This window comes from Argiope bruennichi, chromosome 4, assembly GCF_947563725.1.
Source record: "Argiope bruennichi chromosome 4, qqArgBrue1.1, whole genome shotgun sequence".
NCBI classification, from domain to species: domain Eukaryota; kingdom Metazoa; phylum Arthropoda; class Arachnida; order Araneae; family Araneidae; genus Argiope; species Argiope bruennichi.
In genome coordinates this window covers 117,599,281-117,671,369 of record NC_079154.1, presented here as the reverse complement: position 1 = coordinate 117,671,369, position 72,089 = coordinate 117,599,281, and the positions used below count along the sequence as shown (strand labels likewise).

The 72,089-nt window shown below is 27.5% G+C and overlaps 2 protein-coding genes across 3 annotated transcripts; one reads left to right on the top strand and one right to left on the bottom strand.

Moving 5' to 3' along the window:
* The first annotated feature begins 25,130 nt into the window (after window positions 1–25,130).
* On the top strand, window positions 25,131–49,649 carry LOC129965571 (SWI/SNF-related matrix-associated actin-dependent regulator of chromatin subfamily B member 1-A-like). 2 transcript variants are annotated; one of them, XM_056079579.1, is made up of 10 exons: window positions 25,131–25,390; window positions 25,693–25,798; window positions 34,207–34,308; window positions 36,675–36,801; window positions 37,396–37,530; window positions 38,908–39,035; window positions 40,198–40,364; window positions 45,390–45,580; window positions 48,548–48,679; window positions 49,508–49,649. In XM_056079579.1, the coding sequence occupies exons 1-10, from the start codon at window positions 25,310–25,312 to the stop codon at window positions 49,545–49,547; spliced, it is 1,209 nt and encodes a 402-aa protein (XP_055935554.1). In that variant the 5' UTR covers window positions 25,131–25,309; the 3' UTR covers window positions 49,548–49,649. The 2 variants fall into 2 exon arrangements, with proteins under 2 accessions (XP_055935554.1, XP_055935555.1); XM_056079580.1 differs by lacking the exon at window positions 34,207–34,308 and having other exon boundaries at window positions 25,132–25,390.
* Window positions 49,650–50,595: 946 nt separating this feature from the next.
* Window positions 50,596–61,924, bottom strand: LOC129966774 (uncharacterized). Its single transcript, XM_056081336.1, has 2 exons — window positions 61,832–61,924; window positions 50,596–51,403 (listed from the first exon to the last, which is right to left on the bottom strand). Exon 2 carries the CDS (start codon window positions 51,399–51,401, stop codon window positions 50,703–50,705), a length of 699 nt encoding a protein of 232 aa, XP_055937311.1. The 5' UTR covers window positions 51,402–51,403; window positions 61,832–61,924; the 3' UTR covers window positions 50,596–50,702.
* Between the last annotated feature and the right edge of the window lie 10,165 nt (window positions 61,925–72,089).

Below are 72,089 nucleotides of genomic sequence, written 5' to 3'. Positions count from 1 at the left end.
AATTTTTTATTTATTTTTTTAATGTTTTGATAAAATAAATCCCGTGTTCTTTAAATCTGTCAATATGCGTACTCCTTTTTTATTTTAATTTAATCTAAAATTCTCATTTTCCACTCTCCGAAATCTTCTGCAGGCCAGTGGTATTTTCTAGATAATTTAGCAATAAAAATATCCCATATCTTTACCAATAGAAATTAAAATTTTACTACGGTGTATTTTTTTTCTCTTAATCTAAATTTATTTCCTCTTTCCATTAATTTTCTTAAGAGTTGGATTCAACAATTTTTAAATTACCTGTAATAATATGTCCTTTACCTACTTCTATAAAATCTTTAAAGTTTTCTTTGTTACAGTAACAATCTGCTTTATTTAATTTATCTAATTTTTACTATAGTAATAAGAATTAAAAAATTTTTTCTTTAAAGTTTGAAGTATAACTAAACGCTATTGAAACAATTGTTTTATCTTGTAGAGGAAAAAAATATATAATTATTATGTACAATTTTAGGTAATTTTAGATATTCGAAGTAATATCCATAGAATTTAATCACACAAAATTCTTTGTAACATTATTTTTATAATTAAAAAGTGAATCGTTTTTCTCCAATGTTAAGCTTACATTTAATTAGATCAAAAATTAAACATTTTGTATACGAATTTTTAAACTCTAAAATCCCCAAATTTATTATTAAAACCCATTTAAATTTATCATTTCCTAAGACCAAAAATTTATCTCTTAATTTTGTGATTGTTTTTCCACTGTTGTGTTCCAGATTACAGTAAATTGAAATTCCTCACAATATAATTTGAAAATTGTCACCTTTTCCTTTATCTCTTTTAAATACTTTTAGTATAGTAATCTTTATTTAGAAATTTTTTAAATATGTTAAATTTGTAATAAATGCAATTATTGTTTAGATCTACGTAACCTTCCCCATTTAATTTACTATTGAGACCATAAGGAAATAAAGTTTTAAGGTTACAAGTATAAATGTTTTTCTATGTCTAATCGTTTGCTTAATTCGTTAACATTGTCTTCTAGAATATAGATATTTATAGTATTAAAGTTATGGTTTTGAAAGTGTTCAGATGTTCAAAGTCAGTAGTCCCATTTTTTATGAAGTTTTTAATATCGGATCTATGATGATTAATTCTTAAATTACGCCTCGATGCTAGTTTGGCCAATATATTTTAAATTACATTCTGAACATTTTGAAAGATAAATCAAGTTTTACTCAGTTAAAATCAGTTAAATCTCAGATAAATCAGTTAAAATAATTTGCTTTACTGTCATTCATATAATAATGATTTTTTTTTTAAATTACTAATAATTCTACGTTGATAATGAAAGCTTTGTTTGGATTTATGCATAAAAGATGCATTTATGTTTCATTCATTTAAGGAAAGAATGATTCATTTAAGGATCTAGAAATGCTTTATAAGCTCATAAGAATTATTTTTCTTCGAAAAATTTACAAAAAAAAAAAATATATTTTAGTATTTGTTTTTTATATATTCAGTGGATATCATTTGTCAAGGGTTTCGTTAATACTATAGCCTTTTTATTTTCAAGGCAAATTAGTAACTGATCCTTGCAATGTTAAAAAGAAATGGATTTATTTGTTCGATTATTTATCTATTAATTTACTTTATTCAATATATACAACAGTAAATATTATTCTAAAAATATGTTTTTTGGAGTTTTACATAATGTTAGATTTTGATAAACTACTGTGCGTTAATTCCGAAATGAAGGCACTACTTTTAGAAGGGCATCTATGTTTTGAAGATAAGTTATCTTTTGCTTTTAGAAATCTGATACAAATAATAAATTATTATACTACAAATAATAAGATATATATATATATATATATATATATATATATAAAAGTAAAAGAACCAAGTTAATAGGGAAAAATCAAAATTAACCCAAATAATAATAATAAAAAAAGAATCCGGAATGAAGACTTTTTCAAGGGTCACTCTCAGGCAGGGATTCAAAAAAAGGGATTTTTTTCAGTGAAGGAATGCAGACTAAAAAGTCTAATAACGATTCCACGTGCTCCGAAAATAGGTTTAAGAGATATACCATTTTAACAAAAAGGAAAATATAAAACAATAAATTAGAAGGATACATCCACTAATAAGCAAAAATACAACAACAAAAATAACACAAAATATCCAAATAATAACATTCAAACGAATAATGCAAAACAAAAAGACAAGTACATACCAGCGCAAGGAAAGCAGGCAAGGAATCTTTAAGCTAACGGTAGTGTGCACGCTCTGAACACCTTCAAGGTATAAAAGGTAAGATAAGGTAAAGAAAACTATTGGAGGGACTCAGCGCCATCTATTGAGTTATCTAATATACAAGGAAATGTCTATTTTTATTTTAGGTAAAGGATTAATCCCAAATCATACCTTGTTTAATCAAAAAATTGATATTGCAATAGTTTCTGGAAAATTCATTATTAATGAAATTTTTAATGAGGTTATTTGATGTTTCAATATAGGAATTTTTGTTATTACAAATCCTTTTAATTCTGTTAAATTGTGAAAAAATTAGATTTCTGAAAATTTTAGTTTAGATTGGAATGATAATTGCTAAGTTTTGTTATTTTAAAGTAGAATTCATCCCTTTTGTCGTAGATACCAACTATTGTTTCATCATTAGCAATTTTGATTTTTAAATCCAGAAAAGTAGCCTCAAGTTGATTTTTATTTGTTTCTCTTAGAATTAAATCTTTTGGGTAGCAATTAGTCATAATATTACTATTGTCTAAGTTTATCAAAAGTAGGTCATTAAATTATATTTAATTATTTTTTTCTCTTCTACATCTTCATTTAAATATTCGTCAGATATAAAAGTACAGACATTTATTAATTTTTCATGAGGTAAGTTGGTGTATAAATTTTCGAAATCATAAGTATTAAGTTTATTAATGTTGTTATTATTCTTTGTTACTAGAAATTATAAAGTTGTCTTCATCTTTGATTTTGTCCAGAATAATTTTTAAGTATTTAAAGAAATGTTTTCCCGTATAGTAATTATAACTGCCAGTGCTACAAGTCACGAATCTGAATTTTAATGGATTTTTATGAAATTTAATTGTTGGGAATAAATAAGGATAGTTTAGAGAGCAAGTCTTAATTATTTATTTATTTATTATTATTATGCGAAAGCTAGCATTCTTTTATCTAATTCCTTTTTCCCGGTGTTCTTTAAAATATAAGTTCCGTTAGAGTTATATTCTTTAATTAGAAGTTCGTTATAATAATATTTACAAATTAAACAGAAATTATTTGCTGATTTATCTATTACTGTAATAACAAATTTTTCTTTTAAATTTTTTATTTATTTTTTTAATGTTTTGATAAAATAAATCCCGTGTTCTTTAAATCTGTCAATATGCGTACTCCTTTTTATTTTAATTTAATCTAAAATTCTCATTTTCCACTCTCCGAAATCTTCTGCAGGCCAGTGGTATTTTCTAGATAATTTAGCAATAAAAATATCCATATCTTTACCAATAGAAATTAAAATTTTACTACGGTGTATTTTTTTCTCTTAATCTAAATTTATTTCCTCTTTCCATTAATTTTCTTAAAGAGTTGGATTCAACAATTTTTAAATTACCTGTAATAATATGTCCTTTACCTACTTCTATAAAATCTTTAAAGTTTTCTTTGTTACAGTAACAATCTGCTTTATTTAATTTATCTAAATTTTTACTATAGTAATAAGAATTAAAAAATTTTTTCTTTAAAGTTGAAGTATAACTAAACGCTATTGAAACAATTGTTTTATCTTGTAGAGGAAAAAATATATAATTATTATGTACAATTTTAGGTAATTTTAGATATTCGAAGTAAATATCCAAGAATTTAATCACACAAAATTCTTTGTAAACATTATTTTTATAATTAAAAAGTGAATCGTTTTTCTCCAATGTTAAGCTTACATTTAATTAGATCAAAAATTAAACATTTTGTATACGAATTTTTAAACTCTAAATCCCCAAATTTATTATTTAAAACCCATTTAAATTTATCATTTCTAAGACCAAAAATTTATCTCTTAATTTTGTGAATGTTTTCACTGTTGTGTTCCAGATTACAGTAAATTTGAAATTCCTCAAATATAATTTGAAAATTGTCACCTTTTCCTTTATCTCTTTTAAATCTTTTAGTATAGTAATCTTTATTTAGAAATTTTTTAAATATGTTAAATTTGTAATAAATGCAATTATTGTTTAGATCTACGTAACCTTCCCCATTTAATTTACTATTGAGACCATAAGGAAATAAAGTTTTAAGGTTACAAGTATAAATGTTTTCTATGTCTAATCGTTTGCTTAATTCGTTAACATTGTCTTCTAGAATATAGATATTTATATTATTAAAGTTATGGTTTTGAAAGTGTTCAAGTTCAAAGTCAGTAGTCCCATTTTTTATGAAGTTTTTAATATCGGATCTATGATGATTAATTCTTAAATTACGCTCGATGCTAGTTTGGCCAATATATTTTAAATTACATTCTGAACATTTTGAAAGATAAATCAAGTTTTACTCAGTTAAAATCAGTTAAATCTCAGATAAATCAGTTAAAATAATTTGCTTTACTGTCATTCATATAATAATGATTTTTTTTTAAAATTACTAATAATTCTACGTTGATAATGAAAAGCTTTGTTTGTATTTATGCATAAAAGATGCCATTTATGTTTCATTCATTTAAGGAAAGAATGATTCATTTAAGGATCTAGAAATGCTTTATAAGCTCATAAGAATTATTTTTCTTCGAAAAATTTACAAAAAAAAAATATATTTTAGTATTTGTTTTTTATATATTCAGTGGATATCATTTGTCAAGGGTTTCGTTAATACTATAGCCTTTTTATTTTCAAGGCAAATTAGTAACTGATCCTTGCAATGTTAAAAAGAAATGGATTTATTTGTTCGATTATTTATCTATTAATTTACTTATATTCAATATATACAACAGTAAATATTATTCTAAAAATATGTTTTTTGGAGTTTTACATAATGTTAGATTTTGATAAACATCTATACTGTGCGTTAATTCCGAAATGAAGGCACTACTTTTAGAAGGGCATCTATGTTTTGAAGATAAGTTATCTTTTGCTTTTAGAAATCTGATACAAATAATAAATTATTATACTACAAATAATAAGATATATATATATATATATATATATATATATAAAAGTAAAAGAACCAAGTTAATAGGGAAAAATCAAAATTAACCCAAATAATAATAATAAAAAAAGAATCCGGAATGAAGACTTTTTCAAGGGTCACTCTCAGGCAGGGATTCAAAAAAAGGGATTTTTTTCAGTGAAGGAATGCAGACTAAAAAGTCTAATAACGATTCCACGTGCTCCGAAAATAGGTTTAAGAGATATACCATTTTAACAGAAAGGAAAATATAAAACAATAAATTAGAAGGATACATCCACTAATAAGCAAAAATACAACAACAAAAATAACACAAAATATCCAAATAATAACATTCAAACGAATAATGCAAAACAAAAAGACAAGTACATACCAGCGCAAGGAAAGCAGGCAAGGAATCTTTAAGCTAACGGTAGTGTGCACGCTCTGAACACCTTCAAGGTATAAAAGGTAAGATAAGGTAAAGAAAACTATTGGAGGGACTCAGCGCCATCTATTGAGTTATCTAATATACAAGGAAATGTCTATTTTTATTTTAGGTAAAGGATTAATCCCAAATCATACCTTGTTTAATCAAAAAATTGATATTGCAATAGTTTCTGGAAAATTCATTATTAATGAAATTTTTAATGAGGTTATTTGATGTTTCAATATAGGAATTTTTGTTATTACAAATCCTTTTAATTCTGTTAAATTGTGAAAAAATTAGATTTCTGAAAATTTTAGTTTAGATTGGAATGATAATTGCTAAGTTTTGTTATTTTAAAGTAGAATTCATCCCTTTTGTCGTAGATACCAACTATTGTTTCATCATTAGCAATTTCGATTTTTAAATCCAGAAAAGTAGCCTCAAGTTGATTTTTATTTGTTTCTCTTAGAATTAAATCTTTTGGGTAGCAATTAGTCATAATATTACTATTGTCTAAGTTTATCAAAAGTAGGTCATTAAATTATATTTAATTATTTTTTTCTCTTCTACATCTTCATTTAAATATTCGTCAGATATAAAAGTACAGACATTTATTAATTTTTCATGAGGTAAGTTGGTGTATAAATTTTCGAAATCATAAGTATTAAGTTTATTAATGTTGTTATTATTCTTTGTTACTAGAAATTATAAAGTTGTCTTCATCTTTGATTTTGTCCAGAATAATTTTTAAGTATTTAAAGAAATGTTTTCCCGTATAGTAATTATAACTGCCAGTGCTACAAGTCACGAATCTGAATTTTAATGGATTTTTATGAAATTTAATTGTTGGGAATAAATAAGGATAGTTTAGAGAGCAAGTCTTAATTATTTATTTATTTATTATTATTATGCGAAAGCTAGCATTCTTTTATCTAATTCCTTTTTCCCGGTGTTCTTTAAAATATAAGTTCCGTTAGAGTTATATTCTTTAATTAGAAGTTCGTTATAATAATATTTACAAATTAAACAGAAATTATTTGCTGATTTATCTATTACTGTAATAACAAATTTTTCTTTTAAATTTTTTATTTATTTTTTTAATGTTTTGATAAAATAAATCCCGTGTTCTTTAAATCTGTCAATATGCGTACTCCTTTTTATTTTAATTTAATCTAAAATTCTCATTTTCCACTCTCCGAAATCTTCTGCAGGCCAGTGGTATTTTCTAGATAATTTAGCAATAAAAATATCCATATCTTTACCAATAGAAATTAAAATTTTACTACGGTGTATTTTTTTCTCTTAATCTAAATTTATTTCCTCTTTCCATTAATTTTCTTAAAGAGTTGGATTCAACAATTTTTAAATTACCTGTAATAATATGTCCTTTACCTACTTCTATAAAATCTTTAAAGTTTTCTTTGTTACAGTAACAATCTGCTTTATTTAATTTATCTAAATTTTTACTATAGTAATAAGAATTAAAAAATTTTTTCTTTAAAGTTGAAGTATAACTAAACGCTATTGAAACAATTGTTTTATCTTGTAGAGGAAAAAATATATAATTATTATGTACAATTTTAGGTAATTTTAGATATTCGAAGTAAATATCCAAGAATTTAATCACACAAAATTCTTTGTAAACATTATTTTTATAATTAAAAAGTGAATCGTTTTTCTCCAATGTTAAGCTTACATTTAATTAGATCAAAAATTAAACATTTTGTATACGAATTTTTAAACTCTAAATCCCCAAATTTATTATTTAAAACCCATTTAAATTTATCATTTCTAAGACCAAAAATTTATCTCTTAATTTTGTGAATGTTTTCACTGTTGTGTTCCAGATTACAGTAAATTTGAAATTCCTCAAATATAATTTGAAAATTGTCACCTTTTCCTTTATCTCTTTTAAATCTTTTAGTATAGTAATCTTTATTTAGAAATTTTTTAAATATGTTAAATTTGTAATAAATGCAATTATTGTTTAGATCTACGTAACCTTCCCCATTTAATTTACTATTGAGACCATAAGGAAATAAAGTTTTAAGGTTACAAGTATAAATGTTTTCTATGTCTAATCGTTTGCTTAATTCGTTAACATTGTCTTCTAGAATATAGATATTTATATTATTAAAGTTATGGTTTTGAAAGTGTTCAAGTTCAAAGTCAGTAGTCCCATTTTTTATGAAGTTTTTAATATCGGATCTATGATGATTAATTCTTAAATTACGCTCGATGCTAGTTTGGCCAATATATTTTAAATTACATTCTGAACATTTTGAAAGATAAATCAAGTTTTACTCAGTTAAAATCAGTTAAATCTCAGATAAATCAGTTAAAATAATTTGCTTTACTGTCATTCATATAATAATGATTTTTTTTTAAAATTACTAATAATTCTACGTTGATAATGAAAAGCTTTGTTTGTATTTATGCATAAAAGATGCCATTTATGTTTCATTCATTTAAGGAAAGAATGATTCATTTAAGGATCTAGAAATGCTTTATAAGCTCATAAGAATTATTTTTCTTCGAAAAATTTACAAAAAAAAAATATATATTTTAGTATTTGTTTTTTATATATTCAGTGGATATCATTTGTCAAGGGTTTCGTTAATACTATAGCCTTTTTATTTTCAAGGCAAATTAGTAACTGATCCTTGCAATGTTAAAAAGAAATGGATTTATTTGTTCGATTATTTATCTATTAATTTACTTATATTCAATATATACAACAGTAAATATTATTCTAAAAATATGTTTTTTGGAGTTTTACATAATGTTAGATTTTGATAAACATCTATACTGTGCGTTAATTCCGAAATGAAGGCACTACTTTTAGAAGGGCATCTATGTTTTGAAGATAAGTTATCTTTTGCTTTTAGAAATCTGATACAAATAATAAATTATTATACTACAAATAATAAGATATATATATATATATATATATATATATATAAAAGTAAAAGAACCAAGTTAATAGGGAAAAATCAAAATTAACCCAAATAATAATAATAAAAAAAGAATCCGGAATGAAGACTTTTTCAAGGGTCACTCTCAGGCAGGGATTCAAAAAAAGGGATTTTTTTCAGTGAAGGAATGCAGACTAAAAAGTCTAATAACGATTCCACGTGCTCCGAAAATAGGTTTAAGAGATATACCATTTTAACAGAAAGGAAAATATAAAACAATAAATTAGAAGGATACATCCACTAATAAGCAAAAATACAACAACAAAAATAACACAAAATATCCAAATAATAACATTCAAACGAATAATGCAAAACAAAAAGACAAGTACATACCAGCGCAAGGAAAGCAGGCAAGGAATCTTTAAGCTAACGGTAGTGTGCACGCTCTGAACACCTTCAAGGTATAAAAGGTAAGATAAGGTAAAGAAAACTATTGGAGGGACTCAGCGCCATCTATTGAGTTATCTAATATACAAGGAAATGTCTATTTTTATTTTAGGTAAAGGATTAATCCCAAATCATACCTTGTTTAATCAAAAAATTGATATTGCAATAGTTTCTGGAAAATTCATTATTAATGAAATTTTTAATGAGGTTATTTGATGTTTCAATATAGGAATTTTTGTTATTACAAATCCTTTTAATTCTGTTAAATTGTGAAAAAATTAGATTTCTGAAAATTTTAGTTTAGATTGGAATGATAATTGCTAAGTTTTGTTATTTTAAAGTAGAATTCATCCCTTTTGTCGTAGATACCAACTATTGTTTCATCATTAGCAATTTCGATTTTTAAATCCAGAAAAGTAGCCTCAAGTTGATTTTTATTTGTTTCTCTTAGAATTAAATCTTTTGGGTAGCAATTAGTCATAATATTACTATTGTCTAAGTTTATCAAAAGTAGGTCATTAAATTATATTTAATTATTTTTTTCTCTTCTACATCTTCATTTAAATATTCGTCAGATATAAAAGTACAGACATTTATTAATTTTTCATGAGGTAAGTTGGTGTATAAATTTTCGAAATCATAAGTATTAAGTTTATTAATGTTGTTATTATTCTTTGTTACTAGAAATTATAAAGTTGTCTTCATCTTTGATTTTGTCCAGAATAATTTTTAAGTATTTAAAGAAATGTTTTCCCGTATAGTAATTATAACTGCCAGTGCTACAAGTCACGAATCTGAATTTTAATGGATTTTTATGAAATTTAATTGTTGGGAATAAATAAGGATAGTTTAGAGAGCAAGTCTTAATTATTTATTATTATTATGCGAAAGCTAGCATTCTTTTATCTAATTCCTTTTTCCCGGTGTTCTTTAAAATATAAGTTCCGTTAGAGTTATATTCTTTAATTAGAAGTTCGTTATAATAATATTTACAAATTAAACAGAAATTATTTGCTGATTTATCTATTACTGTAATAACAAATTTTTCTTTTAAATTTTTTATTTATTTTTTTAATGTTTTGATAAAATAAATCCCGTGTTCTTTAAATCTGTCAATATGCGTACTCCTTTTTATTTTAATTTAATCTAAAATTCTCATTTTCCACTCTCCGAAATCTTCTGCAGGCCAGTGGTATTTTCTAGATAATTTAGCAATAAAAATATCCATATCTTTACCAATAGAAATTAAAATTTTACTACGGTGTATTTTTTTCTCTTAATCTAAATTTATTTCCTCTTTCCATTAATTTTCTTAAAGAGTTGGATTCAACAATTTTTAAATTACCTGTAATAATATGTCCTTTACCTACTTCTATAAAATCTTTAAAGTTTTCTTTGTTACAGTAACAATCTGCTTTATTTAATTTATCTAAATTTTTACTATAGTAATAAGAATTAAAAATTTTTTTCTTTAAAGTTGAAGTATAACTAAACGCTATTGAAACAATTGTTTTATCTTGTAGAGGAAAAAATATATAATTATTATGTACAATTTTAGGTAATTTTAGATATTCGAAGTAAATATCCAAGAATTTAATCACACAAAATTCTTTGTAAACATTATTTTTATAATTAAAAAGTGAATCGTTTTTCTCCAATGTTAAGCTTACATTTAATTAGATCAAAAATTAAACATTTTGTATACGAATTTTTAAACTCTAAATCCCCAAATTTATTATTTAAAACCCATTTAAATTTATCATTTCTAAGACCAAAAATTTATCTCTTAATTTTGTGAATGTTTTCACTGTTGTGTTCCAGATTACAGTAAATTTGAAATTCCTCAAATATAATTTGAAAATTGTCACCTTTTCCTTTATCTCTTTTAAATCTTTTAGTATAGTAATCTTTATTTAGAAATTTTTTAAATATGTTAAATTTGTAATAAATGCAATTATTGTTTAGATCTACGTAACCTTCCCCATTTAATTTACTATTGAGACCATAAGGAAATAAAGTTTTAAGGTTACAAGTATAAATGTTTTCTATGTCTAATCGTTTGTTTAATTCGTTAACATTGTCTTCTAGAATATAGATATTTATATTATTAAAGTTATGGTTTTGAAAGTGTTCAAGTTCAAAGTCAGTAGTCCCATTTTTTATGAAGTTTTTAATATCGGATCTATGATGATTAATTCTTAAATTACGCTCGATGCTAGTTTGGCCAATATATTTTAAATTACATTCTGAACATTTTGAAAGATAAATCAAGTTTTACTCAGTTAAAATCAGTTAAATCTCAGATAAATCAGTTAAAATAATTTGCTTTACTGTCATTCATATAATAATGATTTTTTTTTAAAATTACTAATAATTCTACGTTGATAATGAAAAGCTTTGTTTGTATTTATGCATAAAAGATGCCATTTATGTTTCATTCATTTAAGGAAAGAATGATTCATTTAAGGATCTAGAAATGCTTTATAAGCTCATAAGAATTATTTTTCTTCGAAAAATTTACAAAAAAAAAATATATTTTAATATTTGTTTTTTATATATTCAGTGGATATCATTTGTCAAGGGTTTCGTTAATACTATAGCCTTTTTATTTTCAAGGCAAATTAGTAACTGATCCTTGCAATGTTAAAAAGAAATGGATTTATTTGTTCGATTATTTATCTATTAATTTACTTATATTCAATATATACAACAGTAAATATTATTCTAAAAATATGTTTTTTGGAGTTTTACATAATGTTAGATTTTGATAAACATCTATACTGTGCGTTAATTCCGAAATGAAGGCACTACTTTTAGAAGGGCATCTATGTTTTGAAGATAAGTTATCTTTTGCTTTTAGAAATCTGATACAAATAATAAATTATTATACTACAAATAATAAGATATATATATATATATATATATATATATATATATAAAAGTAAAAGAACCAAGTTAATAGGGAAAAATCAAAATTAACCCAAATAATAATAATAAAAAAAGAATCCGGAATGAAGACTTTTTCAAGGGTCACTCTCAGGCAGGGATTCAAAAAAAGGGATTTTTTTCAGTGAAGGAATGCAGACTAAAAAGTCTAATAACGATTCCACGTGCTCCGAAAATAGGTTTAAGAGATATACCATTTTAACAGAAAGGAAAATATAAAACAATAAATTAGAAGGATACATCCACTAATAAGCAAAAATACAACAACAAAAATAACACAAAATATCCAAATAATAACATTCAAACGAATAATGCAAAACAAAAAGACAAGTACATACCAGCGCAAGGAAAGCAGGCAAGGAATCTTTAAGCTAACGGTAGTGTGCACGCTCTGAACACCTTCAAGGTATAAAAGGTAAGATAAGGTAAAGAAAACTATTGGAGGGACTCAGCGCCATCTATTGAGTTATCTAATATACAAGGAAATGTCTATTTTTATTTTAGGTAAAGGATTAATCCCAAATCATACCTTGTTTAATCAAAAAATTGATATTGCAATAGTTTCTGGAAAATTCATTATTAATGAAATTTTTAATGAGGTTATTTGATGTTTCAATATAGGAATTTTTGTTATTACAAATCCTTTTAATTCTGTTAAATTGTGAAAAAATTAGATTTCTGAAAATTTTAGTTTAGATTGGAATGATAATTGCTAAGTTTTGTTATTTTAAAGTAGAATTCATCCCTTTTGTCGTAGATACCAACTATTGTTTCATCATTAGCAATTTCGATTTTTAAATCCAGAAAAGTAGCCTCAAGTTGATTTTTATTTGTTTCTCTTAGAATTAAATCTTTTGGGTAGCAATTAGTCATAATATTACTATTGTCTAAGTTTATCAAAAGTAGGTCATTAAATTATATTTAATTATTTTTTTCTCTTCTACATCTTCATTTAAATATTCGTCAGATATAAAAGTACAGACATTTATTAATTTTTCATGAGGTAAGTTGGTGTATAAATTTTCGAAATCATAAGTATTAAGTTTATTAATGTTGTTATTATTCTTTGTTACTAGAAATTATAAAGTTGTCTTCATCTTTGATTTTGTCCAGAATAATTTTTAAGTATTTAAAGAAATGTTTTCCCGTATAGTAATTATAACTGCCAGTGCTACAAGTCACGAATCTGAATTTTAATGGATTTTTATGAAATTTAATTGTTGGGAATAAATAAGGATAGTTTAGAGAGCAAGTCTTAATTATTTATTTATTTATTATTATTATGCGAAAGCTAGCATTCTTTTATCTAATTCCTTTTTCCCGGTGTTCTTTAAAATATAAGTTCCGTTAGAGTTATATTCTTTAATTAGAAGTTCGTTATAATAATATTTACAAATTAAACAGAAATTATTTGCTGATTTATCTATTACTGTAATAACAAATTTTTCTTTTAAATTTTTTATTTATTTTTTTAATGTTTTGATAAAATAAATCCCGTGTTCTTTAAATCTGTCAATATGCGTACTCCTTTTTATTTTAATTTAATCTAAAATTCTCATTTTCCACTCTCCGAAATCTTCTGCAGGCCAGTGGTATTTTCTAGATAATTTAGCAATAAAAATATCCATATCTTTACCAATAGAAATTAAAATTTTACTACGGTGTATTTTTTTCTCTTAATCTAAATTTATTTCCTCTTTCCATTAATTTTCTTAAAGAGTTGGATTCAACAATTTTTAAATTACCTGTAATAATATGTCCTTTACCTACTTCTATAAAATCTTTAAAGTTTTCTTTGTTACAGTAACAATCTGCTTTATTTAATTTATCTAAATTTTTACTATAGTAATAAGAATTAAAAAATTTTTTCTTTAAAGTTGAAGTATAACTAAACGCTATTGAAACAATTGTTTTATCTTGTAGAGGAAAAAATATATAATTATTATGTACAATTTTAGGTAATTTTAGATATTCGAAGTAAATATCCAAGAATTTAATCACACAAAATTCTTTGTAAACATTATTTTTATAATTAAAAAGTGAATCGTTTTTCTCCAATGTTAAGCTTACATTTAATTAGATCAAAAATTAAACATTTTGTATACGAATTTTTAAACTCTAAATCCCCAAATTTATTATTTAAAACCCATTTAAATTTATCATTTCTAAGACCAAAAATTTATCTCTTAATTTTGTGAATGTTTTCACTGTTGTGTTCCAGATTACAGTAAATTTGAAATTCCTCAAATATAATTTGAAAATTGTCACCTTTTCCTTTATCTCTTTTAAATCTTTTAGTATAGTAATCTTTATTTAGAAATTTTTTAAATATGTTAAATTTGTAATAAATGCAATTATTGTTTAGATCTACGTAACCTTCCCCATTTAATTTACTATTGAGACCATAAGGAAATAAAGTTTTAAGGTTACAAGTATAAATGTTTTCTATGTCTAATCGTTTGCTTAATTCGTTAACATTGTCTTCTAGAATATAGATATTTATATTATTAAAGTTATGGTTTTGAAAGTGTTCAAGTTCAAAGTCAGTAGTCCCATTTTTTATGAAGTTTTTAATATCGGATCTATGATGATTAATTCTTAAATTAAGCTCGATGCTAGTTTGGCCAATATATTTTAAATTACATTCTGAACATTTTGAAAGATAAATCAAGTTTTACTCAGTTAAAATCAGTTAAATCTCAGATAAATCAGTTAAAATAATTTGCTTTACTGTCATTCATATAATAATGATTTTTTTTTAAAATTACTAATAATTCTACGTTGATAATGAAAAGCTTTGTTTGTATTTATGCATAAAAGATGCCATTTATGTTTCATTCATTTAAGGAAAGAATGATTCATTTAAGGATCTAGAAATGCTTTATAAGCTCATAAGAATTATTTTTCTTCGAAAAATTTACAAAAAAAAGAATATATTTTAGTATTTGTTTTTTATATATTCAGTGGATATCATTTGTCAAGGGTTTCGTTAATACTATAGCCTTTTTATTTTCAAGGCAAATTAGTAACTGATCCTTGCAATGTTAAAAAGAAATGGATTTATTTGTTCGATTATTTATCTATTAATTTACTTATATTCAATATATACAACAGTAAATATTATTCTAAAAATATGTTTTTTGGAGTTTTACATAATGTTAGATTTTGATAAACATCTATACTGTGCGTTAATTCCGAAATGAAGGCACTACTTTTAGAAGGGCATCTATGTTTTGAAGATAAGTTATCTTTTGCTTTTAGAAATCTGATACAAATAATAAATTATTATACTACAAATAATAAGATATATATATATATATATATATATATATATATATATATATATATATATATATATATATATATATATATATATATATATATATATATATATATATATATATATATATATATATATATATATATATATATATATATATAAAAGTAAAAGAACCAAGTTAATAGGGAAAAATCAAAATTAACCCAAATAATAATAATAAAAAAAGAATCCGGAATGAAGACTTTTTCAAGGGTCACTCTCAGGCAGGGATTCAAAAAAGGGATTTTTTTCAGTGAAGGAATGCAGACTAAAAAGTCTAATAACGATTCCACGTGCTCCGAAAATAGGTTTAAGAGATATACCATTTTAACAGAAAGGAAAATATAAAACAATAAATTAGAAGGATACATCCACTAATAAGCAAAAATACAACAACAAAAATAACACAAAATATCCAAATAATAACATTCAAACTAGTAACGCAAAACAAAAAGAAAAGTACGTACCAGCGCAAGGAAAGAAGGCAACGAAATTTTAAGCTAACGGTAGTGTTCACGCTTTGAACACCTCCAAGATATAAAAGGTAAGATAAGGTAAAATAACTATTGGAGGGTCTCAGCGCCATCTATTGAGTTATCTAATGTACAAGGAAATGTCAATTTTTATTTTAGGTAAAGGATTAATCCCAAATCATACCTTGTTTAATCAGAAAAATGATATTGCAATAGTTTCTGATATATTCATTATTAGTTAAATTTTTAATGAGGTTATTTGATTTTTCAATATAGGAATTTTTGTTATTACAAATCCTTTTAATTCTGTTAAACTGTGAAAAAAATTAGTTTTCTGAAAATTTTAGTTTAGATTGGCATGATAATTGCAAAGTTTTGTTATTTTAAAGTTGAATTCATCCCTTTTGTCGTAGATACCAACTATTGTTTTATCATTAGCAATTTTGATTTTTAAATCCAGAAAAGTAGCCTCAAGTTGATTTTTATTTGTTTCTGTTAGAATTAAATCTTTTGGATAGCAATTAGTAATAATATTACTATTGTCTAAGTTTATCAAAAGTAGGTCATTAAATTATATTTAATTATTTTTTTCTCTTCTACATCTTCATTTAAATATTCGTCATATATAAAAGTACAGACCTTTATTAATTTCTCATGATGTAAATTGGTGTATAAATTTTCGAAATCATAAGTATATTAATGTTGGTATTTTTCTTTGTTACTAGAAATTATAAAGTTGTCTTCATCTTTGATTTTGTCCAGAATAATTTTTAAGTATTTAAAGAAATGTTTTCCCTTATAGTAATGATAACTGCCAGTGCTACAAGTCACGAATCTGAATTTTAATGGATTTTTATGAAATTTAACTGTTGGAAATAAATAAGGATAGTTTAGAGACCAAGTCTTAATTTTTTTTTCTCGAAAGCTAGCATTCTTTTATCTAATTCCTTTTTCCCGGTGTTCTTTAAAATATAAGTTCCTTTAGAGTTATATTCTTTAATTAGAAGTTCGTTATAATAATATTTACAAATTAAACAGAAATTATTTGCTGATTTATCTATTACTGTAATAACAAATTTTTCTTTTAAATTTTTTATTTATTTTTTTAATGTTTTGATAAAATAAATCCCGCGTTCTTTAAATCTGTCAATATCCGTACTCCTTTTTATTTTAATTTTCTCTAAAATTCTCACTTTCCACTTTCCGAAATCTTCCGCAGGCCAGTGGTATTTTCTAGATAATTTAGCAATAATAATCCAAATCTTTACCAATAGAAATTGAAATTGTACTATGGCTTATTTTCTCTTAATCTACATTTATTTCCTCTTTCCTTTAATTTTCTTAAAGAGTTGGATTCAACAATTTTTAAATTACCTGTAATAATATGTCCTTTATCTACTTCTATAAAATATTTAAAGTTTTCTTTGTTACAGTAACAATCTGCTTTATTTAATTTATCTAAATTTTTACTATAGTAATAAGAATTAAAATTTTTTTCTTTAAAGTTGAAGTATAACTAAACGCTATTGAAACAATTGTTTTATCTTGTAGAGGAAAAAATATATAATTATTATGTACAATTTTAGGTAATTTTAGATATTCGAAGTAAATATCCAAGAATTTAATCACACAAAATTCTTTGTAAACATTATTTTTATAATTAAAAAGTGAATCGTTTTTCTCCAATGTTAAGCTTACATTTAATTAGATCAAAAATTAAACATTTTGTATACGAATTTTTAAACTCTAAATCCCCAAATTGATTATTTAAAACCCATTTAATTTTATCATTTCTAAGACCAAAAATTTATCTCTTAATTTTGTGAATGTTTTCACTGTTGTGTTCCAGATTACAGTAAATTTGAAATTCCTCAAATATAATTTGAAAATTGTCACCTTTTCCTTTATCTCTTTTAAATCTTTTAGTATAGTAATCTTTATTTAGAAATTTTTTAAATATGTTAAATTTGTAATAAATGCAATTATTGTTTAGATCTACGTAACCTTCCCCATTTAATTTACTATTGAGACCATGAGGAAATAAAGTTTTAAGGTTACAAGTATAAATGTTTTCTATGTCTAATCGTTTGCTTAATTCGTTAACATTGTCTTCTAGAATATAGATATTTATATTATTAAAGTTATGGTTTTGAAAGTGATCAAGTTCAAAGTCAGTAGTCCCATTTTTTATGAAGTTTTTAATATCGGATCTATGATGATTAATTCTTAAATTAAGCTCGATGCTAGTTTGGCCAATATATTTTAAATTACATTCTGAACATTTTGAAAGATAAATCAAGTTTTACAGAATACTTGTAATTTTGAGATTACATTATTGATTTGTTCCTTACCTGCTAAAGGACATGTCTTACACTTCCCGTTTCCACTAATTTTATATTTTTAAGATTTTTATAATATAACAATTGTAACTGTAATTTTTTATCCATGAATGCTCCTGACAGAAAGTTATCCACAGTGTCCCTTGGTAGAGGGCACGACGGGCCATACGCTATGATAAATTTCTTATTAGCTACCTGCATAATTTTATATATTTATTACAATGAAGATATATCTCCCTAACGCTAAAAAACATGGAATTCTAGACAAAATAAATTTTCAAAAATCTAATTTTCTCAAAAATCTAATTTTTGCTAAAAAACATGGAATTCTATTGTTACTAATTGCTATCCAAAAGATTTAATTCTAACAGAAACAAATAAAAATCAACTTGATTCTACTTTTCTGGATTTAAAAATCAAAATTGCTAATGATAAAACATAGTTGGTATCTACGACAAAAGGGACGAATTCAACTTTAAAATAACAAAACTTTGCAATTTTCGTTCCAATATAAATTTTTAAAATTTTCAAAAATCTAATTTTCTCACAATTTAACAGGATCAAAAGGATTTGTAATAACAAAATTCTTAGATTGAAGCATCAAATAACCTCATTAAAAATTTAACTAATAATGAATTTCCCAGAAACTACTGCAATATCAATTTTCTGATTAAACAACGTATGATTTGGGATTAATCCTTTACCTAAAATAAAAATTGACATTTCCTTGTATATTAGATAACTCAATAGATGACGCTGAGACCCTCCAATTGTTTTTTTTTACCTTACCTTTTATATCTTGGAGGTGTTAAGAGCGGGAACACAACCGTTATCTTAAAATTTTCTTGCCTGCTTTCCTTTCGCTGGTATGTACTTTCCTTTTTGTTTGCATTACTAGTTTGAATGTTATTATATGGTTAATTTGTGTAAATTTTGTTGTTGCATTTTTGCTTATTAGTGGATGTGTTCTTCTAATTTATTGTTTTGTATTTTCCTTTTTGTTAAAATGGCATATCTGTTATAAAATCGCCTAATTTTAGGAGATTTTGGGGTCACGAGGAATCGTTATTAGACTTTTTAGTCTGCATTCCTTCACAGAAAAAGATCCCTTTTTTTTAAATCCATGCCTGAGGGTAATTCTTGAAAAAGTCTTCAGGCCGGATTCTTTTTTTTATTTGGTTTCATTTTGATTTTTTCCTATTAACTTGGTTTTTTTACTTTTGTCTTAATTCATGTGTGTTTTAGAAGTAGCTGTATTTGCGCTCTCTAAATACTATGGTGCTTTTTCTGTTCCTTTTTGGGTTTTTGTTTGAATGAGAAATAATTTTTAGTTGCGATTCCGAAACTATTTAGTTTTGTTTTCAAAATATTTCTAACTTTAGATTGGTTACTTATATATAATGATATTTATAAATCTAAATTAAATGCTAATTAATTTCTTAATTTTTATCTGAATTTAACCTATATTAACTTAATTCTAAAGTGGTCTCTTATTTTTTTTTATCCAATTCCACCTTTTTTATTTAATTAATGTTACACGAGCTCTGTAAAACTGCTGAAATTGGCAAGTTCCCACACTCTGAGTGAAGGGATAAAATTTTCTGTCATGCTAACCGAATTCTTTTAACAGATACTTATATTTCCCTTATCTAAATCAACACATGTAAAGAGATCCCTATCAGAATCTTAGAGTATAAAGCCACTGGGAAAAATATCCTTTGATTAACATCATTTTTTTTTTTAAAAAAGAGGCACTTATAAGTATGAATAAAATAATAAACACACAAAAAAAATCATAATTTTAGTTTGATGGAAGGACATTAATAATATGGTAGTAGCGTCAAATGCATATTACATATTTCTATAAAAGATAAAAAAGATTGATTAAAAGAAAAACTCAGAGAGTACAATCAAAATTTTACTATGCATTTTCTAATAAAGTTGTTATCCGCCATTCCCTATATATTGTAGACCTTGGGTAAAGCAGAGAACACCTTGCATGGCACTGACATACAATAGTTACTTTAACTTTCGCTGTGAATTTAGTATTTTTATTGAATCTGTAGCGTGCCCCTTCACGAGGATTTTTGGAAATTAATTCCTGACATGCAATTAATAGTTTTTAAAAATTGAATTGGAACCAAAACTTGACACAGAACTACACAAATTTGATATATTTAAATCATTGCATTTTTGAATTATTACATTTACATGCTTCCAAAAGTACAGGCCAATAGACGGTCAGCCCTTTGTTAGATTTGATAGGTGTCTAAATATAAGTGTTAAATCTGTATACTGAATTATATTTATCTAATTCCTTTCGTTTTGTAATCATTGTGTTAACTTATATTTAAACACTTGCACCGACAGAATTCCACTAAATGGATTTTTCTCAATATTTGATAGAAATCTACAAATTTGGCATAAAGATCAGATGCAAATTTTATACATCTAGCTTAGAGCATTTTTTAGTTATCTTTGTAACAGACTGACAAATGTAATGCCAAAAATGTGTGTGTGTGTAAATTTCCCTGAATTGATTTTAAAATGTGAAGATTCATCTAAATCAATTCAAATTCTATACTCCATATATGAGAAAGTAAAAAGGAATTATCTATTTTATACTAAATTGGATATATAATCAATGCATGGGAGATACTAATAGGAAGGATTAGAATGTTAAAAATTATTGATTTTTAGAATTATAACAAAATGTTGCAGAATAAAATTATCAAATATTTGATAATTTAAAAGATTTTTCAACATGGGTTCATAATTGAATATATTCAGTAGTTAAATTGATGTTCTGATCTCATGTAGAAAATAGGCAAGAAATTAATTAATTTTTTAAAAAAAATATATAACACATTTCAGATTACTCAAAATGCTATTTAGTCTATTTGTATATAGGTTTGTTAAAATTTTCAATATAGGTAACAGAGAAAATATAAATAATGAAAATGATAGTTATCAAATTAATTGAATTAAATTAGCACTTTGAATTTTTTTATAATGCAATAAACATTTTTTCATATTATTATTTTAAATTGCAGAATGAAAGTAAATTTTTTTCTGACCAAAATGACATTGTGAATAGAAAAAAATTGAACCATTTCAACTTTAAGGAAATTATTATTTCTTACATTTTTTAAAATTAAAAGCATGGAATGATTTGTTAAAGATGTGTGCTGCAAAGTTCAACAAAATATCTTGCAATAAATTAAATTATTATGTTTTTCAATACTCCATATTGTCACGTAGGTACTCTAGTGTGGAACTCAATAACACATTGACTAACAGATCTTCTGCTTTTATACTAGCAGGGAGAGTTCCAGAATACTTTGCTGGAGACAGTAAGAAAAGTCCAGAACACTTGTCTGGTAAACTAAAGTAATGTCCAGAATCTTCTGGAACATGAAATAAAGGAAAACATAAAATCAAGGAATTAAATATTTACACAAACTGTGAATCGCATTGTCTCTAGAGGGATTCGACCTTCCGATCTCTTGACTATGAGACCAGTACCATGACCATTCGGCCAAGCAGAGTCAACTGTCTCTTTTCAATGCGGCAATATAAACTGATATTATATTAATGTCAATTAAAGTGATTATGCATATATTTGTTCTATATTTCCTCCTAAATCACAACACCGATTTCTTCTAAAATTGGAAAAACTGATATTTAAGACAGAAGAGTGACAATTTTCAGATTAAAAAAAGATAAATAAATACTCAATTATTTAGAAATTAATGAATGTGGATTATCATATCTAAAATCTTTTATACCATCTTAAAAGTTCAACATTATATTTTCAATAATTCCAATGCAATTTTTTGTTCAATATTTGTTAATTTTTTAAAAATAAATATTAAACTATCATTTTTATAAATGCTATTTATCAATGAAATTAAATCAAACCAATTTCCTTGTTTTAAATTCTCAATGTATCTAGAATCTTTCTTATGAATCTTAAATTCATCTTTCTAATCAAACCCAATTTATTAATATTATTTAAATTCTTTATTTAAATAATATTAATAAATAGTTTTAATTAATTCATATTGCAAACATTTTTTTAAAAAATATTTAAAGTAAAAGAAATAATATTTGACCCCCACAGACAAAAGCAGGTTCTTAGCTAAAACAGAGGATTTAGCATAAATCATTATAATTTTGATCTTTGCAATTGTGAAACAGTTAATTTAAAGATTTATTGCACTTTTTTTTTATATTATAGAGTGAATCACTGAATTTTAGATTAAATTTTTAAAATAATTTTCTTCCTTTAAACTTCTTATGTTTTCATTCAAATATTGCTATAATAAGTAATAAACAGGCTAAATTTGAAAAGTAAGTAAAAAATAAAAACAATTATGTTTGTTATAGAAATTTTGTGATAATTTTTATAAAATAAAATGTGTGGGCTTATGAAGAAACTATGTAAATAGGAGTGACATATTTTTGACTCTTCAATCCACAATTTTTTGCTAGAGGTAGCTAATTAATCTACTTCTTTGGTTTTAAAATCATCAATGGAGATTTTTTTTTAAACCAAGGTCTTTTTAATGCTGAGCTGTTTTTTCTATAATGCATTTCCTTGTCTGAATATAAAATAGTATTTTATAAGGTTTTCAGAATTACTGTTCTAGGAATGAGATTTTTTACAATATTAATGAAATCACATAAAACTATTATTTTTAAGGTTATAAAATATTCTACCTGTCTATTTAAAAATATAGCATTCCATACAAGTCTTTTTTAATAATAAATTTGCTCTCTGCTGTATATAATCCTAGTAAATTTCTCCTAAGGATTAAGTAAACATGTGATGTTTAATAAATCTCCAAATTCCAGGAAGCTAAGTATCCATGTCTGAAATAAACAGTATATGGTACTAAAAAATTTACTCTTGGTTGATATTTGATAATACAATTTATATGAATGATAATTTAAGAAATAGATAATTTTGTGAATAAAAATAAATAGGAATATCATGAGTTTGATAAATAATACTAAAAGCTTCTAGGGGAAAAAAAAAAATGTTGGCTTAAAGGCCTACTTTTTCTTATTTAATTTTTTAAATGATTAACTTGTTTACATTAACATTATGCTTAGAAGCTATATAAGGGCTTCTAGTTTCATTCTATAATTTTTAAGTATAGTTAAAAGAAATAGGAGATGCATTAGTCAACATCCACTAGATAAATTTTCACATCACACCCATAGATTAATAATAAAACTATTGTCTGCTAAAGTGAATTATCAAAAAGCTCATTTTTATTTACTAAAGAAAATTTTATAATATTTAAAAAAGTAAATATACAAATTATTGTATAATTTGAATTTTATGTTCAATTAATTAGTAATTTATAAAGAACACAAAGTCTATTAAAAAATAAGGATGATAAAATATATTTAAAAAGTCTTTATTTCTAGAAATCAAAATAAATTCCTAAATCTAATTTAGCCTTCCAAATACAAAAATTGTAACAGTAATTTAATGTTAAGAATGAAAATTCCATACAAAAATACTTTCAAGTTAAAATTTCAAAATATTTATATGAAAACAGAGGCTATTTTAATATAAATCTTTAGAACAGTAAAAAAATTATATAAAGTCGTATTTTTATTAATTCACGATTAAGTGACCAGAATTCATACATATACAAAACATGTTATTAACAATGTTATTCAGCAAAGTAATTTAAGAGTTGCATTTAGATTTTTTTACTTTACAACTCATTCAATTAAAAACCTTATTGATGAGTCTTTATATATATATTAAAGAACATTTCAAGTTTCTAAATAATACATATAAGCCATTGTTTTGTATTTTTAATATATGTTTTTACATACATATATATTCATATATCAGAATTTTTTTTTTGAAAGAGCACATGCAAGAATAACAATTTAAATAACTGAAATATATAATCAATAACTTTGATTTTAATGCAAATGACCTAAATAAATGTAATTAATCAAAAAGATGACACATACAATTTTTAAAATTGTGCCTCAGATAATTGCAAGCACAATTTATATGATAATTTTTTATGCGATACAGGATTTTTCAAATTACAGTTTTCATAAAGTGTCTATTGAAATATAGAATTAGATGTCAATGCAAGTATGAAACAATCACAAATACAATTTTTTTTAACACTACCGTAATGTCTTTTGTATATCTTTGATAAGTAGTTGCACTGCCTGATTATTCAGGAATAATAACTGTCCATTTGGTAGAAATGTATTTATAATAAGAGAAACTGCATCAGCTTTTATGATCAATTCAAAAGACGATGTTGTGATTTTTGGCAACAAATCTCTAAGAGTTCTTATAATAGAAAATAAAGTACTGGCTGCTAAAATTCTATTTTCTGTAATATCACATACAAGGATGTATAAACAACCACAATATGAATGCCAAACTATCGATTTCTGCACATTTTTTATTTTGGCATTAAATATTCCCTTCGATTCCGTGTCTACTCCTGAGTTTTCAGAAAAATCCATGCCACGATTATTTGAAACTGCTATATTAAAATCATATTCTTTTTTTACTTTTTCAACGAAGTAATTAAGTAATTCTTCTCTTGAACTTGCATCATCTAAGAAATTAAATACAGATGAATACAGAACTTGCGAATTTAAATCTGCTATGATGAAAGAATTGACCATTATTCCTTTAACAGTAATGAAACAAATTAAAACTATTGAAGATAACTTCTGAAAATTAAAAATGAATTGTTTTTTCTAATTGTCGGATAAATTAAAATAATCTGACAAATCTTTTTCTTGTTTTCGGATTTCTTTTAATCACATGTTTATTTGAAAATAAGTTACTTCACTTCAACCAGATTTATTGATGTGACACAAAATTTCATAAATTTACAAAAAAAAATCTCTTGAACCGTGTCTAGCCTTAATTTACATTATTAATTAGTTACAAATAATTCAGAAAGGAGCTATTTATACCTGAGTTCTTTTATGAACCCTCTTACCTCTAGAGCGACATTAGTTGAAATGCCCTGATTACACCGTTGCCATTCCTGAAAAGGCTTTGATATTATAGATAAAAAAAGCAAACAATAATAAAACAAAATTGCAGACGCTCAGAAATTGTAATTGGACGTCTTTGTGGAAACGGTATTTGTTTCCGTAATATTGTCAAGTTTATTTTCTTCAATTTACTTATTCTTTCTAAATTTTAATTGTGTTGTAAGATTGTATTAAGTTGAAAACCTGATAGCAATATGACCATGAGAACATTTGGAGAGAAACCCATTGCCTTTCAGCTCGAAGAAAATGGTGAATTTTATTACATTGGATCTGAGGTAAGTTTTAGTTGCTTACAATTTATCCATCTTAAATATTTCATTAAATGAAATAATTCAGTAGTTTTGATGAAATGCATTTTTAGAAATGTTTTTAATACACCATTATATTAAATTTTGCAAACATTTTAATTAGATTTACAATTGCAACTCCATTTTTTAAAACAATCTCATTTGTAAAACATTTGAAGTTATCGAATAAATGTAATATGACTTATAAATTCTACGTTTTCTCATTAACTTTATGTTTCAGAATTTCTGTATGATTTTAAAGTATTTTATTTTTAATTGTTTTATTTCAGGTTGGAAATTATTTACGAATGTTCAGAGGATCCCTTTACAAACGATATCCGTCTTTGTGGCGACGGTTGGTAACTGTTGACGAAAGGCGAAAAATTGCCTCACTTGGTAAATATTTTGCTTAGTTCAAAATTAAAATGACATTTGCTATTTTTGAAATATGTGTTAAATTAATGATTTTCTCCCTGTGTTAAAAATATATCTTTTGGAAATGTTTTATAAACATGATCAAAGAACAGAGTCAACATATGTATGCACTGCTCTATATTCAAACTCTTTATTTCCACAATGTTTGCAGACTACTATTTGATTAAATAGTTTTTAATATTTTGATGTGGTTTTAAATAAATAATCAAAATTGTATAATGCAAAGAGTAATGTATGAGAATATTTTTTTATGAAAATGTTTGAACGAATAAGTTACAGCCTTTCAAGCTTAACTGTAATGCAAGATTCAGCATATTAAGAACAAGCTGGTGAATATTAAATAATTCTTTAAATATTTATAATAATAATTCTTTCTTATGTTTGTTGCATAAAATTTAGAACTTGAATGATAATGTGCAAATATCTTTTGTGAAGATGCAATGAAAACATATGTATTGCACATTCAAAATTTAATTTTTTACTTTAATTAAATTTAAAAGGCTCGATTCTTTGTGTATTCAAAATCTCGTTACTTTATTTTGACACAAGAAGTTATGAATTTAGATTTTGTATGATCCATTTAATTGAAAATTAACCTGTTTCTTATTGACTTTCATGTATTGAACATTTTTCTCATCTGCATACATTCACTTTGTTCATTGCATTCTCTTTTATTTATAATCTTAGTAGCATTTTGCATTACTAAAACAGTGATCAATTGTTTAAATGTTATATAAATTATAAATTGTTTTTTAATCTTTTTGAGGTCTAATCTGAGCAACATATATCTTTTCTATGATGAGATTTTCTTCACTAATTTAAAAAGATGTTTTAAGGAATGCTTAAATATCTTCTAACATCTTTAAAATTTGTAATACTATAAAAAGGTTGAAATTCATTTAATATTTTAAAGTTATGACTTTTTTATTAGTGATGAAATTCTCAGTTAAATTTATTCTAAGTTGAGTATTTGTTAGGAAAGAAATCTCCTTTCTATCCAAATTATTGGAGTTATTGTTGTGCCTACATGATTGTGATACACAAGGAATATTCCAAAATAAATAGGATTACCTTCATTGTCTTAGTAACCCTTTATTACAATTGCTTATCATTCATTTTAAGATATGGTGGAAACTTTTCATGAATGTGAATTCTTTATTATTTGAATTTACTGTGTTCTCCACTCCTGTAGAACAGACGATCCTATCCTCTTTTCTTAAAATTCTCCTTAATTTTGACAAGTTCTGTTACCTTTTATAATTCTATACATCAGTTGAATTACGTACTTATTTAATAATGTTCTCAAGATCCTTTCACACATTTATATAATATGAGTAGACAATAAGTATTAAGGCAGTTGAGAAATAGTTAACCTCAACATAACATTTTAGCAAAATTTAGAATTCACATTTATTTTTTGTAAAATCTGAAAAAAAGTTATACCATTCTTTTCCAAAAAGCTTTTTCATTTTTAATGTATTTTACTGTCAGGGCAGAGGATTTCAACTATGTATAATTTTATGGAAGCAAACTTTTTAAAATCTCCTTATAGAACAAAACAAAATATAATTATTTTTTTCTTTTATTCAATTATTTTTATGTTACTAAATCATTATAATAATAATAAGGATTTTTTTGGAGACGTGCGCTTTTCCACATTTTTGAAATATTTTGTTAGCATTGCCAACATTTTTAAAGGTTAATTTTTTTAAGTCCTGATTATTTTGTTTCTCTTTAAAATGTCATAATCTTTACAATATTTAATTTTACTAGGATCATGTCTGTCAAGATATAGTTATATTAGTCCATTGTAAGAAGTGATTTGATGTGAAAAAATATTTTAAAGCGTAGTGGTAGTGCTTTGCGCTCCCAACACAAAGGTCCGAGGTTCGATCCTCGGGCTGGGCCAGGTTGACTCAGCCTTCCATTCCTTCCGTGAGGCAATAAACTGAGGACCAAGCATGCTTGGGAACTAAATACTGGGGATGTGCCTTGCACCCCAGTCAAGAAAGCAGATATGAGCACTGTAGGCCTTGGCCCACATGGGCTGTCGCGCCACTGAATTTAATTTAGAAAAAAATATTTTAATTTTCTTCATTGTGAAACTTTTTTTATAAGATACTTTTTGTTATACTGAAAAACAGAAATTAAAATCTATTGCTTTCTAATCTTTTTTCCTTTTGTGTTTATTTTGTAAATTCTTGAATTCATTAGTTGATGTGAGTATATTGCCATTTAATTAAAACAGCATAATCTAAATTATTTCGAGCATGCAATTCTCCAAAAAAAGTTTCTTTAAATAATATTAATTTGTCTGAATATAAATATTTCAAGAATTACATATATGCATCTTTCATATTCAGCTTTATTTTTAAGGGGGGGGGATGTAAAGATATCTTTATGTATTCAAGAAGATTATTCACATTAAGTAATGTACGAAATAAGTACAGATGTTTGGTTTTTAGTACATATTTTTTTCCCTCACTGAAGTTCATATTTAAGATGTGCTCTATCAATGCTGTATAGTTATTTGTAAACTTTTTAAGAATATAATACACTCAAGACAAAATATCTGAACAAAGTGTTAAAGAAATCAAGTACTTTTCCACTGACTTCAGAGCAATCAAGATGTATCAAAATGTGCCAATTGTTTAGTGTTGGAAAATTCTGTTGTTTCACAAGTATAGGTGCTATATTTTGCAATCATTTTGGTAACTGACACAAAAAAGAACTGAGATTTTATGGAATAATTTTTAGTTTTTGTCTTATTAACAAAATTCAAAAACTTACATTATTCATTTAATTTAATAATAGGTTAGGTGTTAAGTCAATACGTACTTGTATCAAAGTTAATAAAAAGTATTCAATAAAAACATGAAATTTGGTTAATTGTGCCTCTGACAGAGAATTTTTTGTATGCCTTCTAAGTCATAGGGTATTATTTTTATGTATACACTTTATTTTTTTATATTTTTATTAAGTGTATGAGAAATTATTTAAAATCCCATTTATATTTGGTCATATGCTTTCAAACATTTGGCCCATGAAAATCTTTTAAATGTCTTTGTGTGCTCATTAAAATATCATGTGTTTATAATTTAATTTCTGAAATTTGTTTAGTGTATAATGGATAAAGGTTTAAGTGATTTTCCTGATTATTTGTTTCAATTTCAGTGGCTTTTTGTTGCATGGAATGTTATAATATTAAGATCTTTCATAATCATTTTCTCTCCATCTGCCAAATACCATATTAAAATCTAAATTACTTCAAGAAATGTTATCTTTTACTAACTGCTGCATTTCGCATTGAAGAAAATATTCAGAAATTATAATAGACACATACATGCTAGTTATATATTTGCTGTATCAGAAAGATGAATTTTCTAAGGAAATATCTTTAATTATTTTTTCCTAATAAATGTTTTCTAATAGCAATTATTTCGTGGATAAATAAATTTTCTTCTTTGAAATAATTTCTTCTTAATTGGAAAACCATTGTATTTCTACATTATCTTAGTCTGTTTATTTGAAAAAACTTCATGAATGTATATTTTCCCCCCATTTATATTTGCAGCATTTGTAATAAAATATTTTATATTAGTTTATCAGTATTTCAGTTAACTGCAAAATTCAGTTTTTAAAGACTCTTTTTTTAAAGTCAAGCAATGAAGCATTTATGCGTTGAATGCAACACAGATGGTTGCGTAGCAAATTTTACAATAATAATAATAAAATGAAAAAGATTTTATTTTTATTTGATTATAAGTTACACATCGATTGTACTAAAATGAAGATTTGGATTGATATGCATACATTTTTAATGCACTTAACTGTGGTTAATATGGATGAAATTTTGAATCTGCCAGATCTTATTGAAAATTTTATCAGAAACTTTTAGCATTATTTATTGGTTCAAACAACATAGTACCAACATTCACTTTTGTTAAAGATTAAAGCTCATCTAATGGAAAGTGCCTTTGAATTATGCTTTACATTTAATTTAGCATTATGCCTTTTAAATTGTGGATTTCATTAATTTCCCCAGATTTTTTTAAAAAATATTTCAGCACTTCTGTAAATATTCTAACTATGGATATAAGATTTTTAAAATTTTGTATTTTCTTTCAGAAATGTGTCAGAAGAATCCAAAATTTTTATTTTCATTTAAAAGTACAATAATGTTTTTTTAAACTCAAAAATATTTTTGTATCAATATTAAATGAAAACAAGCTCCAGTGAATATAAGAATGCCAAATTTTAATAGTATACATTTTAGGTCGTAAGAAAATGAATTTCAGATGGAATTACGGAACAAATTACTTCCATAAAAATACAAGAAAGATATATGTACATCCTTAATATGATTAGTAATCAATCTTTGTTTAAAAGTTCAGCAATATGAATGATGCTCATTAAATGTGAATTTTAAGTGGTATTGGAGTGTAATAAATTCTAATAATTCTCGTAAATGCCCGTATGTAAATTTTAATTTATGAAGCAAGGCAGTGATTCTTTGATTTCACTAATTCTTGAACCTTTTGATGGATCCAGATTTTTCAAGGAATACATACTATTTTAAGTTCCCACAAAAAATCTTTACAAAAGAGGCAACAGTTTTCTCCTAAATTAGAAAAAGATAAATAAAGCATGTTTTAGATCTTATAATAATTTATGGAACAAATTTTACTACACTAATCAGTATGGAAAGGATTTTCGCTGACATTTTTTTAAATTAATGGAATTAAATTGAGCGTAATAAAAGATGAACAGTCAGAAATAGAATGGCTCTTTACTAATAATAAAGGAGAATGTGTTTGTACTCGGCAAACCATTTGATTTAGAGTTATCAAAATTATCAAATATATGCTTTAAAAATTGCAAGTGTGCACCATTTTTTTTTTTTAATTTTTCAGCTAGATTTTTAATTGATTGAAATGTCAGCATTTTTATGTTATAATCTTTAAAAATTTAACTTTTACATAATTTTATAATATTTCCATTATTGTAAATTAAATCCAAATCTTTTTCATTCTTGTTTTTAATACTGTATCTTGGTTCCCCTTCCCTCTCTTTCTTTTTTGATGCTCAAACTATGAAGATTTAACTTATTTTTCTATATCGGTTTCTGCTTAAACATTCTAATAAAATATTTTAATACTCTAATACTGTAGTTCAAGTTTAATTTTGGAAGCAAGCACTAATATATTTTTCAATTCACAATTTAATTTTTTTTAATTGTTCATTTAGTTTGGTCTTGCTTTCTTATTGACGTATATTGAATTTTTTTAATCAAAGAAAATTTTATTGAATATGCCTCTGGTATATTGTATAAATTATGATGTATATTCTGTAGTATGTATAAAACTTCAATGCCGAATGTTTCTTCTTTCTTTCTTTCTATTTTTAATGAATGTACTTCAATTTAGCAAGCAGTTTCTGAATTAGTTGAAGTTTAATAACTTCTCATACAAAACTAGGTTTCAAATTTTTGGTGAAATAATAGAAAATTAGAGAGTTTGTAATGCAATAAACATGTTTGTATAAGGCTTTTTAAATAATATGAGTGAAATGACTATTAAAATTTGAAATGTAAAAAAAATATTTTATTGAGAAAGCTATCAAGACTAATTTACGTACAAAATATTTGGGTGAAAGATTATACAATCAATAATTCTGGTGGGCTAGTTGGTTATCAAAATAAAAACAAAGCATGACACGTCTAGCAGAGCTTGTTAAAACTATAATATTGCCTCCATGAAATGGAAACATATAATTAAATTTATTTAATATACAGGGTGTTTATAAAGTCCCGCACCCATTTTGATGTTTAATAACTCATAAAATAATAAAGATAGAATAAAATTAATAACATAAATGGTTAAATAGACTCAAAAAGTTTCATGACCCTTGTCAATGAACTTCCACGTGTGCCCCCTTCGTCGCACGGAGAATATCAAGTTGATAGTCAATTTCACGCCAGGTAGCGACAAGCATGTCGGCATCCACAGAGCCATTTGCGCACTTTATGGCGATTAACAATGCCAGAAACATGAAAGGATGCTTCATCGGAGAACATTATGCTCTTCAGAAAATCACCAGCATCTTCTATCCTCCTTAGCATATCTGTTGCAAAGGCCATCCTCCTAGGCCTATCGTTCGGTTCCAAAACTTGAACAATTTGAACTTTGTATGCATGCAGTCTTAATTTTTTCTTAATAACCTTGTACATCGTCGAAATTGGCATATCCAATTCTGTTGCCGCTGATATTCTAGGATTGTGTAAAAATGTCTCTCTGACACGCTCAACATCAAAATCACTTGTGCAAGGACGTCTGGAACGTTTCTTATCTTCGATACTTCCAATTTCTAGAAAATTCTTTTTCCACCGCAAGATGCTGTTTTTGGATGGAGGATCTTTTTGGTCAATTCTGAAATTTCTCTGTGCTTGCACTATCGATTTCATTTCTATGAACCACCATAAAATCTGTGCTTTCTCTTGTGGTGTATGCATTCTCCTTAATATCCGCTCGAATAAAACATCACATACAAAAGTACTACATAGAACAAACACATCAAAAGTAAACATAACATTGCAATAGTTGACAAAAACAAAAGAGAGAAAAATGCAATTAATAAGCAGACAATATTTAGAAAAGTACAGATATTTAGACTGGAAAATGAAATTATCTGAAATTAACCACACACGCAGACGATATTTACAAAAGTAAAAATATTCAAACCTGAAAAGGAAAATATATGAGTTATTCCATCAATAAATGTCATAAGTGTGTTTATATCTTTATTATTTTATGAGTTATTAAACATCAAAATGGGTCCGGGACTTTATAAACACCCTGTATTGTAACATTCTTGGAAAAAGTGAATATTGCCCAAAATTCTGAGGTAGACATTTTTGGAATAACTGATATAAGATGGTTTTGAAAATATAACAATTTTACCAGATATTTCTGTCCTTGATTACCCCCCCCCCCCTGCGCCTAAACTTAGTTATCCTATATTCTGAAATGTATACTCTTAAATTTGTCATACAGCTATTAATTTTTCATTATGAATAAGTTTATATTAATTTTAAATATACTGAATCTACATACCATTGGACAATTTTTAAAATGTCCTTTATATCATTGAAATTTGTAATATATTAATTACCATCATCATCATTACCAAATATTAAATTAATTAGTTCAAATGTTATATATATATTCTCTTTATCATGAATCACATTTGATCTTAATTATTTAAGAAAATGCATAACGTGGGAGGTATTAGATATTTCTAATTTTTGAATTCCATTGTGATTTGAATGTGATAATGAAGAGCTTGATTTGCTGCCTTCATTTATCATCAAGCAAAATAAAAAAAAGGTAAGTTTTTAAAATTTTATTTTTTAAGCCAGAATAATTTGCATGTTTATTAAACATGTTTCTGTTTTACTCACTGCACAGCTTCTGCTCTTAAGTATAATTTCTTTTAATTAGAATTGGCTGTTTCTTTTATCTTCAGTAAATTAAAATTATTTACAGTTAATTGATTAATGTTATTTTAGTATTTTCTACTTAATAGTATTAAGATTAAGCAATAAAATAGATTTGAATATTTATATAATAGCTGGTAATGTAGATTCTATATCATTATTTACATTTAAAGATTTCCTTTCCAAAAATTATTCATTGAATTCTAGTAACATATTAGTTCATGATTATAGTACAGATTTCTAGTAACATACTTTTTTAATTTAAAAACTGGTATATCTCTTGTAGTAATATTTAGGGAACCATTATATTTTTTGCACTCAACAATAAATAAATGATATTTATCTTAGCTTTTAAAAATTTTACCCTTCATTTTAATTTTTAAAATTTACTATTACTGAGGCTTATTTATTTGTTTGATACTTTTATTGATAAAAAAACAAATTCTATAATGCTTTTTCTTCTTGATTTTCTATGTGAATTATATTTTGCTTGTTTAGGGCTTTCTGGCACTAAGTATTGAAAGGTGTTTTCTATTTTCATTTTGATATTTTCTATATTATATTTTTCTATAAAATATGCACGTATAAAAAGAAATTGCTTTCTTTTGTGTCTTTTTTTTTTCTCAATTTGAAATGTAGCGGAAGTGACAGAGAATCTTTGCATAAAGATGCATTTATTATTATTTCACTAAACAGGCAACAGAAACACACATCTTATTAAACAAAATCCTTCAAAAATCACTTAAATTATATATTAAAAAAATATTTCAGAGCATTTACCACTATTGCTCCTGATACAGCTACCTAGATTAAAAATACTTATTTACATAAAGAACAGTAGCCCTATGAACGATGTCTAAATCTTTAATTGTAGGTCTGTCTACAAGAACTATGGGAATTGATGCCAAAAACAGACTACTTAAGAAAGCTGGAACAATTAATCCTGAAGACCCTAACTTACAACCAGATTTGAAAGGTAACAGTATTGAATATAATGACATGCCCTAAAACTCTTGTAGTACAAAATATAAAGTAGTTTTTCACACATTCCACATATAAACACTTCTGTTATTAAAACTCCGATTCTTTTATAAATTTTTAAATTTTTTTTGTTCTGTTGCAACAAATTAGGTAACTTCTATGCTTTCCTTCTCTGTCACTAAAACTTGCAGTCTAATTTTATTGAAAGGTATGTTTATATATACCTTTTCATACTAATTGTCTTCTGATTTACTGTTTATTAATATTCTTTTTATTTACTTTTAAAACCATTAAAATTTCTATGTACTTCCAAGTTGTACAATAGCAATATTCAGTCAAGTTATTTCTCTGCTGTGTGACTACAATACTGCTATGTTTTTGTGTTTAATTCCAATTACACACAGGGTGGTACAAAAGTATTTATTAAAAATTAAATGGCAAGTAGGGAGAACTGAAATAAGTAGATTTTTTATCATAATTGTAAATATAGGCATAGCTTGCTTAGTTCCTCCTTGTGAAAGATTATTTGTGCCTAGATTTTTGCTCATCAATGCATGAAGAATCTATCTTAAATTGCTATTATGTTAGAGAAAGCAATGGAAACGATGATATTTTAATTGAAAGATACTAAAGATGTAGCCTATTTAGAATGTATGATTTTTCTAAGCAGTTGTGCATAACCTGAACAGTTGTATGTCATACCAGTCCCTCGGATCATTCCAGTCATGTGGTTTTAAACCACATAGGCTGTTATGCATCAAATGTTGATAATTATTAGCAAAGATGTATGAACATGGCTTGAGCATTAACTATTGTATCCTCGCTATTTCTGATCACATGTCCCATTACAAAATCTGTTATTTCTGTCTCCTTTATCTGCTATTAATTTTTTGTCAGATATTTTAGAATTGTTTTACATATTGTAGTCACATATTATTATTTTTATTTTTTTGTAGACTGCACTTATTTATAAAAATAAAACATCAAACCAATGTACCATTTTAAATGTTTACATTTGAGAAAATGAAAGTTTTATTTGTTCAGGAGTTATTGGATATGAAGGTTTTTTTTTTTCAGACACTAGCATATTAATGTATTTTTCTCATTGAAGGATACCACGAACTGAAGTGCTGATTTGTCAGTTACTGATCTGATATTACACTTCATATGCAGATGGTTTTCCTCCGAAAGTTAGTAGCTATTAACACTGCAAGAAATGCCTATTTATCTTCACGTGCTTTCTATTTGCTATTTAATAGCTACTGCTTGCTGTATTTAAGTTAAGATTATATCTAAGCATTGCGAGAATATATAGTTAATCATTTGTTATATTTATTTAAGAAAAAGACATGAGTGTGAAGAAAAATAAGCTATAATGTGTTTGTCATTTTTAGTTATTTTATAATTTTTACTGCACTTTATGAACTTGCTTTGTCTGATATGCTATTTTATGTTCTTTTTTTTAGTTTTTTTAAACTGCACTGCTTATGCTTTTTGTATGTATTGTAAATATTTCTGTATTAACTTTTATCTGTTTTCTTTGTCTGTCTTTAATAAAATATTTCTCTTTATTCAGTCTGTTCTTTGCGTTTTCACTTATTGCACATTACAGCACTTTTTTACACATGCAAGTATCATGTATTTTAATTTCTATGTTTTATTCCATTTTCTTTTAAAGATGGACATGAACTTGTAACAAAAGATTTTCATGGCCAAATGTTAGAAAGTTTTTCTTTACAAGTTTTTACATTTTAGAAGGTATATTTGATTTTTTATTGAGAATGATTTTTGTCACAAGGTTTGATGTATGTACAGTTTAGAGTTTTGTATTTGTGTATTTGCAAGTCCAGTATGGAGTGTCTGAGTTTTCCTTTGTGTTTTTTCCTTGAAAACTAACCTTCTTTTTTATTTATTTATTTATTTATTTTGGCCTGGTCTTGATTTCTTTTAACTTTATTTTCTGATAATAAATTATTTATAAAATCACTAAATTCACCCTTATTTATTATACTATTGTACATATTTTAGCCCTTGCAGCAGCTCAAACAATGTCTTTGCCAAAGTAATCTTAGTTATTATAAAAATCCATAAGGGGGGGGGGTGATAACTTGGTGTCTTGTCTTCATTAGAAAATTAAAATGAATATTAAAAATAAATCATTAAAAAACTATTAAAAAAAGGTAGTTTGGAAATTAACCAACATCTCAAAAAAGATTAGTCCTATTTAGTACAATGTAAAAGTATTTTTATAGAAACAGAGACACTTTTTAAAAAAACAGTAAAGACATCTCTAAATTTACTTGTATTTTGAAATTGCAATTTGAAAAACTTAATGAAATTATATATGCTCTTTTTTTCTAGGTTTGGGACCTCACAGTCTTGCAACTAATATTACTCTTTTAAGAGCAACTGAAGTTGATGAAATCTTTGAGGGAAAAGATGAAAAGTATCGAGCAGTCTCTATAAGTACAGAACCACCAATTTCAAGGTAGGAACCACCTAAAAATAGGCTCTGTTATTTTAATCTATGAAATTTGGAAAATTGTCAAATTTTGTGGAGTTTAAAAAGTGTCTTGTGTTTTATTCTAAAAGCTGTAGGTTTTTGGAAATGTTACTTCTAATCTTAGTATTTTCCTTTAATTTAAAATTTATAATTTTTTTCTGTTTTCTAAAAAATGAATCTTACAAGCTTTTAAAGCAAAGCATGCAAAAATAAACTAAAAAAAAATAATAATAAAAATCATGGATTGTGATAAAATTCTTCAAACAATGAAATTGAGAAACACCATGAAGTAATTACTTGAAAGTCAAATCATGGGCTGAAATTAATGTTTGGTTAAATTTTAAATGTCAGAATAATTTTGGAGCAGAAACTCAATAAGCAATTTTAATTTGAATACTGTTAATTCAGAATACATGAATGCTTTAATTATAGTATCAGCCTTATTAGCAATCATCCCTCCATTTAGTAAACAATAAATTTCAAATTATGGTAATAGATACTTCTGATAAAAAGTGCATTTTTTGTTAAAGAAATGATTTTTGGTTCTTTTGATCTTGATAAATACTATTTTTATTTTAGAGAGTTAAAGGCAAAGAGGAGCTCATGGATGCCAACAATGCCAAACAGTTCTCATCATTTAGATGCAGTACCCTGTTCCACACCAGTGAATAGAAATAGAATAAGCCACAAGAAAGTCCGTACTTTTCCATTATTGTGAGTATAATTGCTAATATTATACTTATGAATGATTGGCTACAGTAAAAAAATAATTAAATTTGATGGTGATTTATAAATATTTATGAATTTAAATTCTAGTTGATATGTTAACTTTGTAAATGAATCTTTGAAAAACGAATGTTTATGTATATTTTTTTTGAGGGGGGGGGGTTTGCAATGTGCTAAAAATTAATGTTCACTGGAGTGGGAAAATAGTTCAGTTTATATTACCTGATGAGAAACTTATAGAAAGTTATCTAATCTGGTATCTAGAATATGGAGACTAATTAGAGCAACAATTGTATTAAGAATCAGGATAGCCATTCTCACATTTGTTTGAGTGACGGAAATTGTGTTGAAGTTTTAGGATTAAAAATAATTGTACATCCGTTTCTATGACACTGTCAAATTTTACTTCTTTGTTTTATGGGAAAAGTGCATGTTAAATTAATACTATATTTTATATTCAGGACAACTTGAGAGTACAGTAAAAATACATCATATTTTATTATTTCTCATATTTAAATATTTGATTATGATTCTAATGTGTTTAAAAACTATTGATATATTTAAGCTGAATTGAATTTGGAATTATCTATAATAAATGCAATGACATTTCATGAAGTTCTTTCTACAACCCTGAAATATTTATAAACTCTTTGTCATTTTTTCATTTTTTTTTATTTCTATGAACAGTCAGTTTGGATTTCTATTTATTTTGGAATTAATTTTTTTCAAATCAAATAAGATTTCTTGCTGTATATTTCTCTTAAATTTTATATCTCAATGCTGCTGCAGATTTGAGTTAGTACTTTTATTAAAATATCTTTTTACTTTAGTACTTTCATTTCAAAGAGAATTATTGCAGTATATTTGTGATAAATAATAGAAGCTCTCTCTCTCTCTCTCTATGTGTGTATATATATATATATAATATGATTTCTGTAAAAAAAATTTATTTTCTAGTCACTTGAAGTCTGGTTCCATTTTAATTTTTGAGTTATGTGGGCTTACATTTTTCCAGAGATTCTTTAACATTTAATGAACCAAAATACTACCTTAGCTAATACTACCTTCATGGTATTATTCATAAAAATTATATAAGTTTAAAATACTTTCTCTCTGCCTCTTTTTTGTAGCTTCATATTTAATTTGATAACATTGTGCTAATCATTGTTTTTACAAACAAATGTTGATAATGAATGAAAATTGGACTATTTCCTTAACATCATGAAGAATAAAATATATTTTTTAAGGAACTTCTCACTTGTTTCTTTTTAAATTAAAGAATCTTATGTATATTTATATGTATAGCAATATTTTTTTTTTTTTTTTTTTTTAAGTTTCAGTGCTTAAGTTTTATTTTTCTTCCAGATATGATGATTTGGAGCCTGCTGTAATTCATGAAAATGCAACACAAACTGAAGTTCTTGTCCCTGTCCGTTTAGACATGGAAATTGAAGGCCACAAATTAAGGGATACTTTTACATGGAACAAAAATGGTATTATTCATTATAATTAATTTAACTTTCGTGTTGTAAAAGTAAAAACTGTATAAAATTCTTGGAACATCTTCATTCACTCTATTCACTGTTATTATCAGCTAACGTTATGTTTTAAGTATGTGTAAAAAGGTTGTAAATCAATGTTCAAATCAAACATTGAAACTACTGAATCATTTTAAATTAGAAGTATGTAAATGTTTGATATATTTTGATAATTTTTAAATATTTGCATTATTTGAAAAATTCTATGAAAAAGAGAGGCTCTGAAAGGTTAGCATGCATTTTAGAAGATAAACACTTCTGATATTCATTGAAATAAAATTTTATTTTTAATCATATTATTTCTGATGTAATTTAATATGAAAATATTTTTGTAAATTATTAGAATTTTCTTTATTTATTACTTTTATTAGAATTTTCTGGAAAGCATCATTTCTCCTTAATCCGTTTATTTTGTTTTGGAGCAATTAGTTTTGAGTCCTTCCTCCCTGTTTTTAAATAAGAGATTGGACATCTGTTGTGATTGAAAATTTGATCACTACTTGTCACTGGGTTTACTTATAGTAAAATGTCATTGTATTTGTTTTCTTTTGTATGTAGATATGTTCTCAGCAAGAATGGGACCGTCTAAATGCTTTAATAAGAAGTGTAATAATTATGGAACCACTCTTATGTAAAATAATTGTAGGCCAGAGAAAAGAGTATTTGAATTGAGGAGCACAGTTGCAGTTGCAAATTGACTCAATTACTGCCATTTTCAGAAAGTTAACAACAGATACAAAAAATGGAAAAGGGTCATTTTATCTTCATAGTAGTACTAATGCTTTTTTCTTTTCTGTGTCATCGTAAAGTTCAAAACATTAATTTGTTAAATCAAATAGAGCTTGCATCTAACATTTTTTTAAACCTAAACATTACTACTTCACATTGAATTATAATCAAAACATATGATAATTAAGTTGATTATTTTATAAGATATATCTAATGAAGAATAAAATATTCTTATTGTGCAATACCCCTTAATTTGACATCTGCAACATTTTCATTTTTTAATTTGCATTTAAGAACATTAGTTTGAATTTTGAATATCAAATGAATATTTTTAAGCATATAAATTTATCTTATTTGACTTCTTAATATGGTTTTGAATTTATTTCAGAATCTCTTATTACTCCAGAACAGTTTGCAGAAGCTCTTTGTGATGATTTGGATTTACCTCCACTATCCTTTGTACCTGCCATTGCCCAGTCAATAAGACAACAAATTGATGCTTTTCCAACAGATAATCTGTTAGATGAACAAGCTGATCAAAGAGTTATTCTAAAGGTTGGTGTTTTTTTTATCATGGTCATCTACCAAGGTTGTCTACCTCGTTATTGGTTGTCTGGTGCCAGTAACATGGTAGAAAATGTGACCTTGATCCGCCTACAGAAAATACACAGACTATAACAAACTGTTTTATATTGGTATAGTAAAATTATACTTCATCCAAATTTATATTTGTTTGCCCATTAGTTAAAGTTATATTTTATGTTTATTGATAGGATTTTTTTTTCAAGATTATATGTAGTCAAATTAAGTTTCTGAATAAATAATTGACAATTTTTTTCTGAAATAATTCTAAATACTTTCATTTTATATAAGTGAAAAATGAAGGTGCTCTAAGAACTAAAAGAAATGCTGTTGTGTGATGTAAACAGTTATAACTAGTTAATTGGAATTGAATTTCTAGAAATACAATTAGAGGCCCCATATTTGGCATTTAACTAGAATTTTTAAACAACTATTTATTACATTCAACATTAAAAGTACCAACACTTCATGAATACATTATACCAACAAAAATGCAGATTTAACATTTTTGGAGTTGAATTTTCTTCATTCGATCATTTTTTAGATCAGTTGGTTTCCTTTTAAGTTATAAGTCTGCAGTATTTTTATATGTAAAGCACATTTTATATAAATTTGCTCTTTTTATTATTTAATTAATCATATTTATTTTTCATTGGCCTTATATTTATGATTAGCAAAACTAGATTAAATTTGTATTTAGAATGTTCTGAAAGCAGATTTTTGCTTGCAAAAACATGCATTTTCATCAAAACTGTTTTAATGTTTTTGCTCTTCCATATATCAAGACGATAAAAAATGTAATTTAGAAATGTTTCTAATACAAACAAAAAATAATTATTGCTGAAAGATCTAAAACATTGTAAAATCTTTGAAGTAATTCTTTAAAAGTAGTTACTTTTTGATAATTTTTCTATTTAAAAAGTAGATTTTAAAGGAATTTTGTTTTGTAAATGAATTTTTCATGGGCATATACCTATAACCAGTTAAAATAACTGTGCATTTTTAAAAAGTTATGTTTTTTAATAATAATTGTATGCTGTTTACAAATTAACCAAAAAAGCTTTAGTGAATTTTTTAATATTAGGAAATGTTTGTGCATAAACAACTAATATTAGATTATTCACCTTAATATGCATTTGTGAACATTATATTAATACTGAAGTTCTTTTTATTATTGATCAGAATTCTTGTTGTATCATAAGTTGCATACTGCAAACCTGTGTACTGCAAATTGTAATACTTTTTTAAAAACTCAAATCTATTATTGATTTGTTGTTTACATTTACAAAATAAATTTTAAAGTAAAGAAAAAAAAAAAAGATTGCAATAACTTTTAAAAAGCATGCCTACTCCCTCTTGTTTCTTTCTTTCTTTAACCTCTTCAGTCCCGAGGTACACATATGTGTACCTGCAATTTTTTTCATTTTTCTTATCCGGTAAAGTTAAATTTTGACGAAATAATGCATGCATTTTAACGTTTATGAATTTAGCTTCCATTTTGCATCAATACAGTTTGCTACAGTTCGATATTTTTTTTCATATCCATCGCTATTGATTAGAGACATAACGAAATTGTCATTGAACAGAAAACGCAACAAATATAAGCACATTTTTTAATAATTATTATTAAAATAAATGCTTGTATATTTTTTTTATAAAATATTAAGTGTCTGGTTAAAGTCATTACCAAATTATATCTTGTGATCTATAATAGAATCGGTGAAAATACAAATTTAACTAAGGTACACATATGTGTACCTCGGGCTTTTTCTCGCCGGTTTGCTGACTGCTTGCGATCCATTGCGCTGCTTATCTTTTGAGCGCTTGTTTTCAAATTGTCATGTCTTGTCCTTGAATATATTGTATATCTTTTTATATTAAATAATTCTTATGTTCTGTAATGTAATAAAATATAAATTTAAAAATATTTATTTTTAAATTTTAGTAAGAAATTTAATTTTATAGCTGTCTTGAAGTTAGTAATTGATATTTCAAACTGACATCCTGTATAGAATATACAGAATTTTATAAGCTAATAATATTTTTTTTCACGTCAAGTGGCTTTAACTGAAAAGGAGGTTTTTGAACTTTTAGGAAAAATAGATTTTAGGGGAAACAATGGAATTTTTCATGTATCAAAAATAATGAAACCTGACAAATAGGATGAATGGGTCACAGACGATAGTCAAATGTGCCTTGTCAAGTAGAAAGATAATAAATCCGTGACTATTATTCACATGTATAGGTAATGAGTCAATTGGAATAGGCAGAAGATAGACAAAATAATTGAAACAAAAAGCTGATATAAAATAATCTGCTTTTATGAAAACATAATATCGGAGGCATCGACCATTATTTTGCATATTACCGGTATGCAGTAATTACAAAAAACCGACCGACGCGAGCATTCAAGCATTTTGTAGATTTAGTAGTTGTCAATTGCTTGATATACTATAAAATGGTGGCAAAGCGACAAGCTGAGCTGTTAGGAATGAAAGTGAAAATCTTATGATCTTATTGCAATTTCAAATGCATATAATTCGGTCATTGTTAAAATATGAGGGAATTCTCATAATCAGCAATAAAGGAAACCAAGAACAAGTAAAAAATTCATCTTTCAATGAAGACAAATTAATAGGAGAAGGGTCATCAAATGATGGAAATACAAGACAATTGGAGATTTCATTACCACCATATGGTTAAAATACCTCTAAAAGAGCAAGAAAAATTGTCCCTTCCCAATTAAAAAAGAAATAAGACTAGATATGTCAAGCCATCTGCAACATTACATGGACGATAAGTATATATCGAAATGCATGCACCCAGGATGTAACTCTAGGAGAAGAGTCAAGTGCTCAAAATGCAGTATCTACTTAATATATATAAAAATGTAATATATATAAAAAAATGAAATTTCCTTAAAAATAAGGTTTAATAGATTATTAATATAATAAATTTTGTATTTTTTTCATTAATAAGGCCTTAGAATAAGAAAAGTATAGCTATTAAGTAACCAGGAAAATTAAATATTTTTTTTTTTGTTGAGCATGCTTTGACTTACTTAAGACCCGATATGTGTACCTTAAAATTATGGGACTTAAAATTGTTTGATCAGCAAAATTTTTTTTTCGTATACCATTGAGATGTAACAAAGGTAAAAGATCTTGAAATCAAATTTTTAAACCAGTTTTTAAAAAATCAGGACTGAAGAGGTTATATATATATATATATGTGTGTGTGTGTGCGTGTGCGTGTGCGTGTGCGTGTGTGTGTGTGTGTGTGTGTTGCAATGCATGATTACTAAAATTATGCGTACGAAGATTTTGTTCTACAGTTTATCATATTGGATTAGCTGCACCATTATTGGCATGATTTTTTTTTAAATTAAAGTTTTATTTTAATCCCTAAATGTTTTTTTTTAATTTCCAAACTTTTGAATATTGAAATAAATTATCAGGCACCAGTCATGTGATATACATGATCAGCCATAAATGTAATTGCCTAATCCTGTACTTTGAAATCTTATTCAGGATGCATAGCATTTTTTGAAAGTCTTAAAAAATGCACATTTTTAGTGGTCCTATATAAAAACTTCTAAAGTGCTTGACTCTTTATCTAGGTCTTTATTTTTCTTTCTGATAATTAAAAAAATTTTCTCTTGCTAGATCTGTCAATTTTTTTTTCTTTGAGGTATCTGCTCTTTCATCTTTGGCAGATTGAATTCTGAAGTCAGTGTCAAAAGTTTTCTCTGAATTTTAGGAAATACTAGAAGCATAAGGAAAATATATTCTTTTCATTGACTTGTATCTTCAATCTGATTTTGCTTGTCTAGATAGGGAAACATTTCTTTTCATAAATAATTAATTGCATTCTTGGAAATTACATGAGTTTATTATTTAGTGACTTCAGCCATTGTTGCTTTTCTTCACATAGTTATTTCTTTTTAAAGTGTTTGTTTATTATATTTCAATGTTAAATATTAATGATTTATTTAAAAATATTTTTACTGTTGGCAGTTTTAGGGGAAATGTTTATTTAATTATCTGTGAATTTTCAAAAATGAATATACTGAAAGGCTGATGTCATGCAAAAATAAAAGTAAAGCAATAAAATGTTATTAAAGAATTGATAATATCAATGAGTCTGTTCAATAAAATCTCCTGTTTGGCAGAAGGAAGAGCTAAAAAATTAAAAGAAAAATTGTTACCAATATCATAAATATAATTTAAATCTTCTTGATCTCTTTACAGAAAAAAGAAAATTAGTGAAATTAAATATAAAGATATTGCTCTTGCTGAACAAGTCCGAGGACTTCTTTAGATTTTGTATATTTCAAAATTTGTATAATTTCTGTTTTGAAAAACTACAAGTGATAAAGCTGAATAATTGATGGTGTTGCATTACAAATTTTTAAAAAGGAAACCGAAAAATTTGTAAATTTTATTTACTGTGTAAGCAGATTTTTAATATTCTAATTTGTTTACTTATGTTCTTGGTCTTTTTTCTTCTTTTTTTTCTTTCAGACAGTTGAAAGTTAAAGAAATGGTAGTATTATGCTTTCACCCCCTCCCCCTTCTTTGCTTCTCTTCTATAATAAAATTCTTCTTTTCTATAATATTAATAAAAATAATTAATATTAGATATTCGGTGAAAGCATAATAAGTAAGGTCTAAGGTTAGTAAGGTCTTCATTTGTAATCTACAGAAAAAATATTTTAAATAGCTTCAGTGTTTGTGAAAAATGATCAATCCTTATTTTTTATTTCTATAAAATTGGAAAATCTAGTGAATTTCATAATAACATATTTCTATCATCAAAATTATTATGTTAATATTTATTTTGACTTTCTCTAAAGATCTTTATAACATGATTATTTTTTAAGATAAAGTTTGACTTTTCATCTTTTTATGCCTTTTCTTTTCCAGGATGCATTATAGATTCTAAAATCAAGTTTACTTTTAATGAGTATTTTTAATTCTCTCATATTTCTTTTGTTAGTTGAACATTCATGTTGGAAACATATCATTGGTTGATCAGTTTGAATGGGATATGTCAGAAAAGGAAAATAGTCCCGAGGTGTTTGCAAATAAGTTGTGTTCAGAGCTTGGTCTTGGTGGTGAGTTCTGCACTGCTATTGCATACAGTATACGTGGGCAACTCTCCTGGCATCAAAGAACCTATGCTTTTAGGTAACTAAATAATTTCTTTTTTTATGAAATATTAGGTGATATTTTTGGTTTTGCTCAAGGTCATACTATGGAATGCATGATTTATTTTTAATATACATAATCTTTCAATGTTTTATTAAAATGAGAATATTGACTTAAAAATAAATATCACAGTATCCAAATCAGTGAAATAAAAAGAAATGATTGGATTACAATTAATATTTTAGGAAATTAAAAATAATAAAAATACCCTTTTTAATAGAAAGAAATATGGCTACAAAATTATGACAATTGATACTGAACATTAAGAAACATTGTGAAATTTAACATTCTCGTTAAAATATAAATAGCACTGCACATACATGAAAATAAATTTTAATTTTCCATGGCTTTATAGTTCATGGACATTAGAAGTTATTAATTTTCTTTATTCCTTTTTAATTTAGAGGTGCATCTGACCAAAAAATTAATTAATTTAACAATGTTTTATTTTCAACGCATAAAACACTAATATATATATATATCTATATATTAGGCAATGAGGCAAGGCCATTCGAGGCCTTGCCTCATTGGTATGGGAAAAGAATTGGCAGTCTTTCTTCATTGGCATACGACAAGAAGAAAGATTCAAGGCAGTAAATGTAAAGGCATGAAAAATACTTTTAAATAAATAAAAAAAAAAATCATTTAGTTAATTATCACAAAACTGTCTAAAATATATCTATCTGTATGCAAAATTGGAATAAAATCTGTCCATTAATTTTTTTAGTCTGTAGTGGACATATACAAATGATTATTGCCTTATATATATTTAAAACTTTGTATAACTTTAACCTTTTAGAGATCAAATTCAAATCCAAATTTATTTTCAATTTTTTTTTTGAATATTTTCTTTTTAAAGTTTACATGTAATAAAATGCAAGAATTGGCATTTGTGACTAAGCTTATTTGCTAGATATTATAAATTGAACGATGTTATATTTAGACTAAATAATAAGTAATGTAACTATTATTATTTTTTGTAACTAAATAAATGTGAACTGAATTGAAAATTTACTGAATTTAGGTGAATGAAAATTATATTAAAAAATGCTGAAGATTGTATTTTATAATTGTATTCTATGGACAGTCAGTGAAATGCCACCTTCTGTATTTTTTTATACGAATGTGTGGTCATGTTTTTTCTGCACATTGTTGTCATCTGCTGTAAGGTAATGACTCTTCTGCAGTACACATCTTTAACATTTGGTGTCTATCTTTCATCATATTAATTTATGAAAGGCCAGTTTTAATGAATCTCCATATTAGTGATTTTGTTACCATTTGTATGAATTACTATATGTAGTAGTACCCTTTGATGACAGTCATATTTAGTGTATTTACAGACAAATTCCACCACCCTTTCATATTATTAAGCTATGATGTTAAATGTAACATTTTATCCAACTGATCAATTCCATTGATTCTAAAATTATAAACATGAATCCTAATTTCAATATGACACATTTCTGTGGAAACATGAATTTCACTGTTTGTGGAGTCAGATTTTATCCTATATTAGTTTGGCTATTTTTTTATATTTGTATTTTTCTGTAATTTTCTCAAGCACTTTTTTTGCATATGTATTCATTTTATTGCTCAGTTAATCATACTTATTTTTCTTCTTGCTTTTTATATTTGGAACTTTTCATTTTATAAACTCCCCCCCCCCCCTCCAAGCTTGTGTCATGTCTGAAAATTAGTTCTTCTGTATGAACTTTTTTTCTTTCTTTTTACATGGAAATATCTTTCAGAAATATACATGATAATTTGTAGAACATTAATTACAGAATATCATTTCAGTATTAGGCATTTTGTCACATTTTAAATCAGATGCTTCAAATTACTGATAAAAAAATAAATCTTTCCACCAAAATTAAGGCATATATATATATATATGTATATATATATATATATATGTATATATATATATATATATATATATATATATATATATATATATATATATATATAATAAAATCAATATAAAAATTTTACATTAAAATTTTTTTATATGTTGTTTCCAATAATGAACACTGATCTCTAAATGGTAAATGAAGTGAGCATTTTTAATCACCATAGTAAATATTCAAGAAAAAAATATTGCAAATTCCCAGACATAGAAGATTTTTAGTATGCTATTATTTTTTATGTAGGTTAATTTGTAGTATACATTGTTATTATATTAACTAAATATTTCAAATTTGTAAATATTAACAATTCTATAATGAAATATTCTAATTTTTTCTTCTTTTCTTATCTTAAGTAGTAAAGTATGGAAAACAAAAATTCAGTCTATGATGATTTTTTGATAAATATTGTATTTTTAAATTTTTATGTTTAGTGCAACTAATCTTCATCTTGCCAAAATAGTAATGCTTTTTTTTTTTTTTACTCTCATCTTTTGCTGTTCGGATCCAAAAATGTAGCTGCAAAAGTGTCTTGATCTTAATTTTATAAGAACTTTAAACCACTACAGGAATTTGTAAGTCTTGTTGTATATATCTAATACCAGAATATAGTCTATTGAAAGAGTTTTTTTTCTTTTACTTTTATTAATACTTTTTTCAGAGTTTTTAGCACAGGTTTTTATCTGTACCATTAGTCTCCTATTAAAACTGTTGTAGTGCCCAATTTGAAAGAAAATTTATTTGTATATATATATTTCTTATATTAATACTTAATATATTTTAATATAAACAAAATTTGAAAGATAAAATATTACTAGACAATACCTATTCCAAATTTCTGTATCTTGCATAATAGATGCCAGTGTAAAGATGTAGATAATCAAAGTTTATATGATGCTGAAAATAAATTCAACCTTCATCCCTGAAAGTCATACGTTACTAAAGACATGTAAAGTTTCCAATAAAAACTTTTTATTCAAATTATCAAAACTTTCAAATATTGCTTGTAAAGTTTATACATTCATGTATGGTTTTGTAGTGAAGCACCATTGCCAACTGTTGACATTCCGTATCGAAATCAGTCAGAAGCAGATCAGTGGTGTCCATTCCTGGAGACACTCACAGATGCAGAGATGGAGAAGAAAATTAGAGACCAGGATAGAAATACTAGGTATAATATATATAAGGCAGAAAGCTTACTTTTTTCAAGGAATTATTACTGTAATTGATTAATATATTTCATTTTTTATGTTGGACTTTTTTGTTTAGTTAGACCATTTATCAATTATTATTCTTGCTTTTACTAAAAGCATATTGAATGTGGAGTTATGGTGAAGTAATACTCAAAGAATTATTAAAATTCACCTTAAAAATATTTTCATAGCCAAAGTGATAGTATATAATTACTAGTTTATAATATATTAACTACTAGTTTACCTAAGCAGTTTTAGATGAAATTTAGAATTTTTTCCCCCTGCTTTCTAATATAAATTATATCAATATTGCCTTCACCCCTGAAGAGAGTACAAGAAATTCCCTTTTTAAGAATTTTTATAATGGAATAAAAATTTAATGAGATATCTAAAGAAACTGTACCAATTTGAAAGTATAAAGATGAAGCATTCAATTAAAAGAACAATAGTAATTAAACATTTTATATTGTATAGCTTTTGATGGATAAAATAAAGATTTTTTCTTTAAAGATAGATACATACCAAGTATGTGCAAGTCATTATAATATTACTCATTTTGTCATGACAGTGTTTTTGCATCTGTAATTTTAAGACAATTTTCATATATAGCCATAGAAATCTAGTTGCCTTAATATTATATCCCCTTTGCTATATATTACTTTTGTTCTGTACTGTATAGATGAGCTATGTTTTTTTTCTTCTGTAGTTTGATTACACTTTGAAATTTTTATATTTAATCATTTAGAGTATACTGTACACTTTGATAAATAAAAGAAAAAATTAAGCCTTTTTCTCTCATTTTGTAGGAGAATGAGACGTTTGGCTAACACTGCACCATCCTGGTAAAAAGCTGTATAGAGATTGTTTTAAATATTTATGTAAAGTTGTGGAAATGTTTGTACTTGTACAAAAGATGTGATTGAATTCAATAAATGTTTTCATTGTGAATTATTTCTTTCTTAAATGGCAAAACAATTTTCACGAGATTTAGAACTGAATTAAACCAATTGTTTATAAAATATGCCAGTAATTAATGCTAATTTTTACAGTTAAAGAGGACTTTATTTTAAATAATAGGCTCTTGTAATCATATGCTATCTAATTTACTAATATGAGACAAAATAAAAGGATTTACACATTCAAATAAAAAAATCAATTTGTTGAAAGTCCAGATGTTAGATGGGAATTAAAGGAAATTATCCCATACCTTGTGGTTTTGTATAGCTGCTGAATTATTTTTGCAAATTTATGTCTCAATATTACTTTAGATTTTGAGATATAGATATTCTTAAAGAAGAGAGGCAGGTCAAAGAGAATAGAATGATATATTGCCAAATTGTTTTTTAAGAAATTGAATGCTTTCAAATTTGCTGGGAATTGTATATTACTTAAAAACATGTTTAAGCAACATTAAAAGAGATTCTACTAATCAATTTTGAAATGAGCATCTTACTACTTGAAATATTTTTACCTCTTGCTATCTGCTTAGACAGTGGAGAAAAATTTGTTTGACTTTGCTGCAATTCTATAGAATGTTTGATATCTTATAAATTTCTTGTAATTTTTGTAACAATTAGAGCATTTATGCATGACATTTTGAATTTATAAATTTGGCTCATCAACATATGTTTTTATAAGCTGCCTTTAACCTTAATATGTTAAGAAAATATTTGCTACAACATAGTTTAATTAAAATTACTCCTACTACCTAGTAGAATTATTACATTTTGAGCGATTAGTATTTTTTTTAGTTATAAAATAGATATTTGCTATCAATAACACTTTAAAATACAGTGACAGATTTTGTAAATAAATTATTTGATCCTTATCTACTTTTAATTTGAGACAATTATATAGAGAGTGGGAGTATGGTAAAAGCTTTTTTTTTAAAACAAATTTATATATTTGCTAACAAATTTTATTCATAAAACGTTTAGAGAAACAAATCAAATTCTCATAATAAGTTGAACAAAATTAAATTCTTAAAAGGAATTCAATCTATTAATATTTCTGAAATGCTGGTACGTATCGAGATAGCCCTATAATTAAAACAATAGGAGCACATAGAACGAACAAACACCAATGACCATAATCGAAGATTAAATCCACGTAAGATCTGTTCTTGCTTTCTTCATCAGAATCAGGCTCTGCTAGGTTTTTGACTTCCTTAATATCAGAACTTAATGTATCTAACAAGCCATCCAAATTTTTTAATAACTCTTCCATCTCTATTCTGTTCAAGGCTTGTTGATTTCTGATGACTTCAGTGCCAGTCTTGACTAACTCTTGAGCTAATGATCCAACAGAAGCTTCCGGATTTTCCATCTCTTCATGAATGATACTCTTTATTTCATGCATATGCTCAATGGCCTCCTCTTTGTAGACATTAAGTTGATTCATTGTAATATTTCTGGCTCTCAGAAACCACAGTCTAGATGTATACAAGCTATCCATTAGTGCCTTATAAGTTTCAGGTGATACTACAAAAGAACTTGTTTTTAGTAATGCCATTTTTTCATCCACACTCGCATCATTCTTATTTAGCCTTCTCATTGATTCACTTTGAACAACATCAAGTGCTGATTGTTTTGTTACATTTTGTCCTTCACTATCATGATTTGAGAGATGGCAATCAAATTCTGTATAAATTTCTGATTTTCCATCAAAAAGGCAACTGCCATTTATGTCCGAGCTATTCATATCTGAAAGTATAAAGAGAAACAAATTTATGTTTTAGAGTTTTGAGATTTTGCTTGTAGAAATAAATCTAAAAGAAAAGAAAACCATAAATATCAAATGAATGATTGTTTATCAAAAAGAACATTTTAAGAGTCAAGTTTAAGAAATGATATTTTGAACATACGATTTCTTAATCCTATTTTGCAGTAGCATTCCATATTTGCACAAGCTACATTTTTAGTTTTTTTTTTTTTTTTTTTTTTTTTTTTAAATTCATTTATGTAATGAAATAATTCGTTTTTTCTCCCCCAAGCAAGGGTTTCAGTAAAAATTTTAAATTAAAAATGAAGTTTAATCAACAAAATTAGCTATTTTCAAAATCTTATTTTTATTTATATTGGATTTAAACAAAAAACAAAAAAAAAAGCACAAAGTGCAAGGAAATTACAGGGTATGATTGCAAAGTTGTGATCTCACTTCACTAATCTTGCTGGTCCACCCAGGATTAGAGAATTCATTATAAACACTTAATAAATTCATTAATACACTGCTTATTGCAAAAGGGCAGTGTGGCATTCCATTGCTCAAGTGACAGAATATTTCAGATTTGATTTAATTGCAACCAAAGGAATTAGATTCTTTTCTGGGAAACTGGTTCACATTTGCGCTGTGTTTGAAGAAAAATCTCCAGCACCTAGTCTAAGCAGTAAACTATTTTTTTTCCCAATATGCACATTTATCTACCAGTTTTTGAATTGCATACTTTGAGCAAAGTATTTTGCTATCATATTGTAGATCTATGATTTGTAATAGGGAATGTTCCTAGTATATAGCAATTAGTAAGAAAAATGATAAGTTATATTAAAAAAAAACATTGGGTGTATAAGAATTTCAAAAATTTTAAACTAACAGTGGCAACATAAGGATGCGACTTAACGGCAATGAAACGATTGAATTGAATTGAGTTGTATTTTTTAAAAACAAATTTTAATCATTTTATTGGCTATATTTAAAAAAATTATTTTAGAAAATTATGTTATTAAAAAGTATCTCCCAGGATGATAATAAAACCATTGGGCTTAAAAAAAAATGCATAATTTACCACCAAAGCGTCAATGAAACTTTGCCATTAAAAAAAAGCATTTAACAGAATAAATACGTTATTTAAAGGAAAGAAATTGTTTCAAAGAAAATTATATTTTAAGTAGTAGACTATAAAAGTATTGACCAAAAAGTAAATTTACATAAAATTTGCCCTCCTCCCCCCCCCCCCAAAAAAAAAAAACCAAACAAACAAACTTTTCTGCCAACAGGGATCCTGCATATCTGAAATCATCTTAACAAAATATGGAAGTACATTTTTTGTCCCCGAATACGCAAAATAAATAGAAATCCCTCATCAGTCAGATCATAAAGATCAAAGATGGATTATGTGTAGTTGCGTCTGCATAAAGATTTGAGCTTAAGTATGATGCATTGCTCCTGTCTTGGTATTAAACAGTATGTGATGGAACAGAGATTTTTACTTACAATTCTAAGGTTATATTACTGTACTATGTTTTGTTATCGAAATATCTCGACCAGGGGCAGATTAAGCTCCCGATGGTTCTTTGGGCAATAAAAGAATCGATTTCCCTTCTCTAACTTCTTGTGTTAGTTATTTTGTTTTATTGGTATTTATTCTCTATAAGAGCTGTTTTACATAGCGAATTCCGATGAACTGATAAAACATTTGACTACGATTATCTTTTTTAGAGTTTGTTTCCACATTTCTTTTAAAATAAAGAAGCAAGATTTATAGTTAAAAGCATTTTTAAACAATTAATAAATATCTGAATACAGTCTAAAAATGTTTTAACTACAGAATCGGATATTTTTAAATTATAAATCAATTTTTTTTATAGTTTTTGATCAACAAAATGCAAAACTTGTAAAAGATAATTAAAATTAATAAATTAAATGGAAGTATAGGATAATTATACTCAGAATAAAAAAGTAAAACTTTCTTTTGAAAGATATTTTTATGCCAAATGATTATTTTCACTGAGGATTTAAATGGATATATATATTTAAAAATTAGAGGAGTTTTAACTGCTTTTTAATAGAGAACATCACATTTCAAATTTTTCGCATTCATTATTTATAAAATATCACACATAGTTCAATTTAACCCTTTAAAAGGGCCATTTTTTCTAGTCATATGTTAAAATATTTTTATTCTTGAAATTAGAATAAGAAAAGGGATTCATTCAGCTTATTAGATAAATTTAATTTGATTAATTCATTAATTTGGTTAATTAATAATTAAGTAACAAATCAAGGCACATCATTTTGTCTGAGATAAAGAACTGAAGCCTCTAAGTTTCTGTCTTTCTAAAAAAAATTTGTGAGAACTTTTGCCAACCTACATAATTTCATACAAAGATTGATAAATTTGGTGGGAAGCATACTTCCCACGGCCTTAGAAAGGGTTAATAAAACTTGCGGAGTGGTACATTCTGTATTTTAACTCCTCATATAAATTACAACTTGATCCAAGAATCCAAGTATCCACCACTTTAATTATAAGTTTTTAATGAATGGAAGCATGCCCTTGTAAATGCAGGTCAGCAAAGACCACTTCAAATCGTAGTAACATCCAAAATGCGAGCGATTCTTTTGTTTGTATTCGGTCTACAGTATACATAAATAAAAAATGTTTTGAAATAGATGAATGAATTTGGTTTGTGGTTTTACAAAATTTTGAAAGAAATCCATTCAGAAGAAATTCGTCTGTCCAGATACAAATTAGCGCGATAACTACAAAACGAAGAGAGAACAGATAAAATATGGATTTAACATCTGAAGCGTGGATAGGCAACATTCAAAACGTAAGTAGGCAACATTCAAAACGTAAGTAGGCAACATTCAAAACGTAGGTAGGCAACATTCAAAACGTAGGTAGGCAACATTCAAAACGTAAGTAGGCAACATTCAAAACGTAAGTAGGCAACATTTAAAGCGTAGATAGGCACCATTTAAAGCGTAGATAGGTCGTGTTTTCACAAAATTGTAAACACTATCACTCGAAAACGGAAAGATTTATATATTTGATATTTGGTATGTAATTTTGCGACTACAATTGTAGTTCTGAGTCAGATTTGTGTTTCAAACGTTCTGAAAAAAATAGTGATCCAAAATACACATTCGGTTTTCTGTTGCTTTTTTTATCGACAGTATCCCAGCAATTAACTGTCAAAAAATTGCCAAAGGGCCTCTAACAGGTTGTTTCATTGTTTCGCTAAAGTCATGCAAAACATACCAATGATTTAAAGCTGGCACGACGTTTGACTGTAGAAGAAATGATTAATCGTTGTTACAAATGATATTTATATTTTTTCTGTAAATAGTTCATTTACATAGCTGTTGTATTCAGCGAGGATCGGCAAAGAATTAGTTTGAAAAATAACTTTCTTACCAGGCCCTTGACACGAACATGAGCTATAAAATTCCACATATACTGACCTAATGGTGCCTTTCCCTCACCATTCAAGACGGTGCATTATTTAGCCATTTTATTTATTTATTTTTCAATTTTGACTGTCAAAAACGCCTATCGAATGGTAAAAAGATGTAGATGCATTCTTTTCAGGGAAATTGAACTTAAAACAATTGTATTTATTTTTTGGTGTAATTTAATTTAGTTTAGTTTAGTTACATTAACGTCCCGTTGTAAAGCAACACTAGGGCCCGTTATAAAGCAACACTAGGGCTCGTAATTTTGAACCACGGTCAGATGACGAGGACGACACCTGAGCTGGCACCCTCCTCTCCACGCCACACCACACCACACCACACCAGCGGGAGGACGTTTGGTATGACGGATTTGACGTGCAACAAACCCCTTCACACGACGGTTCTTCGGTGGAATCAGGACTCGAACCTGAAACCCTATGGCTCACAAGCCGAGACCTTACCACCAGGCCATAATAAGCAAGTTCATGTATTAAGTAAATAACCATGCATCAAATTACTTTTTCGTGTGCAAAGGGTTAAAGATGCGGTTTACATCATCAAAAACATCTTATAACGTTTCATATGGAATAGCATTATTCTTTCAATATAATATTTCTCCGAAATTCCATTTTAATGTAGAAGTATTGAAAATAGTGTATATATGACTATCCCACACTCATATGTGTAATTGACAATATTCGTTGATATAATCGTAGTTTTGTGGATTTTGAGATCATGATGTTTAGTCAATTATAACTTAAGTCTACTGAATAGGGAAAAATGACATATGTCATAATTTGTGTTTTTACACTGAATAAATCTATAAAAAGAATGTTTCATAAAACTGGAAAGTAAACAATAATGAAAGAGGTTTTCATTACGCATAACACTAAATAATGCCATTGTGTTAAATTAATTCTTTATCAAGTAAATCAGTTATTTGGGACCATATCATATATTGTTTAGTTTATTCGTACTCTTTGCTGAGCTGTCACTGGCTACCTTCTGATAATTCGATTTTTTAGAAAGCTAACAGACTAACATACTTTAACTCAATTAACAGACTAGCATTCTAACATTTAAGAAGCTTTACTGATTGGAGTTATGGCAAGGGATTCGTCGCATCTTTTATGAATCATCCATAAATGATAAAGGGGCACTCTGGGCATTAATGACTATTTTTTCCTCTGGGCTGGTTAAAAATTGAGGGTCTGGAATCTGATGGCTGCCAGCGCAAAATCCACAGATGACGTAGGATGAATGCGATCTTGGGGGTTTTACGATCTAACATTTATTGCCATTCCAGAGAGCTGCATTAATTATTAAAGCAGCGTTTTCTGTTTTCTTATTCACAGGCATAATCTATGTTTTGAGTTTCACTGTTTAATATTTCACATATGGAGAAAGTATTGTAATCGTCAAAAAAAAAAAAAAAAAAAAAATCAAACTCGAGGTTTTAACGAATCGCCACTCATTAGATCTTCCTGTGTTCCAAAAACACACTTTTTGGAAAATGTCTGTCTGTTGCAAAGATTACTCGAAAATGCTTTGAGCTGGAGGGCTAAAATTTGGGATATAGTTCTTTACACCAAATTTGTAGACTTCTAAAAGGAGTAAAATCTACTCAAAGAAAATCTGTCTGTCCGGCTGTTCGAATATAACACGATAACTACAAAACGGGGAGAGTAAAATAAGATTCGGTACACAGATTTAACATCTATAATATAGACACCTGTCAAATCTTGAGCTAAATCCAAATACGGGTTGAATGTCTGTCGGTTTGTACTTTCAAAAATATGTAAACGTGACAATTCAAAAACAATTTAAATATATCCAATTTGATATGAGATTTTGCGACTGCAAGTTCAGTTTTGTGTCAGATATGTATTTCAATAGATTCAGAAAAACGTGTCTAAAACATAAATTCGATTTTCGGATACTATTAATGCATGTCAGGGATTCATCGTCAAATAACTCGCCACGGATGGCATAATAGATTCATTAAACATGCTAAATTCCCGCCGAAAGTGAATATTTCTTAACTATGGCACATCAAGGTATAATGCATGCAAGTACTGGTTCTCTGGCACTATAAGTTTATTAGAGTATGCGAGAATGTTTTGGGGAGACCACTGCCGCTGGCTTATTCATTCTTCAAAAGTTTTATTTAATATTCTAGAATTTTTTTAAAATGCTGAATAGAAATGTCTCTACAAGAGAAACATGCAAGCGATTTCCCCCCTGCAACTATTAATGCATACCAGGGATTCATCGCCAAATAACTTGTCAAGGATGACATGATAGTTTCAATAAAATTGCTAAATTCCCGCCGAAAGTTAATATTTCTTAATTATGGCACATCAGAGAAATGTCCTCTACAAGAGAAAGATGCAAGAGAAATGCTCCCTGCAACTTTACAAAGTTTGAGTTACGAAATTCTAAAGTGGAATGAAATTTTCAATTGTGACTTACAATAATTAATGTATCAGAGGTAGGCAGCGTTTATAACCAGCCTAAAAGTTGCTAGACACTTAATGTACAGAAATTACAGTACATTTAAAACAGCAGTACATACACCATCGCTTCCACAGATTGTGAGAATGCATGGACATTACACGATGAGAAAATCATGGGTTTATTATTTTTGTAACATGCTGCATAAACAATCTAATTCAAGTTGACTGAATAAAGAAGTGGCAATTTCTTTGATGAACGCAATAATTTATGCAGTTTGTATTTCAACAAAAGGTAAAACTATGGAAAATGACCCATGGAAATTTAAAATAGAGCTTGTCGCTACTCTTGCACTCGTTTCTGTGATAGAGGGAATGCAATAATTTATTCGATTAAAGTCTCATATTGCGATTTTATAGGGAAAATTTTAAAGTATTTCCATAGCAGCAAATACTCGCATAGCAGCAATACGGGAACGCCAAGTATGCTCAATAAATTTTAAGTCTGGTGACTTTACAGCTATTTTATCTAGTGAGAAATCTTTGCTTAAAGATGATTGTAGACCAGATGACCTCTACATGTGCTAAAGTTGTTGATGATATCGTGCCCACGTTACCATGGAAAGGGGGTGCAGTAGTTTCTGAGGGTAAAGACCCCTGAGCATCCGGGGGCAGAAGTCTGACTTCTAGTTCAAATGACACTCACCTACACCAGACCCGCTTACACGACGGTTCTTCGGTGGAATGAGTCTCGAACCTGAAACCCTCCGGTTCCTAAGCTGAGACCTTACCACCAGGCCACCTCAGGCCACATTTGATACAAAAGGCAACAGTTTCAAGTTCAATGACTTGATAGTCTAAAGTAATGCTCGAATTTATTATCATTATATTGGTTTGATGATGATGTCGTGCCCGCCTTACCACGGAAAGGGAATGCAGTAGCTACTGAGGGTAAAGGCCCCTGAGCACCCGAGGGCAGAAGTCGGACTTCCAGCTCATATGAAGATGAAACTCACACATTCGCTTGCACAACCCCTTTTTACAGAGGGGGGGGCACATTCACACACTCACAGATAGAGCATAGATGAAGAACAGCCATGCCCGAACCGGGATTCGAACCTGGGACGCTCAGATTACGGGGAAGATGCACTACCCATATGCCAGAACACCGGCTGCTAAAGTTGTTGACCATAAAAATATAACTGGTCCTCTAATAGAACTCTGAAAAATCAAGCAGAACTGCAACTTTTTATCCCCAGTTATATGAGAAGTCTTAGAGCATCTATAAAAACACAGGGAAAGATGTATGATTATTTTAGATGGTATTTAGCTGTACTTCTGTTGTTGCGATAATCAAAATTTAAAATATTGGATAAACTATAGGATCTTCAGATTCCATTTAATGAATGCAGTTCTGGAACTGCTTTCCAGTTTGAATCATTACTATTCCGTGAAGACAAAGGCCAATCACTAAATGATCAAAACTGATATCGGCACCATATCAATGCATTCTCACTCAATAATGAAGTATTGGGGGGCAAACATCATGATTTCAGAATAAATTTTCTATTTCTCATGAAATCTTTGCAAAGCATTTTCAGGGGCGTTTTGGCTTTGTTTATTTGGGTGATGCCTTTTTACACACAATTTATTTGATCAGCAATTACTCCTTAAATGGAAATATTGAAAGAGTCAAATATCCTTGATAAAATATTTGAAAAAGTAAAAGATTCTTGGTAAAATATTTGAAGGAATCAAATATCCTGACGTAAATTTATTTGGAAACGTCTGCCACACTTTCGGGAGGTAATACAACCCACCTTTTAGAACTATAGGAAATGGATGCAACGATAACGCATGTGATTGTTGCTTGGCTATTTCGTTTTCGGTATGACACTGTATTATGACAATTTAGCGTATAATTGTCACAGGAGATTATACTCCAAATTAGGAATTTTTTTTTCGTTAATGCAATGTTGAAGTTGACGATCATGATTGAAAGCCACGATTAATAGACAAAAAATACATCATACAAGTTTGTTTTTTGTTATTGCAATGCCGAGTTCACATTCTTCAGCTCGTGAGTTTTATTGAAAATTGCGAATGAGGGCCATAATTAATAGAAAATTAATATTGTACAAGTTTATTTATGCAATATTTCTTCTAAATATATCAATTAGCTACTCAGAAATCCCACAAAATATGATTATATATAATTATCCATTTTAAACATTAGTGTATGTCGCGACATTTTTAGTTTGTCAAACCACAAGTTATCAATCTGAGAAGTAGTAGTTGATATATTACTAGACGCATTACTACCAATTTTAGATATATGTTGTTTTTTCCACATGAGATACTGCGTCATTTCCCACATTCATTTATGCGAAACGACAAACGTTTTGTTTGAAAGATAAACTTAATGTCTTCATTTCATGTTTCACAAATGCAAAACATCCATTCTCACAGATCGTCTGTCTCAATCATACTTCAATAGCACTTCTCTATAAATGAAGATGCCAGCGATTAGCTCCTGTGGCAATAAAGATTTTAGATGCCACAACTACGAATAAACGCGTCACAATTGTTCGATTAGGGTTTTTTTTTTTTTTAATTTGTCGCATACATCTTGAATTTTTAGAAGAGCAAAAAATTTGAGTAATGTATAATACAAATAGTAAAATTTTACTAGCTTTGTTTTTATTAAAATATAATTTCAATTTTATGTAACCTGTTAGTTTCAAACAGGTTAGAAAAATGAAAACAGGAAGTTGAAACCTGCTCAGATGAAGAGCATGGTACCTGAACCTTAACTTCATTTTTCAAGCTCTTATACCTTGACAATGTGAATGCATTTTCTCCTCGATGGCAGATTTAACGTACCGCTCTTTATTAGATGTAATTTTTTACAAAAACCCCCCTTGCTGGTATTGAACTTCATCAAAATAAACACGAAATAAAAGAAGTGGGAGTTAATTGCGTTTTATTTAGCGCATAGTAAACCCCGATTATAAGTGAAATTAAATGGCATAACAACAACGAATAATCCGTAAAATAGAACTAGCAAATTCAATAATAAATACATACAAATTAAAACAATATGTGTCAAAATAAGATGAGTGAAAAATGGGAACAAAACTTAAATGCATCTAATAAGATGATCAAAGCATGTTTAAAGATTCTAGAAATGTGTCCATCTTATTGCGCATCTCCTCTCCTCTGAGGGGTAAAATCATCTAAAAGTAATAGTGCCGGCATCCTGGCATAGGGGTAGCGCATCTTCCCCGTGATCTGGGCGTCCCGGATTCAAGTTCTGGTTTGGGCATGGTTGTTCTTCCTGTTCTATCTGTGAGATGTGTGAATGTGCCCTCCTGTAAAAAGGGGTTGTGCAAGCGAATGAGTGATGCGTGAGTAGTCAAGTTGACTCTACGACCCAAGTTGACTCTACGATAAAAACAAGAGACGCTTCCCCTTAGGCTTAAATCGGCTGTCTTTGAACAACGGGCTTGTCCGTGGCAAGTGCCATAAGGAACAGCAACAACAAAAGTAATAGTTCCGCATTCTTGAAATGTTCAGCACACTATATCTGACAGCCATATGTCTAAGAAAATAGAATGCTCACCGATACAAGATTTTTGCTAGAATCGGACTTCGAATCAACAATTCTTCTATCTAAAACCATAAGACCCAGTCATTAATAAACCACAGTTGTCTGTTTCATATCAGATACACTGGATACTGTATTCCATGATAACAACTAATGATCAGTTTTAACCTTATAATATTTTCATTCCAAGTTTCGTTTTTGAAAATATGACATATATTACTTTCATTTTTGCAAGATATCTGTAAATATTAATAATTATTTCTTTTCAAGGATTTTTAGGGTGAAGAGATTTTAAGATTATCAATATTTAATATTACCATTTCTTTTTCAATTTCCATTGGTGTAATTAAAATGTAATAATGTTTTATCAAATTACTAAATTTATATAATAAGTCCAAAACATTTTCGAAATCATTTTTTCGAAATGCAATATTTATATAACATTTCGGAATGCAATATTTATATAAAAATTCTTATATTTATATCAATATTTATTTTAAAATAAATTTAATATCAATTTAAAAAATGTCAGTTTGATATTTTAAGTGTTTATAAATTGAAATCATAATGAAAATCTCGGCGATTTATTACTGATTATTCCTTTATATTAGCGGCCTGATACCAAAAGGTAACGTGTTAGATTTCTTTGAGTTTCTACAATCTGAGGATTATTTTTCGTATTTGAATAAAGCTGCAATACATACACAAGTACAATCTAGATTAGTTTCAACATAGTTAAGCTAAACATAGTTTTCACTGACATTTTTCAAATCAATGTTAACTCTATATTGCTGAAGTATATTCATTAATGAAAGAATTCCCAACATAAATGACATTAATAATAAATAATTTACCTTATACACGAATTAAAAAAATACCAGAAAGAATTAACTCACTTAGAGAAAATAATTCCAGAAATCAGTTGATTTTCTTTAAAGAGCAATTTAAAAACAAACAAACTTCGGCACAGTCATTAAGCGTGTTCCAAAAATCTTTTTCACAGAAAAAGTTATGATTTACCAGAGCATAGTAACTGATTTGTTGATTTGTGCATTGACACCAAATTGGAATAACGTCCCGCTTTAAGAGATACACTAGAGCCAATTTAGAATGGATCGCATATTTTTGAACAATGGACAGTTCTGAAAAAAGACATCTGAGGCATCTTCAAACATTATTTCTCCAAATTCAATTTTCAAGCTTCGGATCATCTTAATGACAGGATGTAAGATGAATTAAATTTATTGGTTGGTGGAGTTTAATAGAGTAAGAACCAGATTTGGCTAATCTGTGCCAATCAAATGGTAAAACTGGAACATATGTAAAAGTTTATAAAGTAAGAACCAAACTTTTACAATAATATGACAACATCAATTAAAATTCTGCAGCAACAAATATTGTGGAGAAATGTAAGTATTCGAAATACTTGCATTTGAAACATGTTGTCATTTATGCAACGATGTGTGATTTTGCCTATCAATAAATATGTGTCACTTGAAACATGTATTTCATGCAGCTGTGTTGTGATTTTACCTTCCATTACACATGTGCTGCCTGAAACATGATGTCATTCATGCAGCTACATTACTGTAATTTTGCCTTCCAATAATCATGTGCCGCCTGAAACATGTATTTCGTGCAGCTGTGTTGTTTTGATTTTACCTTCCAAAAAACATGTGCCACTTGAAACATGATGCCATTCATGCAGATGTGTTACTGTGATTTTGCCTTCCAGTAATCATGTGGCACCTGAAACTTGTTGTCATGCAAATGTGTTGTTGTGATTTTACCTTCCAATAAGCAGGTAGCACCTGAAACATGATGTCATTCATGCAGCTGTGTTATTGTGATTTTGCCTTCCAATAATCATGTACCACCTGAAACATGTTGCATTTCATGCAGCTGTGTGACTATAAATTTGTCTTCCAGTAATCAAGTGCCACTTGAAACATGTCATTCATGCAGCTGTGTTACATTAATTTTGTCTTTCAATAATCATGTGCAACTGAAACATTTCATTTATGCAGCTGTGTTGGTGTGTTATATTGCAACCAGTAGGAGATGTCTATTTGATATTTTTTCGCATACTCTGCAATAAAAGTCTTATTTTCCATTTCCGTATAATATTCATGTTTACTGTGAAAAACATAATTCTTATTTTTCGTATATTTTTCATGCAAGTTTCGTAGTGTAATAAAGAAAATCGGTACGAATGTATTAACTGCAGGTTAATGGCGTATAATAGTTACTAAAGATCGATTTTTGGCGTGAATCTAGCGTTTTTACTAAATGTAGCATGCAAAAATTTACGATTTTGTTTGGCAGTTAATCGCTAAAGATAGACATATCTAATTCTAAAAATGTATTTTTTGGATACAAGGAGATCTGAAACATAGAGATTTGTCAAAGTCTCGAGTTTGAACTTTTTTGTTGATTGCAGTACTTTCTTTTTTGTATACTTCATATACGAGGAAGTAAAAATTTAGGAAAGAAGAAATGTTTATAAATGATTTACTAAAATTGTTAAATGGATGTCAGTCTACCAAAAATGATAAGTTTCATATAATTGTTATTTCAGACGCGTCAATTCCTGGTTACAAATAAATGCAGAATCCAGAGAAAACCTTATGCCTAACAGACAACAATTATTACGTTGCAGAAGACCGATTAAATAAAACAAATACAGGTCTAGACAACATAATTAGTCTTTTAGAAGCGACTACGAGTGTTATTTTATTACACTTTTCCTTTCATTCTGCATGTACTGCATTACGCAAGCGTAGGAAGAAAAGTGTGAGCCCACTTCTTAATAGTTTCCAGCCACCAAGTGATGGTTTCATTTGTTTCATGAATTTCTACTTTACTACTATATGAAGCTATTTGAAATATTTCATAAATGAGCTATTATTATTATTTATTTTAAGTATTAAAATGTATGTCCTACATAAAAGAAATAACGTGGTGTTTTTTTACCCTTTAAAGGACCATTTTTTTTTCTAGTCATGATATATTAAAATATTTTTAGGATTGTGATTGACTTAAGAAAATGACTCATTTAGCTTATTAGATAAATTTCTTTTCATTAATTAATTAATTTGCTAATTAATAATTAAGTAACAAATTAAGACACGCCATTTTGTGTGAGATAAGGAAATGGAGGATCTAAGTGTCCGTCTGATTGAAAAATTTGTCAAAACTACATAATTCCATACAAAGATTGATGAATTTGGTGGGAAGCATACTACCCATGGCCTTAGAAAGGGTTAAATAAGTTCCCAGCCACTAAGAGTTATTTTCATTTATTATAAGAATTTCGTCTTCGTTATGGGATTATTCAAAATTTTATTAAATAAATAAGTTAAATTATTCAAATTTTAACTTGCGCAGTAGCATTGCTTATGTTATATTCGAGATAACAATACATTAATAAATAACGAAGAAATGTTCACAGTTCTGTAAAAAAAAAAAAAAAAAAAAAAAATGCACTTATCTTTTTTTAAAAGAAACTGAAGATAGGGGAAAAAAAAAACTGATGTCAAATTGACGAGTCAAAGGGAAATTAAATTAACCCATAAACATTTTTTTAACTTTCCCTTTAATAAAAATTGAATAAGGTTTTATATAAACTGAAGACTTATATTCTGTAGACCGGATGGTATTATAACAATATAAATACCAGTTCGTAGCTTTTACACACATATTATGGCATCGTAAATAACAGAAAAAAATTATTTTTCTGCAGTTAATATGTTAGAAAAATAGTAATCTAAGATGCACATAGGTCTCAAGTCTCAATGGAATAAAAATTCGAAAAAATTTCAAATAAGTAAAATTTTCAAAATTGGCTTAAAATGACTTAAAATATAAGTACTAAGAAATGCACAATAAGTAATATAATTAATTATTAATAAGGATTTAAAAAATAATATTAAAAATTATTGATTTTAATAATATACGAGTACTTTTTTTTACTTTTTAAAAAGCTAGAATAATATTTTTTTGTAGCATTTATACCTTATTATATCCAAATGCATTTGCATTTAATGCATTCTGCTCTTAGTTGCATCAGGGTAATAAACATTTGGAAGCATTTTTGTCATAAATAAAATATGGCAAATGTCCTTATACATTTGGTCACAATTTTTAGCTATTATATGGATTAGGTCATTTTATCTGCTGTTAGCCAACTATCCATCTGCTCACAAAAGCTTTTACTTCACAATCATATTTTCATCATTTCTTAAGTCCACAAATTTCGTCTTTTGTTTGATGATATTGTTTTCTTCGTACATATACATACACATATACTTTCTTCTTTTCTAGGAAATCGAAAGCAATTGTCATACAATATTCCAATAGTGACAAACAATGCCCTTTCTTAATGCCATTTTTTTGTGGAATTTTAATTCAGCAGTTGGATATAGCAAGATCTATTTACAATCATTGTCTATTTCATTCTCATATCAAGCTCGTTGGTGTTTGATTTACTTTTACCCTTTTTATTACTATGTGATAATAAGTGATTAATACTATTACTTATATTTACTTACTATTACTTAAGTGATTATAACTATTATCCTAGTTATAATCACTTACATAGGCCATCATCATTACTTTCATCAGTTATAACAGATAAATCAATTTTCTCAAATAACTCTAAAATTTCCTCTTGAATTTAAAACTTAAAAAAAAACCTTGTAATAAAATACTCAACATAAATATTCTAATTAGATTCAAATTTTTCATCATCACGCAAAATAAAGCATTAAGTGTAAGACAAAAAAATTTTACTTTTTAATTCATTAGCTGCCACAATTCCCATTTGTGGATTTTGAAGTTTTACGTATACCACTCGGTGTCAAAAATATAATTAGAACTCCTGACAGTTCAGTTTCATTATATATATATATATATATATATATATATATATATATATATATATATATATATATATATATATATATATATATATATATATATATTGTGTGCAGCAGAAAGTGTGTATTCTCTGCTTCATTTGTTTACAGCAAGCGAATTCCTCTGTAAGTTGAACGGAACAGAATTATTATATTTGAAGCATTATATTTTTGTTTTTGTTTTTATATTATAATACAATACCATACATAAATATACAATTTAGATGCTTTAGTAACTATCTGTTACTCCCACAGTCTTAGGTTATTTTTAATTGATTCTATTGATCATTTTATTAACGATATCTCTTTTCAAAAATATCAAATATTTTCAAAACAAAACATAGTTTGAATATAATTAAACTGTTGCACAACTTTTTATGCATAGATATAACTTATCTGGCAAAAATTTTCATTGATTAATGAGAAAGAAATATTCCTATTAAATATTAAAAAAAAATATATAATTGAAAACTTATAAAAATAAATTAAAGTTAGATAACCTATATTAAATAAAGAGGAAACAAAATTTTAATAAAAAATGTGGATTTTATTATTACTAGTCTTTTATTCCGTATAGAACTGAGATCCATATAGATGGACTACATATAAATTAAGTGTTACAAAACAAAACACAGTTGGAATTTTAATGGTTCTTAAAAGGTAACTATCTACAATTGATGGTTATTAATATTATTTGCTTTTTCAAATTAATTGATTTCACATTTTTCAAAAACCGATAAAATAACTATTTTTTTTTGTCGGGTGAATATTTTTAGCCAAATTTTGCGCAGTAGCTTCTGAGGGTAAAGACCTCTGAGCACCCGAGGGCAGAAGTCTGATTTCTAGCTCAAATGAAGATAGCACACAACACTCGCTTGCACAATCCCTTTTTACAGGGGGGCACATTCGCACACCTCACAGATAGAACACAAGGAAGAGAACAACTATGCCCGAATTAGGACTCGAACCCGGAACGCCTAGATCAAAAATAACTATTCATTTTATAAATAGTTATTTTTGATCTAGGCTGTCATCATTTGTTTTTAAAGCTATGTAGTTCAGATTTCTAGAAATGAAGTCAAAATACCAAAACATCAAATGATCTTTATTTTATGAGAAGGCACAACCATCCCCACTGTGTCAGTCATTAAGTTTCAAGCTTCTTATTTGATTTTAAACTAATATTCCATTCTCATATTTTTCACTTAAAGAAAGATTGTACTCAACCTTTAAATATTTTTACCATTTTATGAAATACAACGTGGAGTTGTAATAGTTCAATTCCTTTAAAAATTTACAAAAGTGTAATTTTATCAAAATTTTTCTATGGTAGCTTGATTTACGGTTCAGCAGTTAGATGCAATACATCATCAGTGTCTCCGACCCGCATCAGGGGCTTTTAAAACTTCTCCGGTTAAGAGGTTATACTTAATAACCATCCAAATTTACAATTACGGCACGAGAGATTTTCACTCAGATACAATTTTAAAATAAAGCAAAATCTATCTCATCCTTCATATGACAGAATTTTGAATTCGATTTATGGCCAATTATATAAGAAAAAAGGTTTCATTTTTTCCATCGTTTGGTTTTAGAATCCGCCTTCTTTCAAAGAATTTTAATCTAAAGAACATTGATAATCTACTTAAAGAAGACGAAGTTCCCCCTTGGACATGCCAAAACATTCTTACTGTGAATGATTTTAATCAACTATCAAAATTTACAGCTGTCCCATCTGTTTACATACAAACATTTGGTGATCATAAGCAATCGTTTGAAAAATACAGTAATGCTTTTACAGACGGTTCTAAAAGCAGCGACCTTGTCTCAGCTATAGTACACTGGTGGGCAAAATTAAGAGATGGAAAGCATTTTCGCCCATTTCTCTAAAAATACCACACAAAACCTGGACAGTTGATTGCCATATATGGTCATTGTAGCGCTATTGGCTCTTAGATAAGTTTACGTATTCTTATGGGCGTTGCTAAGCCAGCAGGAGGTATAAAAGTCCGCATCGAGTTGTTCATCTCATTCCACTCTTCAACACAGTCGCAGATTTTAGTGCATTTTTTTGAATAATCGTGTTGTTTCTTGCTGGTTTTTAGGTGAAATGAGTGAACATCATCGTTTAGACGACGGTATGAGGTGGAGAATTGTGGATATACTTGAGGCAGGCCAGTCCCAAGCTCAGGTTGCTAGGGAATTGGATATAACACCAAGTGTCATTTCCAATTTGTGGAGTCAATTTAAAACTAGTGGACAGTATGCAGACGACCAGGACAAGGTCGCCCGAGGGCTACAACGGCCAATGAAGACCGATATTTGTTCGTTTCAGCTAAGCATTAGAGGACGGCTACAGCCACTCAATTGTCTAGGGACCTCGCGGCTGCTACAGGAACATCAATTTCGAGTAAGACAGTTTCCAGAAGACTCCACGAAAGAGGGCTGTATGCCAGGAAGCCCGCGATTTGCATCCCACTCACTCCTTCCCACAAAAGAGCGCGTGCAGAATGGTGCAGACAACATCAGAATTGGACACAGCTTCAATGGGCTAATGTTCTCTTCACCGATGAGTTCAGATTCAGTCTACAACCTGATTCTGGACGGTTATTGATATGGAGGGAATCTGGAACCCGATACCATCCCAGCAACATTATCGAAAGGGACCATTATGCTGGTGGAGGACTCATGGTTTGGGCAGGGATCATGCAAGATACCCGCACACCACTCCATGTGTTTAACAATGGTTCCGTGAATGCCCAGAGGTACAGACAGGAGGTCCTAGAGCCCTATGTGCGTCTTTTCAGGGGCGCTGTTGGCCCTGAGTTCATTTTTATGGACAATGCGCGACCACATAGGGCTCTCATGGTTGATGAGTATCTGGAAAGCGAGGACATTCAACGAATGGATTGGACAGCCAAATCCTCTGACCTGAATCCTATTGAACATGCTTGGGATGCTCTTGGGAGTGCTATTGCGATGTACCAACCTTCCCCCAGAACCATTCTAGAGTTAAAAATTGCTCTAGTGGAAGAATGGGAGGGTCTTCCACAACCCCTCCTTAACTCCCTTATTAACAGCATGCATACTCGTTGTGCATGCTGTCTGTCTGTCAGGGGTGACCATACACCATACTAGAGGCAACACACACTGTACAAGCCTCACTTTTATTGTCATCTTTTATCCTTAAGTTCAGACTACATTGGATTTATTGGCAATAGGTCTTGCCAGTGAATGGCACTTTCATTTTTGTTTTGCATACTTTATTATCATGGTATAAGCTATACCCATACCAAATTTCATTTATTTATATTCAGTATTTTTTGAGATATTTGGGAAAATATCTTCCATCTCTTAATTTTGTCCACCAGTGTATTTAACCACATTGTATTTTCTATGAAGCTAAACAAACATTGTTCTGTTTTTACCTCAAAGATTTTTGCCATTTACTCTGCTTTAGGGTCAATTAGATTTCTATCAAAGAAAGACTATCATATATACTGATTCATAAAGCTCAATTGAACTTATACAATTTTAAACTCATCTAAACGAAGCCCTCCTGAAACAATTGAACAATTGAAACAATTTTAAATTCATCTATAAAGTGCCATCCTATATTGCTTAGCACAATAACACTATATATTAAACTGCTAGACGATAATTTCAACATTTTATTTTGTTGGATTCCTGGACATGGTGGTTTTCCTACGAAAAATCAAGCAGATGTTCCCGTTTCAGGACTTAAATTCTAAAGCAATATTCTCTCCTTATGTAACTACATACTTGGGACTTACAACTTGATAACAAATTGCATTCCATTTAACCATCTGTTTCTGGTTTTAAACCTGACTCTGTCAAATGTGGTCTGAATGTCAAGTTAATAAGGCATCGTTAGGGCAAACTTATTTTATCCATAAGCATTTACTTCATTCCGATACCGCAATAATTTTTCAAGATGTGGTACCTTACTATCTATTCGACATATCATATGTGAATGTTCCAAGTACCGTTTTCTAAAAATAAAATAATTCTGAAGGAATTGCTGAAATTTGTGAGATATGATTATCAAACTTTACTATGTTAAAGTGTTTTCTTTTGATATAGATTTCATGTATAATATTTAATTTCCATTCTCACTTTGTTCTTTTAACTTTGCATTTCTTTATTGTTTTTTAACGACTAAATTTTTTGCATTTTAAATTAACAGACGAGTGTGGCACAGCTTGGCCAATATTAAGCCCCTATGCCAGAAAAAAAATCAGTCAATCAATCAATAGCAATTGCTTAAAGCACTTCAAAAAGAAATAAAATAATTCAAAATAGAGAAGTGAAACACTTTTACGAACAATTTTCATATTTATCCAAAGTAAAATCGAACGAAAGGTAATTTCTAAATTCTGACATCTGCAAAATAATGAAGAAAGAAATTTTGAGCTCAAAAACGAATAAATTCGGAAAAGCCTGGAAATCTTTCCAATTTGCAATAACTAGTTTTATTGAAAATCAAATGGATCCAAATTATGAGTCTTTTATAAAAGGGATGATAGCAAATATCAAGATATTGAAATTTGATATAAGCTTAAAAGTTTATTTCTCATATTTTCACCTGGAGTTTTATTCTGAAAGTTAGGTGCAACCAACATGAAGCAAGCTGAAAGATTTCATTAATACTCAAAGAAAATGGAAAGGATTCCTCAAAAATGATATCAGTATGACTGATTATTGATGGATGTTGAGAAGCGACTAAAAAGCGGAAATAATCCAAAGCGACAATAATCCCGTCAGAAGAAAAAGAGAAACAAAAGTTCAGAAAAAAAAAGAAAAGAAAACGCTTGTATATGGAATTGTAACTTGTCCATAAATTCATTTATCATTTAACCCGTTAAAGGGTCCAGGATAGAAAAGTATGTATTTATAAGGTCATAAAAAACAAAAAATAAAAGTTTAATTTTGAGCTTGTGGTGAATAGCATATAAGCCAGTTAACAGCTACGCTGCACGAGCGAGAAATTGCTTTTGTATTGTGGTCATGTTACTGGGCTGAACCACAAAATCCCAGGTTCTATCCTCGCGCATCACAAATCCCTAAATTGGTGATCTCGGAGGATGAACCTCCAACCTTCGTACATCTGTTGTGTCGCCATCTACCCACAGCAAACCAAAGTCGTCAGATTCACTTGACGCAGCATCAGCAACCACTCTCCCACACACGATCGCCATAAAGCTTGGCGCTACTTAACTTGGTACAGGCCCATTAGACAACAGCTAAATACATCACCACGCAACAAGTCATATCGTTCGTCTCACCTCCGACTCACTGGAGGGAGAGTCTGTGGTGAATAGCATATAAGCCAGTTAACAACTACGCTACACGAGCATATGCTTTTGTATCCTGGTTATGTTACTGGACTGCTAACCACAAGGTCCCAGGTTCTATCCTCGCGCATCGCAATTCCCTAAAAGCTAATACCTTCCAAAATAATAATAATAAAAATATTTAAAATTCTTTAAAAAATATTTTTGGAAAGATTTTGTAAAATCATTTTTGGAATCAGCATTGAAATTTATATAAAAACAAAGCCATTTTCGCAAAATATATTTTACAGTCCTATGCTATTATTGACAATAAAATTTTGCTGCTTTGCTTTCTATTTTACGAATACGAACATTATAATTATACCTACAATGTTCAAAATAATGTTGGTTATGATATTTGTCGATACTGCATTTAATCGCAGAAAAATGTTAAAAAGAAGATCCCAAAATACACAAATATTCTTATGACTTACGATTAATTAAAAGGGTGTAAAAATTCATAACTTTTTGTGCTATCAATTATAATCAGAAAGTTCACCTTTCTTTTTTTATTGTTACAGATTTCTACGTTAAACGCTTTCTTTTCAATATAAAAACAAGCTATTTCACATCTGAATACGTTGATTGATTAGCATAATGGATGACTAAGAGTCTTTTTAATAATCTAAGACAGATTTTCAACCCCCCTATCAGATTTTTCTTCCCATTAACATATTTTCTTCTTCTTTTTTGTAAAATCAAACCTTTTTTTATAAAAGCTGATGTCGTCGATTCCAGGAAATGGCCGCTCTAAGAGCTAATGACACAAAAGATATGGCAAAAAAAAAAAAAAAAAAAAAAAAAATCTTTTGTCATAATCAATTTGTTAAACGAATTACTGTTGACATCAGTGGCAGCATGAGGAGAATAACTTTTTCGTTAGT

What these genes read in the sequence shown, in the direction of transcription:
- LOC129965571 (XM_056079579.1), top strand. Translation starts at nt 25,310, where the DNA reads ATGACCATGAGAACATTTGGAGAGAAACCCATTGCCTTTCAGCTCGAA. An exon ending in CTTACAACCAGATTTGAAAG is followed by an intron (nt 34,309 to 36,674) that starts GTAACAGTATTG and finishes CTTTTTTTCTAG; the next exon opens with GTTTGGGACCTCACAGTCTT. An exon ending in TTTTACATGGAACAAAAATG is followed by an intron (nt 39,036 to 40,197) that starts GTATTATTCATT and finishes AATTTATTTCAG; the next exon opens with AATCTCTTATTACTCCAGAA.
- LOC129966774 (XM_056081336.1), bottom strand. Translation starts at nt 51,401, where the DNA reads ATGAATAGCTCGGACATAAATGGCAGTTGCCTTTTTGATGGAAAATCA.